Raw genomic sequence first — 70,821 nt, forward strand, 5'->3', positions numbered from 1 at the left:
GTTTTGGGGTGTTCATCTTGGGACCTTGATTGCCAAGTTAAGTTCGCCAGAGCACTAAGACACATTTCCTTCAGATCTTTCAGAAAACAAAATCAACACTGAAATGAAACCAGCATCTTCAACTGCACTCCACAGTATAGAACGTATTTCTTTATATGCTTCAGGTAAGGGAATCTCTTTCAGCCCAAGGGCTGAAACCAATTTCAAAGCAGCTCTGGGGAGCCACATTCCACTGGATGGAAGGGTTGACAGCAATGGGAGAAGGGCAAAAGTCGGGCCATGCGTACTGGCATATTTTAGCTCTTACTGCCAGTAATTAAGCCTTAGAAGAAACTTTGCAAGTTTTCAGAGTTGGGGAAGACCTGTACATAAATCAGAAACGTAGCATGGCCATTTAGGGGAGCCAGGAGTACCAGATCTAGTACCAGGAGCTAAGGTTCTCCACACCTTACTGATAGGCACTGGACCCAAACCGTATCTCAGATAATTTCACCTCTTGAAGCTCGCAGGTATAGAAAAGATAGGAGAACAACATACACTTCCCCAGTATTTTCCCCTTGCTTACTTGCTTGTTTTCTTAAGAAGTATGTATTCCCACTGTGGTGGCAAATGTTGCAATGGAAACTGTAGTTGGTCATAAAGGGCAGACAAGACCTAAAAGACAATAGTGCAATGTCCTTTTTATTATTAAGTTGGGAATCCTCCATTGTGACGTTCAACAAAAAAATCCTCCATTAACTTTAAAGATTTAGCCATTCTAAAGAACACTAATAAGAGAAGCAGTTCAAAAGAAGGTGCACCCAAGACTCCCCCTGAAATTGTACTTTGAACAGATATACCAATGCTCCATGCAACTTCCCCACACAATTCTTAAGCTACATCACAAATAGCAATTTAGTTTACATCATGGTGGGCAAAACATGGAATTAACAGGTCCCTCTAGACTCCTTCCATTTTTAACCATAGCTAAGGAAGCATCACAAAAGACTGCCCCCCTCCAGTTATGCAATCATTGATATACATTACAATAGTGTGGGTGTCCCTGGAACTCAACACTCCAGAGGTGGCCAACCTGCAGTCTAGCAGCCTACAAAGATCTTGCTCATCAACCTGCTTCAGACTTCAGAACTCTTCACCTGCACAACAAAGCTTATAGCTTGGCTCATTGGCCTGAGACACCTGAAGCTACTTTTCCATCTACATCTCTTATTTCCAAGAAGTCTGGATTGTTTGAGTACGAAGCTGAGCTAGATTGGTTTAAAACCAGGGAAGAGGTAGAAGACAAAATTGGGGGATCAGTCCCTCTCTTTTGGTCCAAGGGGGCTGAAAACTGGCTTGCGAACTCAACTTTGAAATTAGTTCATTAAGCTCCATCATTACACTGTTTCAAAAAAAATTCAGTCTCACAAGTGCCCTGCATCACAAGGTCTGCTAACACCATGACATTTACAATGCAGCCCAGCATCCTGACCATTTTAGATCCATCTCTTTGGCACCATTTGATCAGCAAAATAGCATGTGCCCAGTCAGCTTAAGCCAAGGCTGTCCAACACTTCAAGGAAATTATCAGCAAGCAAACAGAAGCCTGACTTTCATGGAAATGCAAGGAAAAATATAAACATGCTTGCCTGCAATCCCCAAACTGTATATCCTGAAATAGTCTGTTTGAAATTGCTGAGTTTATTCAACAAAAGGGGCTTATGGATTGCAAACCTACAATGCTGTTCTGGATTCTACTAGTTTTATTATTATTTACAAAGGTCAGTGGGTACTCAGAGCTACATAAACAGAGTGCAAAACAATGCAGGGCCTAATTTATCCTACAAAATATTATTGGTGTTGGTTGCTACATGAATCAAAGGCTAACCAAGATGGAACCCAGGGTTTTGCTCAAGGTTATCTTAATTTGAGCTACATAACTGATTTGTTAAGAAAGTACTTCCTCACACCGTCTTCTGATTTAACAAGAACCATGCTTAGGATGAGAAGAATTCTGGTTCAAGCCTGGAACATAAATATTTGATCCCAGTTCTGAGGATTTTCTGCCAAATAATATAAAAAATATGGCATGTAAAACCAAACAGAGCTTCAGCTGTTGGGTGGTATAGAAATTAAATAAACAAAAATAAAAGAATTAAGAGTTTAGTCTAATATTTAATGCCTGGAATAATAATCTATAATTATGTGTATGTTATTGATTAGTTTTATGCTGGATCTTATTTATGTAGGTGATGTGCCAAAAAGAGAAATTGAAAAATAGTATTTCTGAAGGGTCTTAATAGATTCTTCCTTCTTTAGATGTAAGCATTTTTGCAAACAAAGCTGTGATTTCAGTGGTACTTATATTTTCAAGGTCAGCTCTTTAAACCATACCATTAGCTGAACTCATACTGCCCTTTCCGGGAATTACAGAACTGAAGTTTTTCAAAAGGAATGTTGACAGAATTTTACAGTGCTATTTAAGTTGATTGTTTAAAAAGACTATCGAAAAATCTCAATTAGATGCAGGGGTTCTAAAAATAAAAATAAGGGATAACTGCTACATACGTGGTATCAATACCAAAAGTCTCTGCTGTGAACCACTTGGTGCAGATGCCACACTGCAGCTCAATTTCCCCCAGCTGTCGTCCATTCTCTTCATCGACTGAGCCAGTCTGATTATCCAGGACTTCCGAACTGTCCCCAACACCCTCCTGAAACAACATCAGCACAGCTGCACTAAAAGAAAGCCATAGCTAAGGAAGAACAAATCTGTTATGCTTCTATTCCACCCTGTCTTCTAGGGAACTTAAAATAGTTCTCTTCCTTTCTCCACCCTCATTTTATCCTCACAAAAGCTCTATCAAATAAGTTAAACTGAGAAGTGAACCTCTTGGCTAGGATCTCTCCAATGCTAGTCCAACACTCAAGTTCAGACCCCTTCAACATTATGCTTTCCAGATGAGTTGGAGTGCAAATCGTATAATTTGCAACCAATGTTTCTGGACAATAAGCCTCATTTATCATACTGATAGTAAGCAGTTCTTTCCCTAACTGCACAAATGTGGGACTTCTCACTGCAGAAAGTCCTTCAAATTCTATGGGCCAGTAACAGCAGACAAGTCTATAGGCAAAGTCTGTCTGCCCTACCTAGGCTCAGGAATTCTTTCTATCAAAACATTACTTAAGCATGGTACAATGAAAGAACTTCCTAGATCAGAACAGGACAAGATTACAGGTATCGCTTCAGCCCATAAGCACTAAAATACTGAAATTTTCCATTTGCTGATATAGCACTTCAGTCCTCCAAGGACAAGCGGCCAAGTTTTAGCTTGAAGCACTGTCACCCAAAGTAACAGAAATAGACCCCCAACTAATGATTTTAGATAACCAGTATGGCCCACATTACAACAGAAGTTAGTGGCTCAAGGAAATTCCACCACAGGGAATAGTTCATCTGATGCACAGAGTAGGAGGTGACAAGTAATGACAAACCCGTAAAAGATTGCCTCCCAGTTCCCAAGCAGTTCAAACAGTCCATTCATAGGATACAGAGGTAGTCCAAATGCCATCGCTATCTCCCCAGAGGGCAGATTTGGTTCACATACCAATGCATCCTTTCCACTGGATGACTCTGTTTCCAGGGTGGCAGTGACATCAGCCAGGGAAGTATCCCCCCTGAGGAGCAGAAAGCCATAATTAAATATGTGCAGTGCTTATTATGTACTACAGTTCGTAAGGAAATACCAAAAAGTGAAAAAAGGGAAGAAAAAGTATTCATTCCGGCATCTGATATTGTTTGGGATTGTTTTTATTTAAGCTGAAACTACTGCTCAATAGTTGGCACACTTTTAAACTGCATCGCTGAATGCTTTATGGAAGCAATCCCAAAGATTGTTGCTTAGGAGCTGGGTTCAAGGATTTAAAATAAATAGACAAATAATATCTTTAACAAATCAGGAGACAAGGCCTTCTGATTCAAAGCTAATTACCTTTTCTCATCATAAGAATAAGGAAGCAATTTTACACGAGGCTAAACTATTTGTCCATGCAGTCATGTAACTCACGAGCTGTGCAGCTCCCAGGCCAAGTGTCATCCTCATTAATCCTTTTAACTGTAAATACCATAGTGATAGAGTGTTGGACTGGGATGTGGGAGATTTGGGTTCGAATGTTCACTCTACCATGATTCTCACTGGATAGTTTTGGGCCAATCACAGATTTGGTGATTTGAGCCAATCACTCAGCCTAACCTAACTCACAGGATTATTCCTATGAGAATAAAATGGAGAGAGCTTTTTAAGTTGCCTTATGTTCCTTGCAAGAAAGGTGGGATGGAAATGGAGTGCGGTAAGAATAATAAACATGAAGAAGCACACCTGCACCAACACCTCATGAACAACCTTGTTTACAAAGGTTACTGTTATTGCCCTAAAGCAGAAAGTTTTTCCACCTACCACCAAGCTTGTCTGTGTATTTAACAAGTCAGACACTATTCCACAGACAACACTGTGATGGGATTCTCTTGCTTCTTGCCACAGGCTTACTCTGAATAAGTGCAGCTTCCCCCAACTTGCTTCCCTGCAGCTGTTGCAGTCCATAACATCTGGAGAAGACCATACTGGGCAAGGCTGGATTAGTGCTTCACCTCCTGACTAAGGAAAGCTACCCTAAAGCTCATCTAGTAGTGTGGCTCAGGTGGGAATATCAGAAGCGGTCCAATGCCAAGCCCACCTAGCTCTGTGCTAGCAACTGCAATTCCTATCATTCCCGGCCAGCCCTGCCAATCAGGGCTGGGGAATACGGGAAGAGCAGTCCAGCGCAACACCTTTGGGAGGAACTGCACGACGAAGGCTGAGCTAGAATTGGCACTAGAAGAATTACTGCAAAGCGGCAGGGCGGGGAAGAGAGGAGGCGGGCAGAGTTCAGAGGACAGATCGCCAATGAGAGACGAGCCTGAGAGTTCCGACCAATAAGAGCAATCGGAGGGAGACAAGGCACCCGAGCCAATAGGAATGAAGATGCCGAATCCACTGTGTCGCCCGAATCGCTAGGCCTCACCCGGTCTCTGAATCTCCGGTCCCCTGCTCGGTTGACCCAGGGATTTCCCCGGCCATCGCTTCCGGAGCTGCCGGTGGAGTAGCCTCCCCTTCTGCTCCCTCTTCGGGGACTGCAGCTATCGTACCTCCCGCCGCCGCCATCTTCCGTTGGAACCCAATTCTCGCGGGACTAGCTGCTTGAAGTCTCGCGAGAACTGTTACGTTCTGTTCCCACCCCCTTCCTTAAAAGGGCAACTCCTGAGTTTTCTTTCCTTAAAGCAGCAATGCAAAAGAGGTGGTCCCAAAGTTGGGGTTTGGAGGGGTTGGAACGAGGCTTGAGAAAGGATGGAGTGGAGCTGCTCTGGAGAATTGCTGTAGAAGTGGAGCGGGAGGGATCCACTTCTATTAGGGATCCACACCAAAGGGAGCTGAAATCCGATTCGCCCTTGCCTGGCTAGTACCAAGCCCCTCTGAGTTCAGTGAGACTTATTCCCTTGTAATTTATCTGTGGATTGCAGACTGATTTAGCAATCTCAAAGCCTCCGTTTTGAATCGTATCCCTGCAGAAGCTCTCAATGCAATCCCATAGCAGTCTGCTCAGGAGTTACCCCGGTAATTTTAATGGGACTTACTCAGAGTTAATTGGGTAGGGATTGCAATCAAAGCGGCTTACTCTCTGAAATATGAGTAATAATGCTGACCTACCTTGCAGGATTGTTGTAAGTGTTGTGACAAATGCAGGGGCTGGAAGCTATGCAAACGAACTACAACCCACATCATCACTGACCACTGGCCATCCTGGCTAGGCTGATGGGAACCAGAATCAGAAAAATTGAAAATAGAAACCACAACTCCACCCACCCCCCCTTATTTTTCTTGGTACATAAGCACAAGATAATTATTTGGAAAAAAGTACTCAGGCAGCCACAATATTAAGGGCTACCAGTATATTTGAATATTGAGTTAATCTGTACAATAAAACTGAAAATATAAATGTGTGGTACACATCTACTATGTATAAGGTTGAGAGTGGGAGGAGGAGAATGCTGTAAGCCATGCTTAGTTCTTTTTTTAAAGGTGGGATATAAATCTAATAAAATAAATACTGTGTATGCAGGAATTGTCATCTATTGTTGCATCTATTGTTTTACAATACTAAAACTGAAGCAGTGGCCATAACTGAGGAGCAGGTACTCCAGATCCAAAAGGGCACAGGAATGGGTGTCATAAGTTCAGGTTAGGGGACAAGTGGCTGGAGAGCAGCACTTGTGAAAGGGACCTCGGGGTGCTGGTTGACTGCAGGCTAAACATAAGTCAGCAGTGTGATGCGGTGGCCAAGAGGGCGAACGCCACCCTTGGTTGCATAGCCAGAAGCATGGCTTCTAAATCAAGAGAGGTATTACTACCACTCTATATGACTCTGGTGCGCCCGCAGCTGGAGTACTGTGCTCAGTTTTGGGCCCCTGATTACAGAAAGGATATAGCCAGGTTGGAGTCAGTGCAGCGTAGGACCACAAGGTTGGTGGCCGGTTTGCAGGGGATGGGGTCTGAGGCGAGACTGAGGGAATTGGGTCTCTTCAGCCTGGAGAAGAGGAGACTCAGAGGGGATCTGTTGGCGACATACAGGTATGTGAGGGGATGTCACATGGAGATGGGTAGAGACCTGTTCTCCCCTGCAGAGGAAGGCAGGACGCGCTCCAACAGAGCAAAGCTCAGGGAGCCAAGGTTACATTTGGATGCCAGGAAGCACTTCCTGACAGTTAGGACCCCGAGGGTGTGGAATGGGCTTCCACGGGAGGTGGTTGAGGCCACATCGGTGAGGGTGTTCAAAGATAGGCTAGACATGCACATGGTGGGCATGTCGTGAGCAGAGCCACTGGAGGCTGGGGTCAGACTTGATGGTCTGGGAGGCCCACTCTGACTCGCTCTGTTTCTCTGTTTCTATCTTACATAAATATTATCATAAACATTTTAAGAAAGTAAAATCTTGTCTTAAAAACATGCCACTTGTTTCAAAAGAGAAAATATTTCATAAGAGAATTTTTTTTTCTCCTGGTGTTCTCCCAGATTTCTAATTTTCCTACTGGAATAAAGGGTCTTCAGAATTGAATGAGAAGAATTCTTACTTTCGCCATCCCCCAAGACCTTTGGATCTCTAAACATTTTTGTAAATCTTTATTGCATTCTCTCCTGAACCCTGCCAGTTATTGTAATGCAGGTCCCAGGACAGAAGTATCTGAGACCCTAAAGCTGCAGAAGTAGCTGTTTCCATGCAACTACCTCTGTTTCTCCTGCACAAATGTTCATCCTCGGATATATCCCAATACCCAGTGGAGTGATCAGTATGTCCTCAGCTCTATTGAATGTTCCTCCATAAACACAGTGGACTCCTTTACTTAGAAAGGGAAACTCTGACCCAGAAGCACAGGGCAATGATGAAGAAAACAATCCTTCAACAGTTATTCCATGCTTTTTAGATGTTCAGAAAGAATTAGGCTGCGATCCTATGCACACATATGGGAATAAACCCTATGAGGCTTATGCAGGAACAACTCCGGAAAGCTCTGTTGCCTCATGCTTGCAGTGGAGGGCCATGGAGGAGGTGAACTTTGATGGGGGACTTTGCAGTAGCATCCATAAGCCAGATTCTCCTAGAAGTGGTAAACCAGTGTTTGAACTCTGCCATGTTAGATGACAGGTGGATGTCTGCCATGTGGAAGTCTCCGCAATTAGCTCACCAGAAGCAGCAGAATTCTCTGCTGCACATAGATGCAAAGGAGCAGCTTCTTAATTTTTGAGTTCTCCTGACTTGGTAGTTTTCCAAATAGAAGAGCCAACTATGTTTTCTATGCAGAAGGTCTTTTTGGATGGAAGAGCATGGTGGAATGGACCACCACCTGGAGGCTACTGCTGCAGATTCTGTGTGCAATTATGATCAACCCCTTTACATGCTTTTGATTGGGGGTGTGTGTGTCTTTTTCTGCCTTTCCCTGTGCTCCTGTACACAACGACAGTGTGACACTGCAGTGTAGTAGAACTGCAAAATTACATGTGCTTCTTATAAACTGAACTCATTTTATGTCGTTTTGGTGACATTGCACTGTGAATTCTAAAAACATGTTTGTTAAATATTCGAATTGGAAGATAAGTTTCTAAGTTGTAGGAGTATGCTAGTAGCATGAATTAATCTTCTAAAGATTATTTCAGACATCCTTTCACTAGCCCATTATCTGCTAGGACTATCTGACACAAGTTTATTTCCCTCAATTTATCTTCCTAAATCTGGCCAAATCTAGGTTTCTAGTTGCCTGCATTTCAATTCTACTTAGGTATTCCCTTTGATCTGAATGCAACCAGCAACACAACACAATACAATACAATACATTGCCTACTTCAGCTTTCCTTATCTCATTAAAATCTAAAGACACCCCTTCATACACACACACTTGAATTAGGTAATGATGAACTAAGATACCTCTGTGTCTTAAACTTTCTATATCAGTACTGCTTGTAAAAGAGTCTTTTGAACTTCAAAGCATTGTGCTTTGATTAACTCATTGACCTTGAGTTCCCTTAGGAGTCAGGGATTGCTCCTATTGTTTTCAGCAGCTTCTGATTTTTGATCATCATAGGAATCCTTACAAGTACAATCTATTCTGCGGACTAAACAACTGGGGCATAATGAACTAATGGCACTGACCACAGATGAAATTAGATGATGGCATTAAATGTATGCTTACATAGAATGCTTGGGAAATTCACCCGCCCTCGGCCATGGTTGCTTCAACTAACAGCAGCTGTGTGATCCCAGTTCAGACTGGAACTAGAGCAGAGGGACCCAGGAGGAATAGCTGCAGTGCTTTGAAAACATTGTGTCTTCAGCAGGTCTTTGGTGTCCATAGGAAAGGACTCCACTACGGCCAGCATAGAGCACTAGAACGATGTAACACAGGTTGCCAATGTCCAAAAAGGGAAGCTTTAGAGCAAAAGGCATGGATAACTCAGAATTGGTGCAAACTCCACCACAGAAAGGGTGGGGAGGAAATAGCTCTGAACCTCTAGGTATTTCTCGGAGTGAATCGCAACAGATTGGCAAGGATTTCTGACTCCCAGATAAAAATGTATACTGTTCCTTACAACACGCCAGATCACTGGTCCATTTGACCCAGTACTCTGCAGCAGCAGATTTCTGAAGTTCCAGGTAGGACTTTCTCCTACTGGCAGGCACCAAGGGTTAGACCTGGTCTGCATGCAGAGCAGAAGGGAAGCAATGGACGGACTCTGTGCATCCTACGGCAGTCACTGCATCCTGGACTGAAAATAGTTCAGAGCAGCCACCCAAGAGCTGTGAATCCTGTTCAGTTCTCAGAATAAATTTCCAGGACCCAAATTCTTTGATGAGAGTGTCTGTCCTTTGCATCAGGCACCTGTCGGTTGATCTTTGGATTCTAGGGCAAAGATAAAGTATAAGCCTCACGTTTGCCTGACCCCATTCTTTAGGTTAGGAGGCTTTCCAAAGGCAGATACATGCTTGGTAGAGTGATAAAATGAAGCAGCATTTCCCCTGTAATTTGGCTCCAAAGCTGTTGCTAAAGCAACCTTCCCCAGCCTGCTGTCCTCCAGATAGGTTGCACTATAAACCCATCATCCTCACTCTGTATTAACTTCCACAGTCTTTATTCCTCTGGATGTCTTGCACTACGTCACCCACAGCCAAAATGGGTTTCCCCAGTCTGGCTTCTTCCAGATACCTTGGACTACAGACCTATCATCCCCAGCCAGCATGCCACCTGGGGATGATGGTGGGGATAGCCTGACACACCAAACTGGGTAGGGGAAGGGGCACTAAAATGCTTTGCCTGGGAGAGGCTGCTGTCCATCACCCAAGGTGCTGAAAACAGCTGGAAACTTCTTCCAGATTCATTGCGCATCGCCCTGGCCAGGTCTCATATTGATGAACAGCGTGTCCTGTCAGTCTATACGCAAGCGGTGCATTTACATCTCAGGAGCTTTAACACAGACTAGCCTAAAAAGTTAAATGCAGTGGAAAGGTGGGTTTATCGCAGGATGTTATAAATTGCATGGACTGAGAGAGTGACAAACAGAGAAGTGTTTAAACAGACTGTATAAAGATCAGAACCCTATAAAACACAGAAAACTAGATTTTTTTATTTCTCATGGTCGTATCATGAGAAATAAAAAATACAGACTGTTGCAGCTGATAATACAAAATAAAATACATGGGGAAAGACATGTAGGAAGAACAAGGTCTTGACTGACAAACCTTTAAAAATGGGTCAGGGGCAATGTAGTCTCCAACCTCCAGTGAGAGAGGAATTAAAAGGTTCCCACTGGTCCCCCAAAAGCCTTCTCCACTGAGAAGTGGGGCTGAAAGTACCTGTCTCTTGGCAGCATACCCAGTAAGTGCTCTGGTCTTTTGCTGCTTTGTTTTAGCTAGATTTTGGTTGCTATTCTATCCACCAGAACAGTGCATAGCAGAATAGCAGATTACTGGGGAGTAATCCCTGCAGGACTCATTTCGTTCCTCTGTCTAGGCATGCGTGCCCTGTAATTAATTGGGAGAGTTTTGGGGGAAGGAGGGCTTGACATTTTAGATTTGTTTTAATGCTGGTTAATGGTGGATGTTTACTGTGATTTTAATTTTTCTCTGGCAGCCATCTTGAGAAGGTTTTTTAAACTCTTAAAGTCTGTTAAAGAGCTTAAAAGACCCCTTTAACCCTTAAACATCTTACAAGTAAGATGTAAGATGCCTTCCTGATGTATTTGACTACCTCAAGTTACCATTACTTTATCAGTATGCAGAGTAGCTTGGAACAAGAAATTCTTCACTCAGGAAACCCAATGTACCAATATTTTTATTTTTATTTGTTGGATTCATGTCCCACCTTTTCTTTAAGCAGCTGAAGGTGATATATATGATTTTGCCCTTCTTTTTCTCACCATATCATTACATTTCCAACTTCCATTTGACATAGAAACATAGAAACAGAGCAAGTCAGAAGGGGTCTCCCGGGCCATCTAGTCTGACCTCCGGCACCAGCCAGCTCCGCTCACGACATGCCTACCATGTGGACGTCCAGCCTATTCTTGAACACCCGCACCGATGGGGCCTCAACGACCTCTTGTGGAAGCCCATTCCACACCCTCGGGGTCCTGACTGTCAGGAAGTGCTTCCTGGCATTCAAAGATGCGCTTAATACCTTTTCAAAGGGCCAACAGAGTGGATCCAAATATAGTTCTTGAGGGAGCGCATCCCATAGATTTTGGACAGGATGCAAACAACCTGTTTCATGCATTTATGGAAGATGGACATATTTGGAAACATCTTAGCTAATCTATTTGGCAACAGATACCATCTATAAAACATTTTATACAAGTTTTCTTTATACGAAGTTGCTAATATTACCTTAATATTTGTATATGAAATCTCTGAAGACATTTCAGCCAGGAGGAAGAAAAAACGGTGACACCGCTTGGTGGCAGTAAAAGCTATCCCAGAAATGTCAGATCGAGGAATAAGGACCTGTGCAGAAGCAAGAGACATGTAGGCTGTAAAACGTGAGAGAGGTCTGCCCGCCTAGTTTTTCTCTGTGCTTGTCAGCAAGAAAGAAATTCTGCAAAACAAGAATAGATTTGCTTCAGCCTGAATTTTAAAAATAGTAGGAATGAACATCTCACAACATTCCATCAGACAATTCTCCGTAGTTTCCACATGAATTCCAAAGGGGTAATTGTGCCAGTCTCTTGCAGAAAGCAAAAGAAAGCCATTGCCACCCACCAAGAAAGGACTCTGGCAGCACCTCAGAGCCTCCATGCATTACATTCCCTTCCTTTAGATATGTCTGATAAACTTAAGATTGTTTAAACTGGTTAAGTTGGCATGCAAACAGATAGGGCCTTCTCGGTCACAGTTTCCAAGCTGGAATTGTCTTCCTATGGATTTGCCCCTGGCCGTTTCTGTACAGATATTCTGGCGAGGCTGTAGCCCTTCCACCTTGATGTTGACTAACAGAGATTGTAATGAGCCTACATATTTCAGAGCAAATTCTTGATGTTTTCCGTATGCTTTATACTGTTGTAGTTCTATGGATTGCCTTTTATTAACATTTTATACTGTTTTATCTGCTACGAAAATGATCAAGACAATGTACAGCAATTTCAACAACAAAACCTTATAACACTAAAAACAAGACTATTTAAACTGTAAAAACTGTTGAAAAGTTAAAAACTACACATTCCAAGAGGCTAAATTGAAAAGATGCGCTTAATACCTTTTCAAAGGGCCAACAGAGTGGATCCAAATATAGTTCTTGAGGGAGCGCATCCCATAGATTTTGGACAGGATGCAAACAACCTGTTTCATGCATTTATGGAAGATGGACTGCTACAGGTAGTGATGCGCTTGAAGGGGCCTCTCCAGGTAAGTTCATAGAGAGACAGGTAGACCCCCTAGAATCGACCCAGTCTTTGTTCCTTGCCTTGTGCTTCTTTATGCATCACTTTGTGTGTATCACTTCCCAAAAACGTGTCTTAAAACTCTTGAAGGAAACAATCCTATGCACAGGTAGATCCAGAAAACGTTGTTTGACTCCTACCATTTTCCAGCTAGGACTGGGTTCTAAATGCACTGGATGGACCTGAATGACCAAGCAAGCTGCCTCGTGGGAACCAACAGCTTCATACTCGCTCTCAAGCAGATCAATCTCAGTGAGAGTCTTTTCTTCTCCTTCTCAGTTTTGAGAAGGGTTGGATTAAGAACAGACATGGGATGTGTTTATATGAAGACATGACCCATTTCAGGCCATTCTTGGAGTTTGAGCCAAGTGGAGGAAAAAGCTGAAGATGTTTGAGTGGAGCAGATGAAGGTAAAATAAGTTTCTACTTGGTCCAACAGGATTCAGATGTTCTATTTACTGGGACCCCTTTCTGCATGAATGTGGCCCTTCAACACCTCTTAGTCCAGAAACCTGGTACATAGCAGAGGATTCTGGAGATTTTTCTGTTTTGTATCTGCAGTCCAGGTAGGACCTCGGCAGAGCTCTGGGACTTTCTACAGGCAAAACATACGTGCTACAGTTGAACTGCATCAGTGATTGGGCATTGCATGCATTGCAGTGTTAGCTGAGGGGGGTGGGCTGGATGGATACAAACTGTCAAAGGGAGAGACCATCCAGGATATCCCACAATCGAAACAGTGAGAGGTTTCCCCATTGACTTTAGTGTAATGCGGATTGCACCCCAAAAGGAAGGAGGTGTCTCTTCTTAAGCCAAAGGTTCTTGTTTGTTTGGCTGCAAGGGCTCATGCTTCTCACATTGAGTTTGCAAGCAGAACTGGTAGTTGACATCCATTTTAAGAGCACAAACAACAACTGCAGTAAGGTTTATGATTGCAGTTTTCTTATACAGCTCTGCAACAAGATCGGCTCCAGGCAGCTGTCAGCCAGTTACACCCTGCAACCCTTAGTGTGCCAGGCTTGGTTGAGAAAGGGAGGTCTGGCAGTCTTCAGGCATGAGCTGGGATCAAAGGAAACCCAACAAAGTGGATCAACACAAATCCATTGTTTCATCTTGGGATTCCCCTTTGGGGATGAAAGACCTTGATCCAACAGGAGGGCACAAATATCTTTGAAACTGTTGAGAATCTTGATAGCAGGCTAAACTTGCAATCCTATGCACTTCTATCTAAAAGCAAGCCTCATGGAACTCAACAAGTCTTACTCTGAAGTAGGCACAGGATTTTATTGTAAATCTGCACCTCCCCAAAATCAGTAATGAAGATCTTTCTTCTCTAGAAGAAGAACCTGGGTTTTGCCAGGACTTCTGCTATTACCTGCTTGGAAGAATCAGAACCGCTAGCCTGCAAAAGGGCTTCCCCATAGTCTTCTGCCAAACTGAGGTCTACCTTCTTCAGCTATATTACTGATAATTTCTCTATATACTGGCTGGATTGTTCTTGAGGATTATAGAGAAAGTGCAGTTTCTGCTACTCTGCTTGGAAGTGAGTATGGGCACTTCTGGAATTCAATCTTGGGCAAACTGTAGCCCTCTAGGTGATTCCACACAGCCTCCTACAGTGGCTTGGGCTGATGGGAGTTGCCAGCCAAAGCATGGAGGACCGAAGGTGGCACATCTCTGTAACAGAGGCCCAGTCGTCCTCTTGTGTTCCGAGCTTCATGATATGCATGTTGCTCAAACTGTCCATTTGCTTCAAGGTCAGGTCTCATGTGAAATGAAGTTCTGCTTAATTCTCTTACAGGAATTCAACTGTGTTATATGTAAATGTGTAGAAGAAATATTAGGGAGAAATAGATGCAGGTAGTGAGTGAGTGGAAGAGAGAGACCCCAGTGAGACCCCTCTGCATACAGCTGGCTTCATGTTAATTTTTTTCTAAGCAATTTCATTTGACTGATTGATTGATTATGCATTAGAAATCTTCCCCATTAAAAGATCTGGGCTGCAAACAATAAATATTACCTTGGGCAAACAATCACAGAAAGCAACAAGATAAAATCCCAAAGCATTCTTAAAAGCCTGGTTAAAAATATAATAATGCCCACACACTGATGCTGGTAGAGGTGGACCTTGGGATTGAAGTCCAAGGTGCTAGAGCCTCAATTAGCCACCAAGAGAACTGGGGGAAAGTAGGGGGAGAGTCCTGCACCAGCACCAGGGCTGGGATGCATAGATTGTTGCTGATGCTGCTCTCTAAAGCATCATTTCTTTCTAGTTTTAAAAACATATTATAATAAGCAACCATGCATCTAGTGACTGAAGCCCATGTTCTAATTTTTATTATGAAATATATTATCCTTTTGCACACAGAATGATGCCAAGTTCCAGGGCAATGTGGTAGCATAGAGGCAGCAGATGCAAATTCCCTGTAGATGCCTGTATTCATTAAATGAGTTTAAAGTGCAAATCTGCACGTGTTTAGAGTACTGTTTTGTTTTGTTTTTTAAAGTCGGGGTTGACAGCCCTTTTGTTGCTTATTTGTTCTCTAACTTATCAAGAATCCGGCCTCAAGGTGAGTAGGATTACACCCTTTATCCTTCAATTCCAGGATCAAAAACTGATGGAGCTATAAGGCCGTGCACAGGCAAATACAGAAGTTTCCACTTGGCACTAAAGTGCTTGCAAGGTTTTATTTTATGTATTCTATTTCTACATGGCCCATCAGCTCAAAGGCTACCTGGACAGTTCACAGAATCAGAAGTACAATAATTAATATAAAACAATCATTATAACACCACAGTGATTTAAATCCAATGGAACATTAATGCAATAATACAACAACTGCAGCTAAATCTATCTGAGAGTTACAGTAATAAAATACAGGAAAAATTGGAATAAAAATCTAACTATTAAAATATTGGGAAAACAAAAAGTTTTCACCTGGTTCGAAAAAGAACAAAGAGGGATTGCCAAGTGCACCTCTTTGAGGATCTGATGGGGTGCCACAACTGAGAAGCCCCTTCCCCTAGTAGCCACCTGTCTTATAGGTTGGCAGTAGTCACACTGCAGACCTCCAGAATCCCATAACAGATTTTCTGTCTTGTAATGTTCTCAGGACAAGTTCCAATGAAATGAACAGGAGCTGTCCCAGAGGGACTGGCATTAGATGGCAGGACTTCCCTTGGTCCACTTCATTTCTTTTTGAGAGTTGGCATGAATGGACCGAAGAATTGGTTTGGATTGGATCCAACCAATAAGGGAGTCCAAAAAAGATATTCTTCCATCTGATTTGCATTTGGAAGAGATGCTGAAAATCCCCTTTAGGTTGTATCCTGACTTCATTACACTTAAAGTAGATCCACTGAACCCAGTGTTAGTTGTACATACAGTAGACCCATTGAAATGAGCAGAATTTTGATTAGTCATGATTAAATGTGGTCTCATTGATTTCAAGGAGGTCTATTGCAATTATGATGAACTCTGGAGAGAACCTTTTTGTTTGGGAATGCTGGAATCCGAAGCAGGAAGGGCTAGCCTGTACTATTGACGATCAAGTCTTATTTGGAAAACATGCTGAACACCTTCCTTAAAACTACAGCTAAAATTTTGCACACATATATGAATGGTTAAAGAAAGAGAGAGAGCAGAGGAAAGATAAATGGAAAAAGAAAGGGAAAGGCAGATGAGAAAAATAAAGGAAGGATGGAGATGAAAGAAGGAAAGAAAGAGGTGAAGGAAGGAAGAAGACAACGGCAGATGAAAAGAAAAAAGAAAGAGCGATGAAGAAAGGAAGGTTTTTGTTTTAACACTGTCAGGTACCCATCCCTCAAAGGGTGCAGCATGAATTAAGTCTAAGGAATAAGATAAGCATTTTTCATTTCTCAAATGCCCCCCTCCCGAAGAACGTGACCAGAGGGTGGCCCGCTGCGACCAGAGGTGGGCTTCCCCACTCTCGGCAAAGTGTCAAGGCTTGAGATATCAGAGGATCCGGATGCAAATTTGGGTGGAGGTGGGCGGGAAAGAACACCCACCAGGCGGATCGGGCTCCTTTCAAGCATCTGTGAAGCAATCACCCGTTCGCATTCCGCTCTGGGCTGATGCATAATGCCGGGGAACGGTCCTTCACGGCCGCGCAGTGTTTCTGCTCATCACTTCCCCGCTGGAGGGGAAGGCGGTGGGTGGAGTTGCCGGAGAAGCAGGACCGCGTGGACGTTGCAGAAAGTTTGACAGCTTGTTAACATCAAAGACTCGCAAGATTAGGCGCATCAGGTATAAAAAGTGTCAGTCCTGGAGGAGTGGAGGAGAGAGCGAGCCGCCGGGCGCACGAGGCTAAGACCTTCTTCCGCTGGAAAGAAGAACGTAGGAGAGGGAGAGAAGGGAGAAGGGAAAGAAAGAAGAACCCCAGAGAGGCAGAAAGCGCTCTGGTTGAGAAAATAAAAAGCCAGGAAGCATCTGGGGGGTGGGCGAGAGGGAGCGCACGAGAAGGGAACTTTTGCTTTAGAAGAGAGCGGAGAGACAGAAAGGAAGAAGAAAATTCTTTCTTGGGGACAGAGAGAAAGGAAAAAGAACAGCCTGGTTTAGAGCAGAGTGGGAGAGGGAGGAAGGATGCTTCGATCCGAGGGAGAGAAAGAAAAGGCGCTGCTTTAGAGGGAGAGGCGAAGGGAGGGAGGAAATTCTGTTCTTGCGGGCAGAAAGAAAGAAAAAAAGGAGCAGTCTGGTTTAGAGGAGAGAGCGAGAGAAAGGAAGAGAAAGAAAGGTTCTACTTTGAACGGGGAGAGAGAGAGAGGAAGGAAGGAAGGAAGGAAGGAAGGAAGGAAGGAAGGAAGGAAGGAAGGAAATTTGTTCTGGAGTGGGGGGCGGAGAGAAAGCATTCTGATTTAGAGGGAAAGGGGAGAAAGGAAAGGCTCTTCCTTTCCTTTTGAAAGGAAGGGATCAGGCAAGCAGAGCCCCGGCTGAAGAGATGCCTCGCCGGACTGCCTCGGTCGCGGGGCTCCTGTCGTGGGCAGTGGTCCTCCAGAGCCTGGCCGGCCCCGAGCCCGCAGCGGGGCTCTTCCAGACGCCCGCGCAAGAGGGGGCCTCCCCGCCAGAAGCTGCCGCAGCCTCCGCTCGCCCGCGGCACCCGGCGCTCATGCTGCAGCTGTACCGGTCGCTGGCTGCCGGGACCCGCCCGCGCCAGCCCGCCGCCCTGCGAGAGGCCGACTCGATCTTCAGCCTGGCGGCCCGAAGTAAGCGCGGCGCCCGTGCCCACCCCGCCCCGCGCCCCCTCACCGCCTGCCCGCCCGCCCGCCCGCGCCCGAGGCGGCCGAGGCGCGGGCGATGCGCGGCGGGCCCGGTTCGCCGTGCGCAGCGTGAAGCGCCGACGGGGAGGGCTGGTCGCGCTCGTTGCGCCGCTCGCGGGGGCTTCTCGCCAGCCTTGTGTCTGCCAGGAGCGCGCCCGGGAAAGGGGCCGGGAGCTGCAGGAAGCCCCCTGCCCCTTCGCGGCTGCTTTTTGTGGATTGTGCCCTCAGACGTCTGCGGAGGAGGGAGAAGAGGCAATCCACATCCGTCGCTGCGTTGACATGTGGCAGGGGCGAGGGCGCCCTCGGGGGCGAACGCGGCGCGGCGGGCTTGTCGGGGGGCGTTTGCGGGGGACGAGCAGGGGGCAGGGCGGGGGGCGGGAGGCGCGGGCGTCGGAACCGGCCTGGGGCGGCTGCGAACCGGCCGCAGGTGGCTGGGGGCGAACGCGTCACCCCCACTTCCACTGGCGGCCTGCTTGGGAGGGAGCCTCCTCCGCTGGCCGGGCGGCGTGCGGAGAGGCGAAAGCGGGCGAGGGCGACCCGGGAGCGCGGGGAGCGGCGGGACGCGCGGAACATCTCCTGCTGTGTCCACGGGAACCTCTCAGAAGTGGGCGCCCCCCCCGTGGTGGGCACGCCACCTCCAGATCACAGCCAGGGTGCCTGTGTGCCCCAGCTGCTGGGGAACGTGGGCAGGAGAGTGCTTGGGTGTTTCCCGCGGGCACCGCTCTCGGTCTGCTCCAGCAGGGCTGCGTCTGCGCTCTGACCTTCTCCTGCGCGCACAGGTAGGAACAGGTGTTGTCAAAAGGGCAGCGAGAGGGACGTCTTTATTGAAATGAATTCGCTGCTACCAAAAACAAACAAAACCAGTTGTGTGGCGGCAGCAGCTGCAAATAGGACCGGCTAGGACCGACAATAGTTTTAAATTCAGACTGTTCGCAAAGCGTCAAACTGGCTAACCTCACGCAAGTCCGTAACTGTCTTTAACATTGCGATCCCATGTACGCATCCCTGGAGCAGCCATACGCGAGGAGGCTTACTTCTGAGGAGACACACATTGGACTGCGCTGTAAATTGCTATTGCCTTGGGGGAACAATAGCCTTCTTGGGCTGGGGCTTCAGATTTGTTCCCGATAGCGCTACAATTTGGAAGAGTTTAAAATGCAGCACTGCATGTGTTTCCTTCATCGCGGTTGGCACACGTTTTTCACTATATTTTATTACTGTAACACACCGTGTGTATTGAAACGGTTGTACAGAATGACGCTGCAGTTGGGTGGAGTCAGAAGAGGAATGTAAAGTTGTGCACTTTGCAACTGAAGTGGCGCTTATAGCCATTTAAACCTAACTCCAGCACTCCCCACTGTTGCTAAAACCAGTAAGTTCAAGGTCTTCAATTACCCCGTTGTACCACCAGTTGTTGTGAAGATAAAATGCAAAGCAGGATTATCCAAGCCACCTTGGGGTGCTGGGGAGATAGCTGAAGTAGAAATAAATAAGTAAATAAATAAATGCTGGCTATCATAACCTCCAAGTTCAATATGCCATTTAAAAAGCATTTGCTGGAGAACAACAAGTATCCAGATTGGCCATTTATTGCAGCAGTTCCAAGCTTTTTCCCTCCAGCTGTGCTGACCTACAACTCCCATAGTTCACAGTCCAAGACTGTGGGTGTCGTAGCCCCGGCATATCTGGAGAGCGCCAGAATGGCCCATCCCTCTAACCACTGTACCGTGCTTCCCGGCAGCTTGCAAAGCAAGTCAGTGCAGGGAAGGATACCAGCGAGGGTCTGGTCTGAGGCAGCTCGGCTCTTCTCCTGCTCGTACTGTTTCGTAGGCTGTGTTGCGGCCATCGGTACACGGAGACCAGCCTTTCCCACCTGCTGCCCTCCAGCCTGTGGGCTGCAGCTTGCCCTGTTCTCAGCTGGCATGGCCAGTGGTGTCTTGGTGTGCAGAACAAGAGACCTGGGTCAGGCTGCGGCAGCTCCCAGCCAAAGCAGGCGGTGGGGCAGACCTTCAGCTTGAGACTCGGATGCAGGCATAATCGAACGGGTGTCTTCCGCATGTATTAGTCCAGGGCACCTTTGGCCATGTAGTTGGGAATGATGGACATTGCAACCCAAACAAACCCGGAGGGCTTCGGGGTGAGGAAGGTTGGTCCAGATCAGCTTCTGTGCATGGGCAGCTTTGCACTTCAGAACACTCCATTAAGGCAGAAAAATGTGCAGGGCACACCTGTAAGGCTTCCTTAAACCAGAGCAGATGTTCTGCCCATCTCTCTCACCTCCATCTGTCGTGCCTGGGAGGGCCCTCCAGGCCTTGCATGGGTAAGGCAATTGGGTTCCCTCTGGAGGAGCCACAATGACCAGCAGCCCCAGCCAGCAAGGTCAGGGATGATGGGAATTGTGGTCTGCTGGAGTGACACCTGCGGCAGGCTCTCAGGAAGAAAATGGCTTTTCACCATCACCAGCTTACCTGATCCTTTGAACCTGCGGGGATGTCCTGAAACCCCAAGTGGCTATTCAACTGTGCTAAATCTCTCCCCCAAATGTGAATTCTCTCCCTGCTTTCCCGGCCAATTTTAACTTTCTGAGGTGGAATATGATTTCTTTTTTACACACACACAGATGCATATTGCAGTCATTGCCAATTGTTCTTCCTCAGTCTACTGTTCTTTCCACTTCAAAAGCCAAAAAATGTCAATATTGTAAAAGAGATCAGCTTTTTCAAAGCCCTCTTGCAAAAGCCTGGGAAGGGAAAACCAGAAGAGCTAGCCTGGAGGGGTCCTACCTGCATTGAAATTTAATCATACCTGGGTGCTTTGAAGATGCATGATCCAATTAGTCAATTAATTAACCGATTGCAGCTCCTGGGGCTAGAGGGATGGCACTTACACGGAATGCAGAGGTGATGTTTTAACATTAATTTGTTTTAAAGATTTTATAGAATTCCCTTTATCTTTAAATCTTACAGGCAGGTGGGCTGTTCAGGAGTTCTGTTTTAGAAATGCAGAATAATACTCAGTATTCCTAGAACACTGACCCCTCCAATCCTGACTGAGAGTGATGGGTGCTGCATTCAAACATATCTGGTTGCAGAGGGCTCTGGTGCCCAATGTTTTAAGTAGGGATGCTGAGCCCAGGGCCTTCTGCATGCAAGGCATAGGCTAGGCTTAGCCAGGTGGCCTCTTGGGCCTCTCTCTCCTATTCTCTGCTTGTACATCTGCAATCCTAAAATAACACATCTTCACAGGTCAAGGATGGGGTGTCCCTGTTCAGAATTTCAGCCATTCCATTCAACCTCTCCTGCTTTTTCATTTACCTTCCCCCTCGTCCAAATAGTCAGCCAGTATTTTGTGGCCAGTAAGCATGCTCAGTTCTTACAGGACTGTTCCTTTTTTTCGAGGGGGGCAGGAGGGGGCTGCTCTAAGAATCTTCTGTGCTTCTTCAAACCATGGGTTCTCCCCCTCCAACTGTTTCCTTCTTCTGAAGAGTGGGTGGTGCCATTTTGGATGCATACACAACTGCACTCACAGCATAAACGTAAGAAATGGAGTGAAGGACAATACTGGCCTTACTTGCAGGGTTGTTGTGACAGTGCTCCTTTGAAGCCAGTCATGTCTGTCTTCAGCTTGACTCAAGTTTGCATTGAAAGATCCTTTGGAGTCTTTTTCATTCATCTTTAAGTTTCCAAGTAGATTAGGATACATCCAGTTTTTCCTCATAAATATTATGGACTGAAAAATAGTCTTTGGACACTATGGATTGCATCCAGATTTATCATGGTTCCCATGGACCCATTGAAATCAACAAGGCAAGTTACTCTTGACTAACTTAAGTTCCATTGAGTTCACTTGGTCTGATCTAAGCACAACTAAATCTGGATTCAGCTTTATCACTGGGACTTAAGTATGTCTCTCCTGTAACTAAATCCAAGGGGCTGACATACCTTAAAACATGGTTTATGGAGGATTATTCATGCCACAGACTGCTCCTGACTTCTCCGCAGTTTTATGCATGTGAAACTCTTTACTAACCAGCAAACTAAATGCTGATTCACTTGTCTATTATCCTGACTTGACACCTTCCCACTCATGCATCAAGCAGGCTGTCCCTTTTTTAAATTCTGAAGCACAACATGTGTGTTCGGTCCATTTAATAGTCATGAGTTGAAAGAATGCGCAATTCGTATTTCAAAATATAAAGCATCCGGAGGTGAGTGGGGTGGGTGGACTGGTGATGGTAAGGATTCTAGCCAATGGGTACCAAACACAATTTTTTTCCAGGAAGGGAGGTTCTTCACATCAGCGAAATGCAAAGAATGGTTTCTCCACCCAAGATGTTGTGTACAGAGCAGCAATTTTCTTTCACTTTTATTTTTCCACTAGGGTCTCACCTGTTCTCCCTGCTTGGCAGCTCCAGAGTCTAAATGTCACTGGTACAAAGTGTGGGGCCCCACAGCCTGTGTGTGTGTGTGTGTGTGTGTGTGTGTGTGGCACAGATGAACATGGTGCTATGCTTTGAATCTCAAATACAAAACTTTGCATACTCCAAGATTTCTTTTTAAACAAACGTATGAGGTTTGGTGAGCAAGTTTGCTGTTTTAACATATCAGGAATACAGAAGCGGTCATAAAGCATGAAGTGTGGGGAGTGGGATTGGGGGGGAAATGTGAGCTGGGTGCTTCACGAATGAGGTCATATACATGGCCATCAAACATTCATTGAATCCAGGGCCTAAAATCACCAACCTCAAGGAGTGATAAGAAACTTTAAAATTGCTCTGTCCCATTCATGAAATCCTTTTCTGTTGCCTTCCAGATTCATTCCAGTTTGGTGACCACTGGGTCTTCTCCTTCGATATGACCTCTATTTCCAGCAGCTCTGATGTCAGGCTGGCTGAGCTCCGGGTTCGCTTCCAGTCATTCTCCCAGTCCAGGAATGTCACAGTGAGCATATACCACAGCCACGATCACATCTGCCATGGGAACCAGACCTGCACAGAGAAATTCTTCCTTGGCTCATTCATCAGCAATGCTTCTGCTGGACATTCCTCCTGGAAAGTCTTCAATATCACCAGCTTGCTCCGCTTTTGGCTCCACCAAGGGGTGCCATCTGGCAGGAGTGATCCAGAAGTTGTAGAGGAGGACTGGATGGAGGGAAACCTGTATGAAGATGAAGGCCAAGGAGGAGCAGTTAGTGGGGTCCAGGCTGCATTTGTACACAATGGATCTGGAGAAGCCGCACAGGTATCAAGCCACAGCAGAACTGACAGAGTCCTCTTGGTTGTCTTCTCCAAAGAGAAGGAACTGGAGGAGCCTTCTCAGGGCCCAAGTCTCATCAGGACAGTAGAGATGTCCAAGCATGTCATCTTGGCACATGCTTCTGAAGACCCTGGAAATCGTCGGCACCGACGGAACAAAAAGCAAAAGCAGAGGATTAAATTGAGCAACAACCACACCCCTGGCAAGTCTCTGTGCAAGAGGGTTGATATGATGGTGGACTTTGAGAAGACTGGCTTTGGAGACTGGATTGTGCACCCCAAGAAGTACAACGCCTACCGATGCGAGGGAGACTGCCCATCTCCAGTGGATGAGACCTTCAAGCCCACCAATCATGCCTATGTTCAGGTAGGAGGAGAACCACATCCTCTGTTTCTTTGCAGAGGTTCTGTAAAGTAGCAGGTAGGAAGGTCTGTAGAAGCTTAGGTAGGGCAGCCACCCATGCATTCCCCCCAAAAAGGAGGGGGAGATGCATCATCAGAAAAGATGTCTGCTCTTCACCTAACGTGATGTGCTATGAGCATCCATTAAGGCACAGCCAGAAATAATTTCTGGAGCTCAAATTGGAAAGCAACACATCTCACCATCCTGGGTGCCATCTGACCTGTGTCCAGGTGCTAATCGTGAATGCCCAGCTGCCAGACTCCTGCTCTCTCCCTTCTGGTTCTCAGTTTTGAAGGTGCTTCTCTAGATCAGGGACCTTGCTCTCCTTTCCCTCAAAAAATGCTCCCCGCCTTGACTGCCACCCCGCTGCATAAGGTTTCATTTCCTGCACATAAAGCAGCTCTGGGGGAAACGGCAGGCTGGCTGAGCTCAGGGGTGGTGGAGAGCACAGTCCCAATGTCACGGATAAAGCAAAGTTGAATTTTCAGGCCCATTGGCTTCAGTATGGGGTGGAGTGAGCAAAGGTGAACTTGTCCTTCCCCTCAGGCATGTTGGTCAGGAAAAGAGGAAAATCCAGCCCTACAAACAGTTTAAGTAAAAGTTCCTTCTTCAGGAGTTAAACATACAAAGGGCCACAGGACAGCCCTTGAGAAAAAAAAAATGCAAAAATGGCAGATGTTGGAAGGATGTCATGCGTAGAAAAGGAACCATGCTTTCTTTTTCTATGCATTTTCTTGAGTCAGTCCTGATTCCCCCCACTTACACCACTGATCTTTCTGGTCTCATGGGTCTCATTTTCTCTGGGTTGAAGTAAAGGGCCATAATCTTGCCAGTGCTGCAGTGAGGTCTGGAGCTTGGGACTAAAGTCTGGGATACCCACAGCCTGGGCAACCCCAAAATGGCCACCCAGAGAGTGGCAGGTGATAGCTGGGGCAAGCTGCATGTAGGCCAGCCTGGACACGACGGGCATCCCTGGACCTAAGGATACTTGCCACAGGATATCTATTATGTATTGAAAGACGTCCCCTAGTCAAGTAGCAGCTCTCTTGCCATGCATGTGATTACAGGTACATGTTTTATTATCTTGACTTGAACAGGGCTCATTCCTGAGTCAATATATTTACAATCAGGGCATCAGAAACCAACTCAGTTTTATTCCTGTAGTCAGGATGGTGCTGTGAGTTAAGACTTTAAAATGTCAGAGGGCACATGCTCAGAGTCCTTCATAAGTCGGCCAGGGTGACTTATTTTATAATGTTAATGTGTTTTATATTTTTAGTGTTTTATATTTTAACTTATGTTTTGTAAGCCGCCTCGAGGCTTCGGTGAATGGGGTGGCATAGAAATTTTAAAATAAATAAATAAATCATCTGCTGCTGCTGCTTCCTCCTCTTCCTCCTCAGCCAGGATTGGCAAATGGTCCTGCTTTGTTCCTTTGCTCTAGCATATCAGAGAAGTAAAAGGAATTGTAAAACATTGGATGGCAGGGAGGGTGGGAAATAAATGCTCATTGTGTGCTGCACAATGGAAATAATACCTTTGGCTACCCAGGAGGCTCTGTAAGTCTCTAAACCCGAGTTCTAACGTCACCTGGCTGCACCACTGGCCTTACCTCTGTCCCCCTCCCCCATTTCTCTGTTGCAGAGCTTGCTGAAGGCTTACCAGCCCAATCGGGTGCCTTGTCCGGCTTGCGCTCCAGTCAAGCTGAGCCCGCTGTCCATGCTCTACTATGAGAAGGGTGCAGTGAAGATCCATCACCACGAGGACATGATCATCGATGAATGTGGCTGCAACTGATGTTTGTGGGCTCTTGGCCAGCAACCACTGGGGCCTCCAGCAACCCGTCTCCACAAGGCCCAGCGTCCTTCCCCCTTTTGCAGCAGAGGCCCAGACCATCATCCTTGCATAAGAGGCCAGAAGCATGCTCCTTCTTGCCCTATGGAGAGCAAGCTGTTCCCCCCCACTAGGGTCTTGTCCCCATAAACTTTGTCAGAATGGGAGAACGGGTAGGCAGCAGATATGGTTGGGGGGCGCATCTTTCTAGTGGGACTTTGCGCTTATCCCTGAAGAAGATTTCACAAAAGATTCTCTCTGGCAGCCCCCTCTTCTGTCAGTGGGACTCAGCCGGAGGTGGCAGCAGTAAGCAGCCGCACTGTCCCAGGGCAACCGCCATTTTAATTTCCTGCAAGGATGCTGATGTGGCCTCACTGCAGGGCACTGTGGGAAATAAAAATGGCAGCTCTCAAATGCAGCTGTCCCACAGAACTTCTTTTGAATTGAAAGAGAGGCCCAAGAGCATCCCTTAGCTGCAGGCCCTGCCAGGGCAGTTATCCAAGGACGCCCAGGTGCCTTCAGACCAGACTTCCCCACACTGGACTAAAATTGCCAGCATTCCCAGACAGCCAGTAATGCTGTCAATTGTAGTTCAGAACATTTGGAAGACTCTCTTAGGGGAAAGATGAGTCTGCTCAGGTGCCTTTTTCCAGAGTCCCACCAGTACGAACCATCAGTGGAGACAGGGATATTTTGCCTGGAGGCTGGCATGAAATTCTAGGATCTGCAGTGGCAAAGAAAGCTGCTGAATGTCTTGCAAAGAAAGTTCTTCTGTGCATGACTGCAGCTTGACTGTAAGAGTTGTTCTATGCATGAGTGGAAGGCTGCATAGTCAAAGGAGAGGGAACACGGGAGCAGTACTCCAAAACATCTGGAGAGCCACCAATTGACCACTGCTAGACAAGAGCATGGTGTCCGTAGCACTGAGTCATTTTTGAGAAGGGGGGGAAATACTCCCCAGGGCCAAAATATGGTAGCCAGTTTGGAGTGATGGTTAGAGCCTTCCCAAACCTGGCACTCTCCAAGCATGGCCGTCCCAGCCAGTCTTGTGCGTGGTCAGAAAAGCTGAGGGTTATAGTCCAAAAAACCTGCAGGGCACCAGGTGGGGGAAGGATGGGTTGGAGTCTAACTATTAGATTGCCAGATGGGGAGTAGAGAGATCTGGGTTCAGCTGCAAATCTCCCAGGTGGCCAGCCACTCAGGGCTAGTCCACCTTACAGCCTTACTTGTTCGGGGTTTTTAAAGAGATGAACCATATGTGCGGCCCTGGACTGCTCGGGTACGCACTCCAAGGGTGGTGTAAACATTGTGTTTAAAAATGGGGATTCAAGGCTTTGCAGAACAGCAATACTGGGAAGATGGAATCTTCAAGAAATACTTAGAAGGAATTTCTAGCCAAACACCCTAGTGCTTCTGATTCTGCTGAAGACCCTTAGGGACAGAACTGGAAATGAACCAAGTCCATGAGAGTCCCCATGGACTGAACTAAGGTAATTCAAATTTATCTGATTTTGGGACAGAGACCACAAATAACTAGACAAAAGTGAGGCAGACATAGGTTAGTTCCAGCAACCTTGACTAAGAAGCATGTCTCGGTTCATGAGCAACAGGACTGTGACCTTAGTCTAAACCTAGTTAAGTTTTGGAAAGTGTGTAATTCTTTTCACTATCCCTTACTTCTAACCCAGTTTCTTTCCTATATCTCAATTGTGTTCAAATCATCTCAAGGGTGTCTCCGGCATTTAGAAAAAGGAATGTATTGCAAGTATTTCGAAAGTATTTCGGTTGATGATATTGTTATCAATGCTTGAAACAAATGCAGTATGGAAAATAAAAGACGGCTGCCCCATCTTGCTGTCCTTGCATGCAAATTGCGGGTGGGGCTTTGCACAAGTTCTGGATTGTGTCTTAAACTTCTTTTGCAAGTCAGCAAAGAACCTGAATCCTGCATCCCAAAATGACATCCCAAACAACCTCCGCAACCCTCACACTCTGAGAACGGAAATAACACATTAGGCAAATGTACACAGGTGCATTTAATCTCATAGGTTTATGACATTTCAATAATTTGCGCAGAATATGCCAGGAATATCTGCAGAACATCGCTCATTGAAATGAACGGGAGGGCTTAGCTTCATCTAAATGGGGATTGCTCGAGGATGCCCTCTGGTGGCTTAAAAATAACTTTCGCTTTTTTTAGAATCGGGCATTTCATAAGAAAGTTTAGGGCTCGGGAGAAAGTTGAGGCTTGCAGAACATTTAGGCAAGAGGGACTTTTAAAGGCAGAGCAAACACCGAGAGAGCTGGAATTAGGTCGGAACATCTGAAATGCATATTGAAAACAAGTCCATTTACACTCACCCAAGTCTAATCTCTGCTCTTGTTTCTGTGTGGAAACAGCCGAGGTATTTCATTTAATTCTTCTCCAAGGCAACGGGTCAATTCATATTTAGTCTCTCTCAGAGTAGACCCACGAACATCCACACAATGTAAGTTAGCTGTGACAAATGTGGGTAAGTTGATGTCTCCCCACCCACCCCTCAAAGAATTTGGGGCCAGTCATCCAATGATATTGGACAGTATTTGGGACAGGCAGAAGGAAGGTCTTCCTCACACGACACATGATCAAACAGTGTAGATCTCTGCCACAGAAGGTAGCAATGGGCACCAATGTTGCTGGCTTCAAAAGCCATAAGCCATATTTCCATTGGCACGCCATCTTTTGGACTGATGGAAATCTATATGCAAAGTGGGAAAGGTTGCCCGAAGGAGGGAGGGAGATTAACTAGTTATAATGGCAGGGACAATATGGAGCATAATGCATATTGACAATGGGCAACAAGATTCAGGGTCTAATCCTATCCATGCTGGAACACAAAATAGTCCTATAACTGCCAGCATTCCCTAGAAAGCAAGGCTGCCTAGAAACTGCGGGGAGCTGTAGAACATTTTTCCCTGGAAACATGCATAGGATTGTGCTCTTGGAGTGAGGACTGCAAAACTCTACACTTTGGAGGTAGAGAACACGTCTATTCTGCTATGTAAACCAGGGCTCCTTCTGCATCCCTCATCACCCTTTCTAGCAGCAGACGGGTGAAAAGCGCCTGGAGCTGAAAAGGAGTGCAAAGAAGCTGGAGAAGCTGAATATGCACAGAGGTTTATAAAACCTATGAGGGTAACCCTCCTCAAAAAAAGAAAAAAAAGTCCATGACAATTAAGTATGCTCATTAGGCGTGTTGGAATGTTGTCCATCATTTGTTTAAGAAATTGGGGAGGGGAGAATGGGACAAAGTATCATGGAGCAGAGCACGGTGGGTGAAAATCATGCATAGGATGGCTTTGTTTGGAAGTTAAGGTTGTGCTGCATCACTTCACTGTTGTTCTCATTTATGCGCTCCAGAACATCACAGATGGACATAGAGTCGAGGCCTGCTTGCCGGCACTCTGCTCAGGTGATCCTCTCAGGGCCTTCCCTATTTCTTGTTGAAGGCTATAACCTCTTGTACGCACAATTCATTTTCTTTGATTTAAAAGATAATGCTTCTCTTTTGGACCACCACCATTTATTAGAAAAAATAAGTCATAATGGGTAGGCAAGATGGGTACATAATAGGTGGGTGCAACATATACATTTTTATGTAATTAGGAACAGAAGAACAGCCCCGCTGGATCAGGCTCAGCTATACCCAGTTCAGCATCTGGTTCACAAGCAGCTGCCCACAGGAAACGACAAGCAGGAGAGGAATGTGGATATACCTCGCTGCCCATGTTCCCCAACACCTGCATTATGCTGTCTAAGTACGCAAAAGACAAGAAAGTGGTCATGATTGATTAAATATACTCTTGACTTCCCAGCACAAAAAGCCATCTCAAAGCAACCCCCTCCCCTGACACACACACCAGAAATCCATATTTAACAAAACTCTCTCTCTCTCTCTCTCTCTCTCTCTCTCTCTCTCTCTCTCTCTCTGCGCGCACGCACACGCACGCGCGCAGGAGAGTCAGTCTAAAGCACAATAATGCAATAATTGCTATGAAAAGAAATGTCATGAAAACATAATATAAAATAGTACGGTATGGAAAAATAATGCATTCCCCACCCACCCGCACTCAGATATTTCTTTTCCGGTTGTGTGCACTCTACAGTAGGGGAGAGAAATTTCAAATCACTGTATTATGGTCATTTGAAATGTCAGTGCAGTGGTCCAAAAGAGCAACTATGGGTTGATGGGGAAACAGGCTTCCAAATCTGAGTTTGGTCCAAATGTCAGCACTGAACTCTGCTCACAGCCCCTCCAGCCAGGACACCAGAAGCAGATATCCCCCCCCCCCCGCCCCCGCAAAAGAGTGATTTTCCAGGGATGGGTATCCAGAAAATAGGGACAACTGATGTTTGTACTCCCTCCTCTAAAGGCCTGGAAAACATCTCCACTCCACCCCCATTCCAAAATGGAAGGATGTAGTTTCTCCCCGCATCAGCATCCTATCCAGATCACACACCCCTGACTGGGCTTTGGGTCATGCCCTTTGATCTGAAGTCTGCGGTCTTTTGTGTAGTGGATGTTTGTGTAACCAGAATGAACTCCCTTGCTTTCCCCAGGAGTATCTTGTCATCATGGGGGGGGGGGGGATTCAGACACCTGCTAATGGCTCAGCTCTGTGGTATGGAGAAACAGATCACGTTTGCTTGTAAGCAACTAACTGTCCCCAGAAGAGGTGTGAGCGTTGAGCTCCGGGTAACTTTTCAGGCCAGAGAGCTGCCTCCCTGGGGAGAGGAGCTGTGCTTGCAAAAGATTTTTCATCAGCTGCTTTTTCCCCATGGCAAGCTATTCTTCTGGCTTGTGTGCCCTGGCTTGTCCGAGCGGATCACCTCCTCCATGCAGCATATCAGCAGTGTGACCAAGGAGTTTTTGCTGTTAATGTGGAACCATTTGGAAAACTTTGTGCAACCAGAACAACGTACTAGGCATGGCCTGGAGGAAGTGTTTTGGGACTTTTGCTCCCAGTGAAATGCTCAGTGTCTCTAATATCCTTTTCAAGCCATCCTAAATTACCTCATGGTAGCCACATACGCATCACGGGAGGAAGGGAGGGAGGGAAGCTCTACCTCAAAAATTGGCAGGAAATGGACACCTGCTAATTTGTATGTATAGACACAGATACAGAAACAATGACTAGAATTTAAATGGAAATGCCAATGCAGATCTCCCCCTAGTTGGAAGACTGTGGCTGCCCTGTCCGCTGTTCAGGAGCCACATCTTCATCTTCCTTTCTCCCGCTTCTCATGGACTTGTTTTTAATCTTTAAAACAGACCTGGACTGAGCCGCCTTTCCAAATAGAGGAGGGTCCCTAACGGATTCGGATTAAGGACTGCTCTATGTGAACTAGAGACTGGGAGAGGGGGAGCATGCATCTTTTGGGGGCAAGCGCATCTTCCTGATTGACTGTTGGGTGCAACCTTCTCACCTGGTTGGCTTTCCTTGGCTGTCAGTGGTTCTAGCACTTCATATGACTGGACATAGCGGGGCTGATGGCCCAGGCTCCTGTCCAGGCATTTGCACATTAACCACAGTCTAATTGTCACGGGCAGCTTTTGTGGTGTGCATTCTACGGAGGGGTGCAGTGGATTTGGTGAAAAGAGGATCGACTCAATTCATATCTTTTTGTTTTTGGACTATATTTCAATGCTATTTTAAAAATTATTGGGCTGATAATGGTTTCTATTCATGGTTCTGATATATTAGATATGGATGACTATTGTATGCGTGTCTCTGAAACTCTCTCTCTCTCTCTCTCTCTCTCTCTCTCTCTCTCTCTCTATATATATATATATATATATATATATATATATATATATATATATATATATTTTGCAGTGGGAAGTGATGGAAATAAATGCAAAATAAGATGCTGATCTGAGAAGCAGCCTGAAGCACTGAGAACTGAGGAGCTGCTGGTCCATTCTACCTGTTCATCAGGGCTGGTATCAAAGGGAGTCACAATCAGGCACCTGCTGAGCTGCACCCCAGCAGGACCCCACTGCCAAGACGCCTGGAGTTACTTTGCAACCTGCTTGTTCACATGCCTCTCGCTCCACCCCACATTCTGGTGCCGTTGAGGAGGAGAGGATGCCACCGGTCGCCTGCCCAGGGGCTCTCTGCCTGTTGAGTGAGGAAGTGGCAGCGATGATGAAGAAGAGCGTGGGGAGAAATAGCTGCGGGAGACCATGGTGATGAGCAGGTGGACTCACCATGGATGGATCCACTGAAGATGCCTTGGCCAAGGTCTCTCAAAAGCCTTTAGCTGCTCCTGCTCTTCTTGCTCCCAGCTTGAGGGCAAGCAGCCCTTGGGTCCCATAGGCTGTGTAGCCCATCAAAAGTTGAGCAGCAAGGAGGACCTAGAGCAGAGGGGCTCCCCTGAAGCTCAGGTGGGCTCCTGGTTGATCTGGTGGGGTTGGTCACCATCTTAAGAATAAAGGTCCAGGAGATAGCAGACGATGGCCCATCTCCTACCCATGGGCCTGCTCTCCATCTCTCAGTAAATGAAGCTGTGCATTTTATCCAAAGATCTGACTTGTCTTCATACCAGTCTCTCTGTGTGATAATGGATGTGTTGTGCAACCACACAGCTGTGGAAATAAATCATGAATTTTGCAGGCTTTGCAGATGACCCTCCTACCTCTGACTTTCCTGGCCATCAGTTGTTGCTGGCTGAGGGAGGGGGCAAACTGCAGCCTTGTTAGAAGGCAGACTCCCTCTTCGTGTTTTGCCATTGCCTTCCCACAGATCCAACCAAAATAGTTCTCCAGGCTGATTACTCCCAATCCACATCTGCCTCCGCAGAAAAACAAAGCATGTCTGGTTCTCACCCCTGAGGCCAGTGGAGGCGGGGAGGGGGGGGCAGCAACGAAGCAATTCAGACAGCATTTCACAGGGTGAGCCTCCAGCAATTAAGGAGTGACAAGAGCCTCATTTGCAGGAGCTGTTACCCAAAATGACTTCCCAGAAAGGAGCTAATCTGTTCCCCCTTCCTCCACCCCTTCCACACCACGCCGCAGCCACCAAAGGCAAGGAGACCTGCTGGAGTGGGTGGCTTGGCTTCAAGACGTAACAAAAGAAGGCAGGCAGACAGACAGATGGACGGACAGATGGACAGATGCACGCCACCCACCTTGCAGACCCACTAAAAGAACCCATCACACTCCCATCCCACTGGCAGGAAATGCCCAAATGTTTCCTTTTATCTCCACAGCGGAGGTGTGACTTGACACCCACGCTCACTCCAGCTGCATCCAGTTTTCAGAGCAGTGGCCCGAACCACATGAGAGGAAGAACCTGACTCCATAATGGAGCACATGCTTGGGATGCAAAAGATAGGGGGGTGCCGCTGCTGGCATCTCCCAGAAGGGCTGGGAAAGACTGCTGCTTAAAGGCTGCCGCTAGTCAGTGTAGACTAACGGCCTCCAAACCTGGTACCCTCCAGATCTCCTGGACTGGTGGGGAAGCACAGTGGAGACCTGCTTGTATTCCAAGGTCCCTGGTTTGATCCCTGGCATCTGCAGGTCGGGCAGGATGGGAAGGGGGCAGGGGGCGTACCGCTAGTAGCAGGAGTTAAACTGGAGGCAATGGTTTGAATGCTGGACTAGGACTCAAGAGATGTGGATTCGAGTCCTCACTTATCCATGGATTTCATTGGATGACTTTGGGCCATCACTGACTCTCAGCTTAACCTGGACCAATTTTCTGACTCAGCAGCATGTATAAGATTTTCATGCGCAAAGAGACATGTATTTATTCTGTGTTGATTTTAGGCCTTATTTAAGGGTAGACCCCTTGAGTCCATTTCCCCATGAAGTTGTACTTGATTCTGAAATGAAGCTTTAAAAATAAAGGCAGAAAAAAAACCCATATTCAAAATAAAATAATGCCTCTAAAAATGCAGAGACTCCAGTATAACCCTGACTACATCACCAATATGCTTATGGAACTGCTGGAGTGAGGCAGCCTACATGGAAGACAGTGTCCAGCGAAAGAATTAAGCTGCAAGTGACATGGCCCAGGGGTATGCATGTGTTCTGTACAAGGCATTGCTGCAGCATATGAAGCTCTAGCAATTGCTGTCTGGGATGGTACCGTCCAAAAGGTCACCACCTCAGGGACTAGGAACAGCTTTCTCTGCAAGGAGAAAACGGCTTGGGCAGCGCCAGCAGAGACATTTCTGAATGGAACCAAATAAGGCCTACCTGAAGGATAGGCATGGAAGGGTACAGGCTAAGGACTTGCATCCCAAAAGAGCGCCACTGACAAAAGCCACTGGAGTTGCTTCTCCTCCTCGCTTTTGCAATTCTTGTTCACCTGCCCCTTGCACTGACTCGGATCATGGTGCTGCTGAGGAGGAGGAGGAGGAGGAGGAGGAAGAGCAGAAAATCAAGGGCATCAGGTAAGCAAATGGTAAGAGGGATGATAAGAAGAGCATCTGGTAACAACGGTAGCAAGAAGGTCAACTCATGAAGGGAAGCAAAAACAGAAGGTACCCTGCCCAAGGGCCTCCCAGTCCTGTGCTGGAACCCACAATGAAACAAGGAAAAACTGTTTGAGACAGACAAATGGGAAAGGTACAGAGGACAAGGGTATCTTCTATGAATGGCAAATAGGAAAAGACCCCTACTGCCTGCTTGGCTACATAATCAAATCTGCCCATTGGAGAGAAACTGTGAATGGAAGCAGGGAGAAACAGGATAAAAGCATATCCATGTAACCCCTTTATTCTGCCAACCAAAAGATTTCCACAAAAGTGCAAGATTTTGAGACCTCCAGATCCCTCCATCTGGTGAAAGGAAGACCAGAACTGTTTGCTTTGTGTTGATCCATGTAAAAAAGAGAGAGCACTAGGAAATGCATTATCAAGAGAAGATGGCAAAATATACACATGCCGATTTGTATTGATAGATGCACATTTAGAAATAATGGCTAGAATTTAAAAAGAAATGCATTTCACCATAATGGAGAAGCTGGTGGCTGGCTGATGTGTTTGCTCACCCTGTCTGCTGCCCAGATCCCTTTGATGGGTCCTAGCCTAGATGTTAACCTCCTCATCTTGCTGCAGGACATTTAGCATTTAGTTTGAAATGCTGATGACTCGACCAGCTATGTTTGCATTGAAATGCATGCAAGTAGCATCATGCTTGCTCCAGAGGAGGATGTGCTAAGCCAAGGCTACTAACCCTGGAAAGCCCAGGGACTCACCTGCTTTGAGATGCATTTCGTTTAGATGCTCTGTGCCCAACCCACCCCTGCAGCAGAAAAAGGAATTTTAGCGGAGCTCTGGCAGCCGGTCAGTATTTCTCTCTGCTCTTTTTTCCAGAAATGACAGCCTCACCTTTCCAGGTGACTTGGGGCTATGTGAAAAATTTTAATGATCCACATATTTGGGAATGCACAGGTAGTATGACAAGGGAAATGGGGGTGGGTGGGGCTGTATGGGGAATTCAGAAGACGTGACTCAGCTTTGGGGATAACTAAGATTTTAAGAAGTCTTATTCTACTTTAGACATTAAAGAGCCTTGCAAGTCTAAAAAGGTAAGGCTTGTCACCCATGAATGGTGTTGCAAAGAGTCCCCGTTCTGACTTTTTAGAAATGTAAGCTTCAATAAAATGGTCACTGACTGCTTGTTACATCTCATAGCAATCTGGTCCCACAATTTACCACATTTTCCTCAGTTTGTGTAGGAGAGAGATATGCACAAACGCACATACAAATATGCACACACATGCCACCTGAAGACCACCTTGCATTAGGTGGCCATTAAAAATCGCCCCAAAAGAAGAAGTGTGTAACTAAAAAAAAAAAAAAAAGCGGGGGGACACAAAAGACAGAGAAAATGCTGGGAATTGTAGGACATTTTTCTGGTGAAACAGGCATCTGATTGTGTCTCAAGATACCTTAAGATGCCTTCTTACATTACCTTGCATTTATATTCAGCCTTTCTTGGAAAGAACCCAAGGCAATATATGTATTTCCTCTCATCATTTTATAAGCACAAAAACAATCCTATGAGAGGGCCAGCAACTGACCCAAAGCCGCCCCATCTCCTCTGTCCCGGTCCAGCATGCAAACTGCCACACCACACTGGCTCCCAGTGCTCCTTGCTTCTTTTTCTCCAGAATTCCAGCTGAACACAGATGCCAGCATTTCCCCCCCCCCCCCCATGAGGATTTGATTCCATGAGTTACATGAGGAAACTCTCTCAATAATGAGCTTCTTCTTAGGTTGCTTTATTTTTCTGATTGTTACTATTATCTCAACAAGGAATGTATCTCTCCCCACTGCATTAATTAGAGCTTGTTGAATTATAACTTGCACAATCTAGTTGTTGATGCTGTTCCTATAGTTTTAACTTTATTGTGAAGCATCCATATTAAAAGCATACACTGGTGTGTGGTTTGACAAATGTTAGAGCACCTTATGGCAATTTCTAGTGAGCTGTTTGCCACTTTCCAAACTTCTAGCTTTTCTCACAATCCACCCGAGTCAAAGTGTTTGGATTTAAGCCTTTGAGTACCATTGCAGTTAAAAAATCCAGGTTAGCCCATTTGTGGATTGGGTTAATAGCGAAGCCTCTGTTTATTAGCCAATCCATGCAAAAAATCCCAGAGAAATGAATGGCAGTTCTGCACTAGCCGAGCCTGGGTAGGAAGCCATTTACAAGGGACAAAGGAAGCCTCATGCTAAAACATCAAGAGCATAATGCCTTCATTAGAAGCAGCTCAAAGGACACAAAGAAGAGGGCAAACTTTGGAGATCTTCTGCCTTTATCAGAGTGGATGGTCACATACACACACGCAGGCACTCACACAAGCAGGGGGCAAAGCTGATATCTCTGAGCATAATGAAAAGGTCAAGTCTTGAGTTTGTAAATCCTAAAGACTTAGGACCCACTTATGTTAAAACATGCCTCACTCTCTGTAACCAGACTGTCCTTCAAGCTTGTCTAGGTGGGCCCAGCTCTAAGAACTCTGAAATTTGAGTGGCCAGGTGTCCTCATTCACAGAGAACCATCCTCTGCTGGAAGGGCTGCTGCAGGAGCAAAACACATTTGAAGGGAACTGAAGAGCGTGGCCTGCAAGGGAGGAATTTCCTTCTCTGTGGGCTGAGTGGCAGAACCAGACAACTGTCAATGACCTCTGGAACACCTAAATGTAGCCTAGCTGTTACATTTATTAAATGCCTCCTCTCTGTATGATTGTCATCCAGATCTGCTCAATTTAGACATATCTAGGATGCTTCCAGTCAAGGCTTGGTGCCATTTCCTTCTTATTCACCACATTTTGTGTTGTCTCCCCCCTCCCCCAATTCACCCCACCCAGATATTGCCAGTGACATTCTGCCTTCTACTGGAAATATTCCTGGATGTCCAGCAGACTGCCTTTCCTGCCATACCCATGTCCATTCCAAAATTAACAAAATGTTGGACAGAAGGACCAATCGGTAGCAGCACTTGCTCTTTGGAGAATCCTCCCCTGCATGCTTCAGGAGACAGAGAACATGGCATTTTTCAAATGCCCCCTGGAAACATGCGTGTTTACCCAGCCTTTCCTTGGCTCACAACCTCATTAATAATGCTCTTGCATTGCTGTGTATTAATATGGTTGATGTTATTGTAATTCAAATTGTTTTTAAAATCGCATTTTGTATGTTATTTTAATAATTAATGCAAACCATTTAGGGATTTTAATAAATCTAGCAGTATTTAAATTCTAAAAATAAATAAATGCCTTTTTATTTTAAAATTAATAGTTACATTTATGTTGCAGCCTCCCCCCCCCCCCCTACATGGAGCCTAAGGAGACTTGCATGGCTCTCCTCCTATTTCATCTTCTTAATAATCTGAGGCAGTTTAGAATGAAAATCACTAACAACCCCGTATCATCCAGTGAGAACTTGTAGCTTTCAGGTCCCAGTCCAACCCCCTAGCCACTATGCCCCAGCGGCTTTTCCTCATAACCATCCTTGGGTTTGCCCTACCTTCTTCCATCTTTTTTCTTAGTTTTGAACTAATTTAAGGAAGAAAAATGGAGTAACTCTGCAGTGCCTTTCAAGTGGAAGGACCATTCCTGCTTCGATACATATTTTAACCCTTTTTGTTTCAGTGTGCCTTAAGCTGCACAAAAGGCAGGGTAGCCACACTGAGAGCCAGCACGGTGGTTAGGGCAACTTTCCCCAACCTTGTGGCCTCCAGATACATTTGGACCACAACACCCGGAATTCCCAATCCATGGCCCTGCTGGATGGGAATTCTGGGAGCTGCAGCCCAAATGCCTCCGAAGGTCACCCTGTTGGAGAGAGTATTGGTCTTGGACAGGGCCGTCTTAACAGCGTTATGAGCCCTGGGCAAAGCAGTGTACTGGGGCGCCTACGACAACTACAACTACTGTTAATTTTGGAAGTTTTCCAATTTTCCAAGGGTTAACATACACAGATTAGTATGGGGCCCACGGGCAAGTGCCCATCAGGCCCATGCGTTAAGACAGTCCTGGCGTCGGATGGCAGAGACCTGGGTCCAAGTTTCTGCTCAGCCATGCAACTCAAGATGACTTTAGGCCAGGCACTAGCCGTAACCTAGCTTGCAGGGCTAAGGATAAAATGGTGAGGGGAAGAACCTTGTAAGCTGTCTTGCATTCCTTGCAGGAAGTAGAAAGTTGGGTTATTGATGTGATGATGAAGGTGGTGGTGGTGGTGATGATGATGATGATGCTTTATACTTTTGAAGCAGTGTTAGCAGAAGGAAGCTTACCTACAGCAGTTTGCTAACAGATTAAGACTACTTGACTGATTCATTAGGTTGTTGATCTGAGCAACTGGCAACTTAAGGAAATAAATCCTTAAGGGTTTTCTGCAGGGTGCTTTGAGCAAGAGCATTGTTTCCAGCTGGGGTTATGCAAGTATGGAACTTCCTTTGGGATTTTAGAACTGTTGTCTCCAGAGAGGCATGTCTCCAGCTCTTCCATGGTTAATAGTAATGATTTTTGGGTGATTTTAGTGCATAACTGCTAGAAGACATCCTTGGGCAGCTCAGACCTTTCACTTTCCACGCATTCCTCCTCTGAACCTTACAGAACAAGAGGGTGTTGCAACTGGAAAGAAGGGAGGGTATGTTGAGTTTTGTGGTACAGCAACAGCTGCAGATTTTGCAGTGGATGGGCATATTCTGAGTTCCACAGCTTCTGTGCACTTGTGGATCATTTCCCCCCTTCCTTTTCAGTCATACACAAACACAAACCTTACTAGAAAACACACTAAAAATGGCTTTGGAGGCACAGGCACACATTTGTCCACTTGTGCTCTCTCTCCAGCCTCTCCTGTGAGGCAGTTTTTGCTATGCTCTCCTCTGTAAAAATGTGAGAGAAGTTATGGGCCAATGGAAGTTAGGCAAGTCTTGGCTGCATTTTTGCTTCCCTTTCTGCAGGACCCCACTGCCCACTGTCCTTCCAGCAGATGGTATAATGAAAGAAGCCTGAAAATCTGCAAAACACAAATGAAAAGGATTAAGAAAAATCCACCCATCCTACTAGTGGAATCTACTTTTCTTTTTTGCCAGAACCTTGAAATTCCCAACCAAAGCATGCTGCAAAGGCATGCACTTAGAACGAAAGAATTCTGAGTTCAGGAACTGGTTTGTACAGCTGGTCTGAGCTCAATGTCTTTCCACTCCTGGATATGCAAACCTCCCTTTCTTTCATTAGTATAATTTGAAGTATAGGGAAAGACATTGCTGTTCAACGAAGAATCAGAAATCTACTACACTCTTGGAATGTGCTAGTAGATTTGACCTGCTGCCAACCCCTGCTTGGGCCGTGTTGTACCACATGCTAGTTGTGTTGCAAACACAGGCAAATTCTTTCATCAGCAACTTGCTCCCAGTTCAACACACTGGGACAGAAGGCAGCAGGCCAACAGAGCGGAGGAGTTCTAATAAAACTTTTAAATCAACATCCTCACACACAATTGGGGCTGTGTTCACTGCAGGGAACTGGGCATTCTGCTTGCAGAGGCAATGTAATGCTCCTTTGGCACAGAGAACTCTAGCTTCCAGCCATTTAAGAGGCAGGAATTCAAAGTATTAGAAATAGGGAGGTCTACCTGAGAAAAAGCAGCTTTGCTGATGCAGTGACACCTGGGCCTCCCTTTCAAAAGGGCCACTTTCATGGAAATGGACTGTTTTCAGCCCTGCCACATACCCAAGACCTTTCTGCATTGATGAATCCTCAGAAGAGCATCTTCTACCTAGTGTGTTAACACAAAAAGGTACAAAATAATCCTTCACTCACAAAAGGAAGGCTTGCCTTGAATCTATTTCATGAAACTATGATTTCTGGAACTGGGTGACACCTTTCATCCTCCGCAATCAAAGCAATGAGATGTATCAATTTCTGCAATCAATTTTATAAGATACATGAGTGGTCAGATTTCAGAAGTGTGAATCTCATTTTTACCAAGAACCGTGGGATCCACTACCTGAGCCAAGTGCAAAAGGCATGCCCTTCAGTTTACAGAACCGTGAGCCCATGAATTTGAGTTCCAGAACTGAATAGAGCTCATTGTTCTTCCACACACAAGAGCCCATCCGAGTTACCCCAACTTTCTCAGGGTGCGAGTGGGGAAATATGCTGCTGCTCTTGTTAAACAGCTGGGAGCTAGATAACTTGGCCTGTTCATCCCCCAAAAATTAACCACAGGAAGATGTCTCTTCCATCTACCACCCTAATGTATACAACAGAGATGCAGCTTCAGCATGGGCAAGGAAAGGGATAGGGCTTTTTTTTCCTGGCCAGGGTCCCAAGGACAGCACCCTGGTTCTCAGGGCGATAATCCCCAGCTGCTGCTGCAGGAAGGCAAGCTGAGTGGCGTGGCACCCCCTGCCTCATTTCCCCTTTCCCTGCCAGGGAGAGAGGGGAGCCAGGTGAGAGGTCTCCCCTGCCTTCCTGTTGCCTAGCAGAGCCGGTGGTCTCCTGAGGGCTGGATGAGGAGGGGACGCACACTTCCCAGGGCGGCATGTCCTTTCCTGCACCTGCCCCAGTGCCCCTCCTCCTTTTCAGCCCTGTGCTGTGCAGGGCAGGGCAGGCAGCAATGGGACCGGGGGCTGCCTGTGCCACCTTCAGGGGTGCGCAGCTGGATCTCCTGCCGCCGCTGCCGCTGGAGCATCGATGCCGGTGGGTCCGCCTTTGAGGAAGGCAAACCGAGTGGCTCAGCGTGCCCCCGTTCCTCCTCCTCCCTCCCCACCAGGGCAACTGGCTGGGGTGCAGAGTGGACAAGCAGAGGACAGCTCCCCTCAGTTCTTTGGGCTCCAGCAGTATTTTCCGGGATAAGGCAGGAGGACCAGGAGGGAGGAGAGGGGGCATGGAGCATGGGTAGAATTCCCAGGAGGTTGATGCATGCAAGCCAGCCCAGCAAGAGCTTGACCCTTTGCAGGTTCTGCATTTCATTTTGGAAAAAGCAGATTGAATCTGTAGCAGCCACTTCTAAATAGTGTTGCTTCAGCAATCCGCAGGACAATCTGAATTTAACAGCAGAGATAGAGGCATGGAGATCGGGCCCAGCTTCCTCACAATACAGCTTTCCCAGGCAGATTTGGATTGTGAGATAAATGGGGGAGAAGGAAAGGAGCTAGCAGTTGACTCCACAAAGTCAAGGTTAACAGGCAAGGTGAGTCAGACAGCAACTGAGGACACAGGTGTCTTGCGTGTGGAGAGTGGTGGGGGGAGACACTGCAGGAAAAGGGGGTGGGGGAGAGCGAATTCCCAGACACTGGGAAACACCACCTGGCTGAACAGGCATTCCAATTGCATAACATCAAGGGCTCCCGTCTGGCTCACAAGCCCCATGACCCGCCCCGAGCATGGAGCCAAGACTGGGGAAAAAGGAGGGAGGAAGCGGCTTGTTCCAGTTTGGAATCAACTCTTCACATGGGCAGAAGCAACTCCCACAAATTATTACCTTGATTTATGCAGCTGGGTAACAGCTCTCATAGAAAATGCTTTCTATCACAACAAAACTGGGTAAGCTCCATTAAAGGCCTGTATTTTTTAAGTTTTTCATTCTGATCACAAGAAAGGAAAAGGGGGTGAGAAGGTGCTCATGACAGAAGCGTGAGATAGGGAGGGTGGGGAGCACTTTTAAGCTCCCCTAACATTTTCAAATAATAAATGACCCCCTCTAGCTGTTCTGATTTTGCAAAAATAAACCACCATAGAACTCCCATTCAAAAGGCTTTCTACCACCATGTGCCCCCAAGATGTCATTTTATCAGAAAACTGGCACAGGGCCCCAATCCATTAGAACCACATTTCAGGTTGGCAATGCTCGGTTCTCTCCACTCCCTTCAAATAGAGAGCAAGCAGCTTTTTTGAACAGGTAGTTTGGTGCTAGTCTTACCTGCAGCCTGATATTAATCATGTAGCCATCTCGGTAATCAGGCATCCTGTCCCATTTTGTATTTTGCACCTGATGATGTAGGTAACCTTCTTGGTGCCCAAATGTTCCTATTAATACTAACCGCATGGATTAGCTAGTGGAGCCTGAAAAAGACGGGAGGCTCCCGCTGCAGCTTTTTAGGGGTTCCCCAGAGATTACAAGGAAAATGTGCTTGCTGCCAAAACAGGACTTTGTTCCTGGGGGTATGGTGCCTCCTTCTGCCCGGTCGACCATTTGCAGCTGGCTCTTCCCTGCAGGCGTGGGGGTTACAACAATTATGCCAGCTATCTATTTCCTGGGACTGCAGGTGGCGCAGTGGTTTAAACCGCTGTGCTGCTGGGCTGGTAGATCGAACGGTCGCTGGTTCGAATCTGCACAATCCCATTGCTCCGTAGGAAATGGAGATGAGCACCGCCCCCTAGAGTCAGGCATGACTGGACTTAATGTCAAGGGGAAACCTTTACCTTTACCTTTATCTATTTCCTAAGCTGGGGTAAGGCAAGCCCAGTGATCTCCAGATTTCCCCCTGCCCTAGTCACTGGCTAGGACTTCTGTGAGTTGGCTGTCCCAGGCACAGAAGAGTTTGTGTGATACCATTCACGCCAAGAGAGTTTCCTCCAAAACTCAGAGCGATTTTAACATCATCTTTATTTTAAGTACAGTGCACAAATCTACACAAGCTTTTGCATAGCCCTTTAAAAAGAAAAATTGTGCAAGTTTACCCCTCTTCCCATTTCAAGAACTTTTTTTTTAAAGTTTTTGAGTAGTTTTCTTTGAGCAATACGCACTCCCTAGCTCCAGCACCTTCAAGATCTGAAATTTATTGCAGGAGGGAAACTGAGCAGAAGCTAGTCAATCCCACCAGGCCACTGCTAAGGAAAGACCTCCAGAGATCTGGAAAACTGAGAGAACAAGCCTGTTTCCTCTCAGGGCCAGGCTTCCTCCTCTCCCACTATATTTGAACTGCTATCAAGCTACCCTTGTTGGATTGATGCTACTGTTATGGAAAAGCTTAAACCAGAAAGCTGCTCTGTTGGTTTACAAAAATGATTCTGTGCACAGCATCAGCTTCCCATCTGTCGTGAGAGCACTGAGATAGAGTACTTTGCCCATGAGAAGAATGTGCGTAAGGACCTGCCACTATATGAATCCCCTAGATCCGGCGTAATTTTATTTCTCTCCTTGCATGCAGTCCCTTGCTTGAGAGCAGCTATTCATGAACCAAGGCACAAGAACTCAAGGCATCAAAGTTGAAGAGCGTATTCCATCCTCTTTCTCAAGCCAATTTTGGCAGTTTTCTCACCACAGAAAAATATGCCAGGGCAACAGGAAGTCTCCTCTTCTCCTCCCACTAAAAATGTAATGGACCTTCCATCCTGGAAAGGTTTGCAAAGTGTGAGCAATTCTTACAAGCCTCACGTATTTTGGAACCATTGCTGATTCCCTGTCTTCACTGGAAACAAAAACTATTCTCAGAGGACAGGTTTTTAGATATCCATGTCAAACTGCGCTTCCTCACCTGAAAAGGAGAAAAGGTATCAGTGAAATCCAAGTTGCACATATTAGCCAGATGTGGCTTATCGCTTACATCCTTGAAAGCAAAAGGTATATCTCTCTCTTCAAGTCACGCCATTCCATAACACAAAGGCTTGTGACAACTTTAAGACAAACAAACCCAAAGGTTGGCAGCCCATAATCTGTCAGCATTTCAGATTGGTTAAGAACAAACAGTTAAGTTCATACTTTTGATAAAGGTAGGTAAGTGGAAGAACAAGTCTAGGATTTTCTGAAGCTGCTTCCAGTGTTCCTTGCCTACTGGGAACAGAATGTTCTCTCAAAGGTTTTCCCTTGGCTACTGTTTCCAGCGATGTTTTGCTACGGTAATACAGTCACGAGAAGCAAACAAGCAAGAGGCCCTAAGCACATCTCCTTTGCTACATGAAACGACTTATCTCTGTTTGTTTGCTCTATCCTTAGAAGCTGCCAGGAGAGGGTCAAGGCCAAACCACAAGAGGCTTCCATGGAACAATACAGTATTTTCCAGTATAAGCCATAATGCAAGTTGCCTTAGGATTTGTAGCCTCTGCGTGGTGGGGAGCTGCCCCCTCTGGTCACCACCAGTGTGTCTCGGCCCACGGAAGCGTTGCTCGATCTCGATGTGCCACTTCAGAAACAATAAGGATTTATTTAAATCTCACAGGAGGCAAAGTCAGACAACTTCTCCCCTGACTCTTTTCAAGAGATAAATTAAATTCTTCAGTTAGTTTGCATACTGCCACAAATAATCCACATGAAACAGAAAAGGCAAGGTTTTTTTAGCCTAAAGGTTGTGCAGGGGAATATTTAGGGTGATGTCTGGCAGTTAAGGAAGGAAGGGTGACCCCACTTCTGCTACAATCTGGCACGAGGCTAAGAAAACGCCCTTCCATCCACATCCATAGACACCGAGGGCTCTTGGCACAGTTCTTGGACCAGCCCAGGTCCTGTGAAACAGTTCTGGGGCCAGGTCCCCATGGGCCTAGTTATAGAAACCAGAATGACTACAGTCAGGAGCAAGACAATTGCTAAGGGCTGCATAAGCACCAGACTTCAACATTCCCCTCTATATATGCAGGATTGAACTTCCCTTTGATGAAAGAAACCCACAGTGACAAAGACTGCAAGGTGAGAGCGGGGAGACTTCTGATGAAAGGATTCTGGCAGATAAGGGGAAATCCTGCATGAGCGCTGTGCTTAGATGAGCAGTTCCAGGACTGATTATGCTGTGTTCAGAGGCTGCTAAGCTTCCCACAATACATTCTAATGCTTCTATCCCAGGCCTGCACAATTTTGGACACGCCAGACACAATGCAGTCCACCAAACAGATGCAAGTCCTTGCAAAAGGATGGACTTTTCCACACTTCGCTGTGTTACAGCCTGGGAATGAACTGGTTGCAATTAGCGTCGTTACCACTTGATGTATTCAACGCTGGAAAGAAGCAACCATTTCTATTGTGGAACAAAAGCAAGCAAAAACAAAACGGCATTTCTTGGTTGCATAAGTATCCACACAGGTGGCCCTTGCTGCGCACACCTAAATACATGTAAAAATGGGGCTTGGTGCATCTGCAGCCGATGATTTTGCAAAGAGGTGGATCTGGGCTGCCCTCAGAACCTGCAATGCACAGCTGGCCATTTTCACGCTAGGGAGCTTCTCATTCGCACATTGGAGGTCCAATACGATTTTGTGGTTTAGCGCTATCATAGAACTAACTAACTTTGTTATCTTCTCGGTAGTGCCTTTTCCTCAAGGAATTACAGGCCTCCAGGTTTACCCGCTCAACAAGCTTGTAAAGCAGGTTAGGCTGTGAGGTAGTGACTGGCCGGGAACATTCAGGGAGAAACGCAAGCCGCCCGCCAGGTCTCCTTGAGCAGCAAAACATCCTGGCCAGCCATGGCTAAGTGGGTGGGTCGTCTCTGGCTGTGACACCTGACCGTTCCTCCTTTTGCAAGGAACCCAAGGTGGCTGACGCAGTTCTCCTCCATCTTATCTTATCCTCACAACCACAACGACCCTGTGAGGTAGGGCTGAGCTAAGCAGTGATCGGCCCAAAGTCGTCCACTGCGCTTCAAGGCTGAGTGGGTCCCCAGTCCAGCACTCTAACTGCCACACCACACTGCCTCTCTAACATGCTAACGTTTTTGTATTTTCTCTGAGTGTGTGGCATGCTGTAAGAGAAGTTGCTTGTGTTTGCATATGAGTTCTTTACCACAGAAGATACCTCACTCTTTTGCTTCTAGGAGAGCAGGGAAAGAGGCTTCCCATTAAAATATATGGTAGAAAAGTGTTTTTACATTATTACTGTGCGTGGACTCTAGTGTGCATATGCGCAAATACTGTAAGCAAGTTCAGTGCTGGGGGTAGAGTTTGCGTGGCTCTGCGATTTAATCCCCCCCCCTCCTTGCTTGCATGTAGGATCTTAAAGTTCATGCCCCTCCGTTCTTCCTTTCTGCATGACGGGTGCTGACTGCTGGGGATTCAAAATCCATTTTGCCTCCAGTGACTCCCCTTAGCTCAGCAGAGCAGAGAATGACTCACCTAAACCTGGTTTCTCCTCGTCAGCGTGGGTAAAGTCGGTCTCAGCCCTGAGTTCATCCACATTTGGACTTGTAACACCTGGAATGTCTGGAAGATCACATGGTGGAGTTCTGGCAACTGGAGAATTCCGGCACTCCATCAGAAATTTGCGGTCATAAATAATCCGTGTACCTGGAAAGAGAAGACATTCAGAAATCATGACTTCTGGCAGAGGCTTAAGGAACAACTTTTGGCTGAGAAGCAAATTCCAGAGGGAGAAGCTATATTATCATCAAGCTATATCAGGCCATGGGTTGTGCCTCATGGATTTCATGGTCTCAGGTATGCGTGATTCCCCTTGCCTCGCATGGTTTCATTCTGGCTTGTTTTCAAACCATAGTTTAAGTGAAACAACACCCCCACTGCAATCAGAGTTTGCATACTGCAAGGAACTGTGGTTAGTTTGAAAGCAGGAGCTTTTGATCTCCTCGGTGTGAAAAAGGAAGATAGGGAAGGCTGGTTGTATGAGTCATGAGCTTGCTGCAGCTTGCAGATGCGCCTGTGCTGACGGCAAACTGCAGTTCCCCTTTACATCTGAAGCTGGCCAAAATATCTGTCTGGACGGTGTTTGTCTGGGGCACACATTCAGTTTCACATTGGAATTGTAACCAATGCTACAATTGTGCAAGAGTGAACTGTGCACGACTGATAACAGTGTAACCTGGCCAATGCAGCGGAACATAAATTTAATAAATAAATCATATTTGTACAACCGTCCAATGCGGCCTGCATCCCCTCTGACCAGTATCAGCATGTTCCCTCTTGGAGCCCGGAGGAAAAGAAAGGGGCATGCTCAGATCTTCTTTCCCACGGTACAAACGCAGCACAGACGCAAAGCAAGGGATCATCCCCTGCTTCAATCTATAGCAGCAGCTTTCTTCCTATGCTGCAAGAAAGCATCCGGCATCTGACAAAGTAGATGCTGTTGTCATGCACTGTGGAAACATGGCCATCTGGGGACCTGGCTCCACTTCCATGCATGGCACAATGGTTTTGTCCAAGTTGGTCTCAGTTAATCAGTGTATTCTACTCTGTTTCTACATCTGTTTTCATATATATTCTTCCTAACATATAGAGAGAGAGATGCAAGCAGTACTATATCAAAGATTTTATAAAAACTTGTACCGGTTTTTCACTACCATGTACATTTCTGCATATATTGGTAGTGATACACATAGTGATACACATTTTTGTGTTCCTTCTTTCTGGCTCAGTGGATGGCAGTGTAAAATTCCAAGAGACACAAACCGACTGGCACGGCAAGTGTGGATCTGGGAAGTTGTTACCAAAATGCAAAGTGAACCAAATTCTCTCCTATCCCTACTTCCACTCCAGCCCATCACCCAATATTCTGTCTCCCACACATCCATCTCTAAGCTGTTTCAAGGCATCACCTCACAGCTTTTTCTGAGTAGCCTCACATCCTGCTAATATGCTCACAAAGATAGATCAGGACTCAAGCAGAAGGAAAGGCAGAGCAGTCGGAACAGCTGTACTATAACGATGTCTCAAAATTCCAGTATCTGTACCTGAAATAGCTGGACTGGGGATCAAATGTGACATGGACCTTCACCCAGTGCGCTCCTTCTCCATCATGAAAAATCTCAAGATGGGGCTGCTCCCCAACAGCATAGGAGGAGTATGGCCAGTTCACATGTAAGGAATAAAAGATCTAAATGTGTAGGGAGTGGTGCAAGATAGTGCAAATTAATTCTCTGAGACAGCACAAGGAAGCAAGTCCTTGGTAATTTGCTGGTAACGAGCAGCAAAACATAGATATAGGTTCTCAAGAGGAGCACAGATGTAATGCAAGAAAAATCACAGTATATTCCTCTGCTGCAGTGAGAAATGGGTTTATCTCTAATCTGAAAGACCCACACACGGGAATACCAGACAATTAACTGCTGGTTCAGCCATCGGCTTTCCTCCTTTCAGTAGGTTGCTTGCCTTTTTTTCCATTGCCTGTTATTTTTTCCTACTTCTGCACTTTAAGAGAAACAATTTTAACAGGCACCAACTCCTCAGGGAGTCATTTTTTAAAGCACACGACCTTTGAGAGGTGCATTTAATGATTAAATGACTAAATAAATTCTAATCAGCTCAAGTACTCTTAAAATATTTCAATGGCTTCCACCCTTTGACAATTTAGTGTCATTTGCCAAAATCAGGTCATGATGGAGTTTAATACCCAAAAAACAGTGGTTATTCCATTGCTAGAAAGGCCACCCCTTCTGGACAGGTGAAAGTTTGGCTGAAAAGGAAAACTATGTCTATGCAGTGGCTTATTCCCAAATCTTGCACATTCATGACCAGGCAGGAAAAGGAGTCTTCCAAACGTTTTAAGATATAAATACAAAAAGGAGCCAATTGAATCTTATTTCAGGGCTTAAGGTTAATAACTCAGGAAGAGCAGTTGTAAGCCAGATCCTTGAGGTCTCCAATTTGAGCCTTGCCTTGGACTTCGCTACATCACATTCCACATGAGGAAAAAGTTGTAAACACACACACAAAGAGATACACATACTTATTTGGAACCCTGCAGGAGAAAAGGCAGTATTGGTGTTTGATTTGGAGTAAGGCAGCAAGAGAAACGGTGCTTCTCATCTGCTCCGTCTCAACCCTGAATCATCTCCCACTATGGAAACAGCTTGTTTTTTGGGCTATTACTTCACACATCAGTATGTAGCATGAAGCTGGACTCTCAGCCAGAAATTACTTGGTGGTCTTCAGCAAACCACGGTTTCTAAAGACTCCTTGTAATAGTAAACTCAGAAAGTGAATAGCAATAGGACTGTGGCCAAAAGAGGAGCAGAGAGAAAAAGAGAGGTATCAGCAGTAGAACCACAGAATAATAAGAGTTGGAAGGAGCCCAGAAGGCCATCGGGTCCAATCCCTGCTACTGCAGACACCAAGTTACACCATCCCTTCTTGAATGGCTGTCCAGTTGCATCTAGAAGGCCTCTAGTGTGGGACAGCCTGCGACCTCCCTAGGTATTGGTTCCATCATCATACTGCTCTAACAGTGAGGAAGTTCTTCCTGACGTTCAGCTGAAATGTGGCTTCCCGTAACTTGAGCCCATTATTCTGTGTCCTGCACTCTGGGATGACTGAGAAGAGATCCAGGCCTTCCTGTGCGTGACAACCTTTCAAGTACTTGCAGAAGTAGTTTGGAGAAGTTCCATGTCCAAACAACCCCATGGAGAAGCAGGTAGGGTGGGGAAGAGATTTTGCAAAGACTGGGCTCATGCAGAACAATGTGCTCTGAACGTTCGAAAGCAGGAGATGAGAAAGCTGGTCTTCCGGATGATGTTGGCTTTCAATTCCCATCAGTCCCAGCAACTGCAGCCAAGGACTGAGGTGACAGGATCTGTAGTGTAGCCATATCTGGATAACCACTGGTTCTCTCTACCCATTCTAAACCCCAAAATCTGGATAGCACCAGGTTGGAGAAGGCTGTTCTATATTCCTGTTAAGTAGATTTGCAGCTCATGGAACCAGGTGAAGAAGTTCACCCTATGTGCACTTCAAGTTGCATCATGGATCTATCCCACCACCACCCCTGCCAAAAAAAAAAAAAAATGCATGTGGTATTGGGAAGGACTTTCCAATATTTGTTTTTGAGAAACCTGTGCTAACCTATTTTTCAGATTGCTGTCAGAATTTCAAAGCTGGCTAGCCTTCAAGGGGGCAGTAATTAAACTGGCTCAGCCACCAGTTCAGGCCTACGCCCAACATTAAACAGCCATTAATCAAGGTTTGCTGAGAGTACAAGCTTTGTCAGTCATTACAGCTGCCAACTCCTGAAACACTTGCAAAACAACACCAGTTTTCCTAGAAGCGGCGTCAGTGTACCAGTTATTATGGGGACATTTCATAACGGGTTCACTGAAGGACTGCAATGCTGGGTTTACATTCAGTCAGTCACATGCCCAGACATCCCATCTACTAAGCCAGTGACAAATCAGAGAGCACCATGGCTTGGCCATATAAAAAATGAGCTGGGGGGAATTTCTGTGGATTACCTTCTATGGTATCTGACTATTTTCACTTTTGAGGAATAAATGCCATCTCCACTCCATCTGTTTTCTAAATTCCTGACTGCTCCTTAAGGCGAGAACCCTTCAGGCATACCCAATAAGATTTCTGTCTGGGGCAGCAGATTCGACCCCCGAGTTATACTGAAATCTTTCCAGACTTCACACCAGTGTTGTGCAATGTGAACACATGTATGGACTAGACACAGGCAAGGAATTTAGATAGTAGGTGCAACTTTAGGTTTCTAGTCCTCATGGCTGCCAGAATGTGCATGAATCATGTCTGGTTCAGCTTCTGAACCTGAGACAAGTAGAACAGGATATCCTGTGGAGAGGAACTTAGTGCCCTGCAGTGTACCAAAGCTGCAAAAACTTTCTCTGATGTGAAAGTTTGCTTAATTTGTATTACTTTTCAGGAAGCAGAATCCAGCTTTTCCTGATACTGATTTGGGGTTCTCATTAACCTATCCAGCAGCTTAATATATAGCCAGTCCAGTGAGCCTCCTGTTTTGCTACGTATTTTTTCTACTGTTACGGATATCAAGGTGGTGCACCATTAGCATGCAGCTACAAACTACAGGAGAAATAATACAGTGATCATAAAGGGTGAAAAATATAGCAAAAGTTTTAACCTGCTGCTGTAAGGACTGCTGTGTCAGTGCCAGTAGCGCTCATTATGGAGATGGCACTCTGTTATCAGAGAATTATAACCAAGAAGGCCTCTCCTTATTTCAGGCAATGTGTTGCGGTACTCTGAAAAGAGCCTTGTTCAAGACACCCAGAGGGAACCAGCATGGGGAGGACTGATGCTCCCTCCTACCTCACCCTACAAGATGCAGCCTAACCTAATACAACATTCCAAAAATGATTGTGCTTTAGGCTTGTCTGTATCAACAGCATCTGTGGTGTTGGTCTACTTTGGCCTATGTGCAGGCACTTCAACCAAGGGTCACTTGTACTGTTCCGCTACCTTATTTTCTACTTCTGATGGACTGAGGCTTCTCTGAGCGAGACACATCTTTCTCGGGGTCCCAGCATCTGCGATAAATGACGCACCGAGATCCAGAAGTGGTGTTGGCAGGAGTCCTGCCACAACATGAGCGTATAACGGAAAGATTGTGCACTGCTTGCGGGGTGAAACAGCGCATTCCCTGTCTGACACGATAAAGGCCATGTCCCTCTGCTTCTTGTCCTCACTTCCCCAGGCTGAGCTCTGTCGCAATCGCCAACTACAGTTGCAGCAAGGTCAGCTCTTTCATTTGCATCCGTGAGGCAGTTCTCCATATAAAGCTTCTATCAGAAAGTCAAAGGTTAGAGTTGTTGACACACACGGGAGGGAGTAAATGAACTCCTATCTCTGTCCATGTCGGGATTCAGAAGAGTGTGGCAGTGGGGTCAAGGTCACCTCTTTGGCCCTGGCTATAAACAAAATATCACTTGCAGGCAACTCAACAGCCTGAGATTTACTATCTTCTGACACCCCAAGTTCTCATTCTGCAGGCTGACTGCATGGCTTTCCATCTGTGGTTGTTCCACGTGGAAACTTGCAAGCAATTACATGCTGAACCGCCTATTTTTCAACACCCATTCTGTTTCATTTTTCTTTTACCAAAGCTCTCCAATCCTCCCCGTTTGTGCACTGCTTTCAGACACTAGGCTGGGATATGATATCGAAAACATGCACACAAGACTGACTGCAAGTACATTGCTTTGGCGCTCTTTCCGTGGAAATGAACACTGTCTGCTGGCTTAGGACAGTGGGAAGAGGTCTGGCAGGTCTCTGGGTGAACTGCAGCAGATTGCCAAGATTACAGACTCCCTTTTATTGAACGGTGTGGAGAAGCAGGAAGAGTGCTTTGACCCCAAATTACACAGCTGGAAGAAGCAAGACTGGGGTAACCGGAAGTGGATTTGCAAGTGGAAGGACTGTGAGCTCCAGTTCCAGTATTCACACAGATCCCTGCAATAAGAAAAAATCTTTAATTCTAAGTGCGTCTTTTACACCAGTGGATGTTTGGGCTCTAGTAAAAAGTAAACGTGATTCTGCACATTCAACACCTCGTAGTTTTCACCAAGCATCTTTTCCCATAGCTTACTATTCTAGTTCTCCTCCCATTTAGTTATCATTAACTCAAGACTGTGCAATGAGTATATGTATGGAGAAAAGCACACAGTTTAAATGCATTCTGCCCCCCCCCCCCATGTGAAGACAGGCTTACATTTTGGGGAAAGGGTAGAGATGCCATTAAATGAAAGCTGCTATACACAATACATTGCGTCTCTATTCACAAAGGGCAGGAACGCAACCAATAGGTTTCAGCTATGCATTCTCCACACCCACAAATAAACAGCGTCAAGCATCTGATAAGCCAGACATGAACTCTGCAACTGTCTACACCAGAGTGTTTTCCATGCTGGAAATCTGGAGTGCAGAAGCAACTCCATTTCTTATTGGCAGGAGAAAGCACTGCCTTCTACCTGTGTAGATTTTTTTACTTATTGTCCTGCGTTTCCTTTTAATAACTCAAAGCCACTTACATCCTCTTCCACCTGCTCTCAGACTTGTCCCCACAACAACAACCTCATGAGGTAGGCTTGGCTGAGAGTCCATGACTGGCCCAAAGTCACCCAGTTGGCTCCATGGCTGAGCGGGGACTAGAACCCGGATCGCCTGAGTTCCAGTCCCACGCTCTTAACCACTACACCACACTGGCTCTCCTAAGGAAGTATGTGCCAGTTCATATTGCAAAGAAAGTTAGATATGCAGAGAAATCTGAAGAGTTACAGAAGCAGCTCAGATTCACCCATTCAAGTGGGTAAAAGTTTATGTTCCTTGAACATATTTATTCATTTAGAAAATTTCTATGCTGCCCCATTCGCCGAAGCCTCGGGGCGGCTCACAAAACATCAATTAAAATATAATACATTAAAAATATAAAACGAATTAACAATATAAAATAAGTCGCCCTGGCCAAAGAATAAAATAAGGAAATAATATTAGCAATTAAAATGACATTTGAATAAAAAGGTCTTCGCCTGGCACTGAAAAACAAATAATGAACATATCAAAGTCTAAGATACCTGCTTTATTTCATGTGTCTCTACATACTTCCAAACACACATTGTGAAGCAGCCCAGGTGGCTGCAACAGAATCATACTCAATGCAAAATAGGGGTAGGAGCATCTCTTCCCCACTTCCTGTCTGCAGCTTTGATTCTGCACATCTAACATTGATCCTTGACCTGTGTGGCCAGCAGGTGTGGGGAAATAAACAGCATGCAACAGCAACAAAGTATATTGAAAAGGAAATCCTAAACTGCATTGTGCTTTCTTTTCTCAGGTCTCTTCCCTGACCCATGTCTTGCTTAAAAGAGTCAAAGGAATGCAGAAACCTTCTCACAAAAGACCATACCCAGACATTCCATTTTGTCTTTTCTGCCTAACATTTTTAACACAGTGAAAACAGCAAGCACGGAATACTTTTTAGACAGACTTATTTCAGTTGGCAAGACCATACAGGTTTTTAAGTTTGGCTGCACAGGAACCACAAACATTTGTGCACTGACGGCTATCAGTCAAATAAAAAGAACGGCTTACTCTTCTTCTGCATGCCTAGGTCTCTTGGACTTGCACAGCAAAAAGGCTACTGGACAGTGAAACAACTTTTATTCAAACACCAGCTACTGGAACAATTGCATCAGACATTCTAATTAAATGTTCTCCACATTGAGAATCTCTCTACTTTTGGTTCCAAGAATGTATGAAGTTATGGCTATTGACACTCCGCCCAGTAATGGTTACAGATTGGGAGAGATGACAGTTTGAAGGCGGTTCACATTTCAGACTTTAATCCTGTTGTGGATGTTTCAGCAGCCTTTCATGAACCTTTGGAAAATCTATTCACCGTCTTGCACACCAGACTCTTCTTCTTCTTTCTGCAGCCAAACGTAATTACCCTTGTGCATTCAGAATTGCTGCCATTTGCTGCCAGCACCTTGTGGTTTCATATCTGCTAACCCCACACAAAGGAAAATCACCCCTTTTCCGGACACTCTTCGATATACCTTAATCCCACAAATCACACCCTCTACACTGCACTAAATAGACAGTAGTTCCAAAAAAGTTGCACACATAAATTACAACACTAATCCCCACCCCTTTGTTCTCACAAGCAGATGTGGTCCATGTGTGGTAATCTGCTATGAGTCTGCAGCTCACAGACAAACTAAACTCACTATACTTGGTGGGACATGATCCCCAACAACAGCATTGAAATTCGGGCTGCAACTCTTTCTGAGAAAGGAACTGGGACAAAGCACAATGCCAGGGTATTTCCCACCCCAATGGCTCATGCAATCCCGAGCACACTGCAACTGGAGCATGCACCAGTTGCTCCTCCCTGCTCACCCCCAAAACACACTGCAATTCTGACTTCTCAACTTGGCTCCTCTTGCACCTCAGCCCCACAAAGACCAAACCTGGATGCAACCCAAGCACAGGCAGTGTGGTGCTCCTGCCTTCTCCAGCAGTGAAAGCCACCCTGCTCAAGGGACCTGTTCTCTGGTCCTAAACACAGGCCTCTCTCTATTGGGTATTCGCCGAGCACATTCTGTATAGTTTGCAGTCAGTAGCTTCAGCTATTCATGTAGGTTTTTCTGTACTGCAAGTCAGGGATAGAAACCTTCCAACCAGCTGCTCATTCTACAGCACACTCTATTCAAAAGAAAACAAGCAGAATATTGTTGTGATGTCCCATGCCTGATTGCTTGTGTTGGGGGTTATGTGCTCGCCCAAGGTAACTCTGAAATCATCCCCTGCCAATGATTTCTCTCACTTAAACGTGCAGAGGAGCACCTGGTGGCTGGGAAATGCTGGGAGTGGTGGGCCTTTCTCTTGTCTAAACATGCACAGGAGCGCACTGGAAGTGCTCACCATCTGTATTTCATGCAGTGCCAAGGTTCAAGCCTGACAGTAATTACTATTCACAGATCCATGCCCCATACACATATTTAGGGCTGAATGCAGATTTGGCCAACATCAATTTGTAGCAGTTGCATCAGAGAACCGGCAAGAGAAAGAAAGACTTGCACCTTCCCACCACCACAGCCATTATCCAAATCCCACCTTTCCCATCAGCTGCTTTCAGAAAAATAGCAAGACAGCAAAAACCTTGCCAGATCTCCCATATCAGGAATACTCTGGTCCTCCATGGTATGGGATAAGGCAATATACCACCCAGGCAGATGATTCTTCTTCCCTACCATGGCCCTTTGGTCCAACTGTTTACATTTCTTCCCTTCTGTAGGCACCAATATACTTGTGAACTAAAGCCTGCTGTTAAGTACCTGCACCCATGTGCCTGAGAGTGGACTTCATTCCATGAAAGCATTTCCCATAATAAATGGGGGGGGGATTATAAGTCATTCTAGTGGTAACACCCCTTGAAAAGCTGCTCTAGCATTCATTCTACATTAATTAAAAATAACCAGGTCTGAAACTAGCCTCACATTTATTCTACTATTCACCCCCAGGCTCTCTCGTGGTTTCAGTTCCCACTCCAGACTCAAGCATTTACTCTCAGAAATGAGAGGGGCAGGAACGGGCTCAGGCCAGACTGCTCGAGCCGCTGCGCAAGCAAGGCGTGCGCAAAGCCACAGCCCTGCGCACATGCCCCGAGGCACCGCAGCGGTCGTGCAGGCAGGCAGGCAGGCAGGCAGGCAGGCAGGCAGGCAGGCGAGGAGTCTCCGCACAGCGAGCCCCCCTCAAACGCAAGCGCCCACGGGCAGCCCGGAGGGGCCCAAGCTGCTCTGTGGGAGCCGAGAAGGACCCCCGCGTTACGCCAGCTCACCGGCTGAGCCACCCCTCCACGACCGCCGGCCTCAGAGCCCGAGCCCAGCTCAGAGGTGCAAGCGCCTTCCCGGAGCCGCGCTGTGCGGTGCCCGCCCCGGAGCGCACGGCCACCGTTTTCCCTGCACACGGGCGAAATGCTCTTGCAACGCTCTCGCCAGCGCAATCCCCGCCGCCCCTCCCGCGCTCACCGCCCGGTGTGGTTCCGAACACGGTGCCGCCGGGCGTGGTGCTATAGTCCCCGGGGGGCAGCGCGACTCCCTCGGGCAGGTTGAGCCGCTTGGCGAGGCCGGGGATATCCCTGCCCAGCGTCGGCCCCGGAGCGGGGTGAGGACGGCAGCAGTCGGCGGCGGACATGGCTTCTCGCGCTGCGCTCGACCGCGAGGCTGGCTGCGCGCAACGCCCCCGCCGGCCGCGCGCTCCCTCTCCGGCCGCCGCGGCCGCCGCCCCCGCCCGCCCCTTGGTTTTCGACCGCGCAAAGCACGGCGGGAGCTGTAGTCCTGCGGGGGGGGGAGGTAGTTCGCCTCTCGGGGCGGTGGTGCTGCTCGTCTACCTCCCCGCTTCGTTGCGAGGATGGTGGAGAGGAGGAGAACCTTGTAAGCCTCCTGGGGTTTCTTGCAAGAGGAAGACAGACACGGTGTAAATGCAAGGCAGCACCCTGGTCGTCCAAAGCCCCCGGAGCTCCCCTGGCCCTCCCCGCACGCTGGCTGCAGCAACCGCCGGGACTGCGACTGGGACTCTTTCGCAACCCTACGTGGGAATGATCCTGGGAGATACCCCAAGCAACACACGTGCTCTACCGCGGCGCTTTTGCTGTTGCTAGGGGCCGTCTTCTTCAGTGAGCCGAGCAATCGCATGATGTTCCCAAAGCACGACAACTTTAGTTTTGGTATTTTTGCTTCCGGAGATAGCTCTAATTTTATTTGCTCCAGGGCCCCCGTGTTTGTCCTTCTGTCGGTCCAGGGCATTCGCAAAGCTCTCACTCAGCACCATGTTGGATAAGGCATCAGTTTTCTTTATGTTAGCTTTCTTCCGCACCCGTACACAGTGAACCACCAAGCTGGGATGCGTTACAGTCAAAACAAAGGAACCGATTAGAGCGAACTTGGGCCTACCCTGCTGTGATGCCGTCCGAAGAGGTGGAATGAACTGCAGGCGCTCTCTGCCCGCAAGATGGAGGTTTAAATTTGCATTCCTTTCTGCACAAGACCCCCTTTAAAGGACCAAACAGTTGGTGCCTATCTGAGCCCCGAATTTCCTTGTATTCTCAGTGGAAGTGCATCCTTCTGCACTCACTTCTGTATGTTCTGCACGGGCGATCGCTCCTGTTTTCCTGCGTGTTTCCATGTTGAATTCTTACAACGAGTAAAAACATCGTCACAGCCACTGTGGCTGGGTGGAGCGTGCTGGCGTTGAAGGATGCTTTCATGTCTAAGCACGCATAAGATCGCTCCCTTAGCTAATTAAAAGTCATTAGATGAACAAACTGAGGCTGCAGTCCCGGGTTTAAGCCGACTGAGCCTGGTGGGTACTGCTTCTGTGTAGAAATATATAAGATTGCAGGTTAAGGGTGCAATTTATGTACACTTAACCTGGAAGTAAACCTTGCTGAACTTCGTGCGCTTTACATCAGAATAAACAGCATAGGCCTGTTAGGGTGGACACTTGGATAGTGCCTAAAGAGAGGACAAAGGTTAACCAAAATTGTCTGTTTATGCATCCATCCATTCAAAGCATTTTTATAGCACTCTTCAGAAGAGCCCCAGGGTGCTTGCAGGAACCAGTAATTAAGAAGTCTCTTCCCTCAGGAGCATAATAAAAAGTATAGAAAGACACCTGATGCAAGGAAGGACTCGGCAGGCGAGAGGAAAATAAGAGTGCTTGATGGATGAGCAGACGGATGAGAATATGAGCATTCTGAACCAGTCGGACCCAGTGTCATGGATTTGTCAAGGCAACAAAAATACCTTGTTTTTGAGCTGATTTTGCTCTCTTGGACTTGCTGGGAAGAATTTTGAGAAAAGCTAACCTCTCTCTCTTAAAATAATATAGGATGTCTTATTCTGAAATGCAAATACCAGCAGTTTCATTATGAATAGCTAAGAAAGTGAAAATGTCATTAAGTAAAAAGTAATGATTGTATTAAAGGGAAGACTGTGCAAAGCCAGAAGTAGGTTCATAATGGATTCTGAGTGACTGGCATTAATGATAATGGACAAGAGGACCTGGAAGGTATCCAAAGAGAAAATTATGACTTAAAGACTTAAGCACTCGGACAAAGTAACAAACAGGTGTAAAACTGTATCATTGCAGCTCTAAAGTGTGCTTAGAGTTTTTGTTTATTGATTAATGAACAATAACATTGTATAAATTCGACATGCAGGTGTTTAGAAAAAATAAAAGTTTCTTTTTTATGGGCATCTCTTGAGTGCAGAGAGAAGGACAAGGGACAATTTTACATCCTTTGCCGAAGCAAAGGAAGATGGGCTGAGGCCCTGCCAGGTTTTCTCATGTCCTGGCGGAGCCTCCCCCCTCTTACCTCCCCAAAAAATCCTCCCCCAGCACTGGCTTTGGAGCTGCCCTAGTTGGGAAGGCAAAGGGAGGGCTTGACCCTCTGTCAGAGTTCCAGAGCTGGGACTGTGACCTGTGCCCTTGGCAAATTTTGAGTAAGGGTTATCTTCTCAAAAGTAGATATCAGACATGATTTTATCTAGCCTAAAAGGTGTATGTGCAAGCCCATTTTGTATGTTCTAATTGTTTAAGTATGTTTAATAACAATGGGATGACTGATGCTGGGCACCCTAATTTATAGGACATAGATGGTATTAATTTTGTGGTAATTTCAATGCAGAAAAGGTACAATATTGCTGATTTTACACTGTAGGAGCTTCTTATTAGAAACCCACCATAGCTTATTTATTATTGAATGGAGAATTTAGTATGTTGAATAAGTACTCCTTTCTTAAGCTATTTGGACTAGAAGCCTAAAAACAGGAAATGTTTAAGAAATACTATTTCCTGTTAAGAGCTCTGATACTTTGAGCCCAGTCTTATCAATTGCATCTTTAGTACCTGAACTTCTAGGCTTGGAGCATCCATTGCTGAGTGGGAGGAATGGCTGTTGATGTTTCCTTGCAGCTACTGCTTTGAGTTTTAGCTAGATAACGGCTTTGGAACATCTAGCTAAGGTGCTGCAGAGAGAGAGAAAAGGAGACTGCGGTGCTGCCAGGGTGCCTCCTGTCCTGGTCATCCTGGCCCCTAACCCTTCCCCTCCTCACCCCCTTGACTTCCTCTCCAATATCAATTTTCCAACCTCAGCAAGACAGCCAAAACTTCTTTTTGCATCTTGTTTGAGGGTGGGAGGGCATCACACTTGTGAATCCCAGGCTCTGACGCTGAGCTTTGTCTTTGACCTTGGATCTAGGAATCTGAATTATCCTAGGCCTAATAGTCACTGCCTAAATGCTGCAGCATCTCCTCTGTTTAACAGCACAAATGTTTGTTTTCATATGCTGATATTCTGCTACAAGTAAATTTCTAATTAAAAATAAAAAAGTTCAAAAGATATTCCCCTTACGACTTACTAAAAATCCAGAGTCAAATCCACTTGTTTGGTGTACACTTTGTTGGAAGTATATTAATCAAATATGAGTCATTTTTCTCCCTAATACTGGAACCTGGCATCATCCTATTAAACAAGTTGGTAGAAGATTTGGGACACTTCTTCACATAAGGCGTAGTTAAACCATGGAGCTGACTTCCGTAAGAGGTGGTAATGTTCACAAATTTGGCTGAGTTTAAAATGGCATTGGACAAATTACTGGAGGAGAAGGCTATGAATAGCTGCCGACCCTGATGGCTGCATGCTCCCTCCAGGATCTGAGGCAGTATGGCTATGTACTCCCCATGCTGGGGAACATGGGCAGGGTGGTGCTGTTGCACTCACGTCCTGCTTGTGGCTCCCTGGGTGAGAATGTGGCGAAGAGGCCCCCTGGATCTGACCCGGCAGGACTCTTCTGATCATGTGACCGGATCCTCCACTGGGGACTGCTGCTTGTCCCAGTGTGGCAGTTCTCAGCAAGGAAGCACTGCAATGCGTGCTGTTCACCCACAGGGAATTCGAGGAGGCCCCTACTGGGCTCTGCAAACCACTGTTCTGGAATTTGAAAATGAAGGGCCCGACAGCTGCAGCATCATTCGTCCACTCGCCCTTAGGCCAGCCTTCCCCACCCTGGTATCTTGATAATTTAGGCCTCAGCTCCCAGCGTTGCTGACCATTGGCCATTCTGGCTCAGGCTGATGAGAGCTGAAGTCCAAGACTTCTAGAAGGCACCAAGCTGGAAAAGGCTGCCCTGAATATTATGAACCAGTCATTAAGGGCCCCTCTCCTTGGGTTTCCCTTGGTGGTCTTGGCTGATCATCACACTTCCACAAGCAAGGATGTTGGGTCCTTGATATGTTCATTTAATAAATGAACACATCTTGCAACTTGTTTCTTGCTTAAGACATGGGGTTTAATTTATATAAATTAAAATTAAAATTTAATTTATAGTGTAGCCGTTTTTGTCCTATCAGCTGTTCTATATCTCACACTTTTATTGTGACTTTACCAGGGCATAATATTTGTTCTCATCATTGCTCATAAAATGTAATTGCACCATCTCTTTCCTGTCATGCGTTTGTAATCCTTTCTTCTCTTCCGCTTAATCTTTCACTACGCCACACAATCAGACTGAAGACTGCCAAGAATTTCTTTGAAACATGGGCTGTGGCGGCATCATATGATGATGGGTGCAAAGATGCTCTTGTGCTCATGTGCTGCCCGTTGGATCTTTGCAGACAACTAGATGGCCACTGTGTAAACAGAATGTTAGATTAATGCCCCAGGTCTAATCCAAACGGAATTTTTATGTGTTCTTATGAATTTTGCCCCACTCTGCTTTATTTTATTTTGAGTTCTGTGAGCTTGAGGATCTGTTGACACAGACCACAGAAACATCATCATCTATAAACCTTTTAGTCCAACCTGGGTATGCATTTTCAAAGTAGTACCTGGACATAGCCAGAAGGCTGATGCATCATAAGATGTCATCCTGTGACCATCTTTTTCTCTTTTTAATTTTTGCAAACTCTGTACTGCCCCAAGCCCCAGTGAGCCAGTTGAGGGCTCCTCGGTAGGTCCTTGCTGCCCGGAACCAGTTTCTTTTAAAAGCTTTCTGACGGGGTAGGTGGCCTGGTTTGCCCAATGAAATCCTGAGCCAGGACCTTTCCTGGGTGGCCTTCAGAACCACTTGTAAAACTCGTGCAGTGTGAGATTTTGTACCTTTCCCTTCCCCTTGCCTCCTCCTTTTTCCTTCACTGTAGAGGCATGGCAGAAACAGGTATTTGAGACCTGGGTGACCTTGCATTTGTGTTAACCATTCACCTGCTGAGGTGACAGAGGAGGTGAGGAAGAATCAAAGCCAGCCCTTATGGCCCTTTCTCAGTGTCTCTTTCAAAGAAAGGATTTTAGATATTGCTAAGGACAAAAGAAATATATAGTGTAAAGTTAACACAATAATTAAAGACCAACAGGTTGGCAGATAGTGTGACTTCCAGAAAAGTTTGAACTAACTCCCTTCCTTTCCTCCAAAAGAAACACTGGTAAGGATTAGAGGGTTTGTCTCTTCTTGTTCTCCTAAGAGCACCTTGAAATGCAAGAAGTTTGTTTATTTATTTATTTGGAACATTTATACGCTAACCCATTCGCAAAAGCCGCCGGGCGGCTTCCAAAACAAATAAACAACTATACAATTACATTAAAAATCGGGAGACATCCTGGCACAAATATAAAATCAATAAATACATTTAGCAATTTAGTCAGCAGTACTTTGTTTATTCAATATAAGGACTGTTTCCTGGCTTAATATCTGTATGTTGGGTTTCTGCTTAAAAGCAGAGGCACAGGGCTGGCCAAAGCAGGGTGGGGGGGGGGGGAGTTGACACATTTATTGAGAGATGCATGCACTTAGCGTGGGAGTTTCCAAAAAAGATCAACATTGGGAACCTGCATTGTAAACCCCTAATTGCACTCCATATATATGCACAAGTGAGCTATCCCTGCTGAACTTCTGAGTAAACATTCATTGGACTGTTGTGTAAACATACGAAAGACACATTTCAGCATGAAATTTCAGCATGGCTTAAGTTTCATGCATGGGATTTTGTTACTGCCAATTATCTGGAAGTGAAAGTTCATTTATCCCATTGGTGTGCCAACTGGATGCTCACAATGTTTATGCATTACTTGTTTGCTTGGTTGGTTGTTTCTTTAACAGTAGCTTTGAATTACTTACATTAATGACATGTCTGTGATGACACCCACCAAAGCAGACCTTTTCCCTTTTCCGGGGAATGGCCATTGGAAAAGTGACATTGTCACCAGAAAGTACCAAACCAGAAAGGCTGGTCTGCCCAACTTGTAATTGTAAGGGAGTTTCATAAAGTGGGTGCTGTGATTTTTTCCCCCAAAGGCTGTATTTGCAGTTTTGATAGAGCTAACCTCTGCAAGATAGGCTAACTGACTGGATGTCTTTAGGAAGTACAGTTTCCCTCACTATTTTCTCAACTGCTGGACAATATAAATCCTTGAAAAAGATCTCCCTCCCTCCCTCCCTCTTGGTTGTCCAGAGAATGAATTGAAGAAGAGAGAGATTTACAAGGCCATCTCACTATTGTAAATCCAATGTGGTCCATGCCTAGCCATCTGTATGTGCCCCACCGTGCCTTTGGCAAGTCGCTGGGCTGACGAAAGCTTAGCCACTTGCCTGCATCCAGACATGCAAGTTGTTGCATCAGCGTGACTCAGTTGGCCTGAAATTCCACTGTAACTCTTTCTGCTGCCTCCAGAGTAAAATGCCACTATAGCAACAGGGCACTTACAGCGAGAGAAGAGGCAGGTCAGGAGGAAGAAGTGGAGACCAAGCAGCGTGTGAATTCAAAAGGATCAGGCACTGTCAGTCACTGTTGGAAAATGTCTTGGCATTTTGATGGTTACGATCCTTTCTGAGCACTCTGAAGAGCATACCTGGCAATTCTGTCTTGGGGAGGCCAGGGAAAAAAGTCACGTTACTATGTTTGAGACACAGTTCTACATGCTTGAAAAGCTGGCCATGCTTTTGTCTTTATCCCAACTCATTCACTTTTATTTTATGCTATAGTCTGAACTATTTAAACACTATATTTTATACTGACATTTATGTTTTTAAATTGTTATGAACCACCCAGAATGATCCAGCTATTGGACAGCATAGGAATTTAATTTTAAAAAATTCTTGCATATTCTCTGGGAAAAGAGACCGATCTTGCTGTGATTTGGAGGCAGGGCAATGGTTTTTTAGAAAGCTTAGCAGACCTCCACTACCTGGATCAGATTCCAAAATGGCACTTGGACACAAATGACTAGAAGGAGGAAGCAGGAAGGAACTGAGAGGGAGGAAGAAAGGAAGTAGAAGTCCTTCTCTTCAGAGTTCTCAGAAGATGCCTTTTTTAGCCAGGAAGGGATAATACACGCTCTGCAGTGGCTCCCTTTTTGGCCAAATTGCCATGATGCCACCTAAACTAGAGAATACATTTCCTTCTTTTGCTGCTGTGAATTCCATAAATAAATTACGTGTAGTGCTCAGCCATTCTTTATAGCAAACACAGTCTGACAGCAAGCATAACCCAAGTATAAAGCCAGAAACCTGCCTGACCCAATTAGCTGCTCGTAAAATGAGGAATGAATGCACAGCTAGTTGCCCAACCATTACTATTAAAACGGAAAACAGAACATCGGTGCGTATCCCTCATCTCCCTGCAAAGACTTTACATTTAAAAAGATGCCTAACCCCAGAGGCATTTATACAGCACGAGAGAGCCCTCTACTGACCTTATACTGAAATGTCATCTGGAAAGATGTGCACATCTTTTGGGTTGGAGCTTTATAATGCAATCTGATGCATGTTTACTGAGAAGCAAGTCCCACTGTATTCGTTCATTGATTTCTTCAAAGAGCTCTATCCCACTCTTCTAATGTGCCTGCTCACAACAACCAGACTGCACAATCTGTAATAAAAAGCAATATAAAACCAGACAGTGCAAAGCCAGTTCAGAGTGATTTACTCTCTATTAATTAGAAGTGTGTCGATTTTGTTAAGTCCGTTCATGGATTGTCAGCTGCCTTATGTTCCATCATCTACTCATTGACAGAACTGGAAACTTTTCAGCCTCCTGAACTCACAGTCGTTCACACTTGTGCAAATTTGCACTTCCAAAACGTGCACGCTACTCCCAAATGCACACATCCTTCCGAAGAGCACATTTTCACACTTTAGTCTTTATGGATAAGTGTGCATTTTTGTTTTTCTATTATAATATTAAATTAAACTGGCCATCCGGGTGACTTTGGGCCAGTCACAGACGCTCAGCCCACAGGGTTGTTGTTGTGGGGATAAGATTGAGAGACCAGCAGGAGGAGAATGATAGAAGCCTCTTTGAGCTCTTAAAAAAAGAAGAAGAAAAAGGCAGGATGTCAGTCTAAGAAACTAATAAAAGAAATATTTGTCACAATGATGTTTGCATGAAATTCCAACAAGTACAGAAGTGGCTCACAGGTCTGTGGAACATGTGTGGCCTAAGAAAAGCCTTGTCTACTATGGGACTCACCCGAATCCAGCACGGACGTCTCTGCCAGCGCTATTTGTAAGAATGTTTAGGGCTGCAGCCTCACTGCCCAGTTCTGGTGTTTGCTTCTGTGCAGCCCAACTCAGAGGTCAGTCCCTGATGTTTAATAGGGATCACTACCAAGTAAGGATGCATAGAATTGCACCCTGACTGCACACGTGGAAATGCACGCACTGTTAACTGTTCAAGCACATACTGGAATAACACAGTTGGGTCCTGACCCCTTTGGCATGCAATGTCACAGGTCTTGATATTTGGCCTGATGTCCCAATTCTGCAGACTTTTAATCCAATGTGTCAATGGTTAAGGTTGCACTGTCTTTTAAGCACCTCCTTTCTTATCCCTCCTGAAAACAGGTACAAGGGTGAAGCAGGAGTTAATCCTGGAACCCCAGAAGATCCAACTATACACATCAATGACAAATGACATTTCTAATGACAAATCTCTTCCTCTAGTTAAAGTGGGGGTGTTGAACCCCAGATGCTTGGTCCAGCTTAAACAACTCAGTTTCATATTTGAGGATATTTTGCAGAATCGAAACCACCTGTGTCAAAGATGATGACCAGCTTATTGAATATAGTTTCAAGTATGGATGCTGCTTATCCATAAACAAGCACAAGAAAAGGTGACAGAGGCCACTCTGGTCACTGGGCTTCCTGATGCAACAGACATTGCTGCTGTGCACCCGTCTCTTGGACAACTTGGATGCTTGGTTTTCAGGTGGAAGGTGAAAGGACAGTGCCTTTTCCCGCTCCGCTTTGGGGGCTGCCAGTACTCCTGAGCTCCCCCACACACACACACACACACACTTCCTGTGAGTGAAAGGAAGGGAGACTGAGAGGAGGCCCAGCCTTCCCAACTGATTTGATTGAAAGCATCCTTTTCTCATGGGTGAGGCAAAGAATCCACAGTGGGAAACTTCATTTGGCTCCAGGGCTGGATTCCACTTTGGAGAAGCCCTCAGAGGTCAGGTTCCAGTGGTGGGTGGTGCCAGTGTAAAAGGGGTGGACCCCCAAAAGACACAAGCTCTTGCTTCTGGTAGCTGAGTCTTAGGAGGGGTGCGTCAGCTTTTGCAACGGACGGGGAACTGCACCGAACAAGGTGGGAACCGTAAAACAACGTGTCATGGGAAGGGAAGGGGCTAGCTTGTGGGGAAAGGGTGCAGTCATCTGAGGAGTCCAGGTGGACTGTCTGGGGACCATGGGATTTGGGGTCCCGCATCCCTGGTTTAAACACATCCCTCCTTAGCGGGCGAATATGCATGCCCTGATTGGTATAAATCAGCACATGCTGGGAAAGATGACAGTGCTCTGAATGAAGCTAGTAGAATTATCACCGGATGACTTAAACCTCCCCCTTAGATAATATCGACTATCTGGCCGGTATTACTCTGCCTACCATCCACAGAGAAGCTGCAGCATATAGAGAGAGGCTCAAATCATCGATAGCCAGACACAGACACCCCTCTATGGTCTACAACCAGTTCATCAGAGATTAAAATGCTTTCTTAGGTTGTCAGAAGGTTTGAAGGATTTAAAAGAAGTGTGGACCCATGGAAAGCCACAGAGTACCAACACTGGATTGAACCAATGGAGGAGGTAGCACCTGCGTCTGATGAAAGGTGGGAAGTATGGAAACCATTGAATAGACTGTGCTAGCTTGTGCTGTTACTCCTTCTGATCTGCCCAGGGATTTGCATGCATAATTTCAAAGCATTATTTTTCATGCTGGCTTTTAACGGCATGATGGACAAGGAAGGAGGGCAGGGGAGCATTGCAGAGCAACTTGAAGACAGGTTGGCACATTTATTTAAATTGTACTTCAGGACACCCATGGGCTTTTCTTTGTGTTTGTTCAAGGAAAAGGTCCGCAAATGAAAACTGAACATTGATGGAGGACGATAGGAAGAGCAACTCCTGAATGCTGCTCTTTCCCTTTTGCTCTTAGCCACTGCAGAACCTTCCCTTTGCTGGAAAGGTGGCCATGGGACATGAGAGAGAAGAGCTAGATGTTATGAGAAACCAAGCTTTATTGCAGCCTCCCCAGCCTGGTGCAATCAGAGAAGGGCAGAGAAGGACAATGGAAATGATCGGGGGCTGGAGTAGCTCCTTCATGAGGAACAGCCACAATAACTGGGACCTAGACAGGCAGTGAGTAAAGGGGAGAGGTGCTAGAGGTGTTTATAATAATGCATGGTGTGGAAACCATAAAGAGGGAGACATTTTCTCTCTCTCCCATCACACTTCAGCATGGGATCATTTTATGAAGCTGATTCATGGGAGGCTTAGAAGAGATAAAAGGAAGTTCTTCTTCACGCAGTGTATACTGAAACTATGGGATTCGCTGCCACCAGAAGTGGTGATGGATGCCAGTCTGGATGGCTTTAAAAGGAGATTGGACAGATTCATGGAGGAGGAGGAGGCTGTCTGGCTACTAGCCTTGCTGGCTATGACCTACCTCCGTGACCAGAAGCAACATGCCTGCATACCCCAGTTGCCAGGGGGCTTGGGTGGGAGGTGGTCTTGCACCCATCCTGCTGGAGAGATCCTGTGGGCTACTGGACTGCCAATGTGTGTACAGAGTGTTGGACTAGAGGGAATTTTGGTGTGATAAAACCTGTCTTATGTCTTAATCCAGTTATTTGGGGCTACAGTTACTAGAATTTCTGATGGCTGGCCATGCTGACTGAAGCTGATGAGCCCAGAACATTTAGGATGGCATCGGGGGCGGCGGGGGGGGGGGGGGCAAAACTTGCATATTATGTCACAGTGAGCCTAAGGAGACCTTTGCTTCCATTTTTGCTTGACTATGGTTTGTTGTGGAAATTAACTGCACTTTAGGTTGGATATAATGGCGTTTTATAGTTAATAACACATGGAAGCAAAAACTATAGATTTCTTTTTGCAATCAACCCACACTTAATCAGGGGAGGGATATATACTAATGGAAGGTTTGCTGCATCTTGTTTCTGTCATAATAAACAGTGGTTTCCTCTGATATCTGAATTCAGCCTTTGTCTTTCACTGATTAGAGCTAAGAACTGGAACGGTGATGGACCACTGAAGAGGCTTCTGGTGTTCTGGAAACTACACAGAAAGAGGAAACGTTAGCAATTATGCACACATAATCATTTAATGTGGCCTGAGAATATAAACGCATCATGAAGTGTGTTTTGTGCCTGGTTAATCCACGTTATAAAATGGCCCTGGGATAAACTTTGAATAAATCTTTAGCAGGTAAAATGCAAATACGGCCACCAAGGACACAATGCAATCCAAAGGCTTTCTCAAGACGCCAGTTGGCGATTCCAGAGGATAAGCTGCCTGGGGAAGATATTGGATCTTCATACCTAGACTAGACAGTATTGTTCATGCGGCAGTAAGAACAGCTGGTCTGCTGGAAAATGCCATACTGAATGAGCAGGTTCAAAGGGTTGCCAAAGAGCCTCTTTTTAACTGCAGCTGCAGGGCAGTTTCTTCTCTATGGCTGTTCGGGGAAGCCTTTGAGAGAATGTCCCCATTCGCTGTCCCTCTGGAACTGTAAATCAGTTATAATAACTGCTTTGGTGATGGTGAGACTGGATAGCAACACAAATGGAAGCCACCCAACCTTCTTGACTGACATATTAGGAATTCTGAGAGGGCGTTGTGGGTACTGTCACAAACTAGCCGCCAAGGGAGAGTTTTCCTCCTACACAAAATGACTGCTATGCTGGGCACAGTGGACCCCAAAGCGTTCACTTGCTCGAAGGCGAACTCTGTGAGGAAAAAGAAACAAAACTGGTCCAAGTTTGCTGCAGAGATTTGCTCTGAGCTGCTCAGTGCTGCACTGCTCTTCTGAATGCAGAGATTGGAGTGTAGGGCATGCCAACCAACTTTTTTTTTGGGGGGGGTGTCTAATTTTAAGAAATAAATCTCAAGAAATAAAATGAAAACCAAGAGAGGCAGGTAGCTTGGTGAGTGTCAAGAAAGGGGTCTGTGGACACTCTGATGTCCACAGGGATCATGTTGGAGATGCCAGAATTCTCGTGGGTAGAATGAACCCCACCCGCAGCTATAAAACAGGAGGGGGCAACCCAGAGCCCTCAGGACTACCTTCATCAGCCCTCTGCATTGGGATCAGTTCAGAGCTCTGGCAAGAGTGATAGATTTCTCCTCTGATAGCCCACTGGCCAGAAAGGAAGAGAGGAGGAAAAAGGGGAGAGAGAGAGAGAGAGAGAGAGAGAGAGAGAGAGATGGGGGAGGCGGCAAAAGGAGGAAAAAGGAAGTGGTGCAAAGAGAAAGGTCAGCAGTAGCGCACCCACTCACTTTTGGTTCTGAGTCTGACTTCAGTCCAGAAGTCCAAACATCTATTCCTCTACACATTACTCATAAGCAAGCCTGGCCCTCCACAGCAAAAAGCTGCCCATCCATGCGTTAAGAAAATGGATCCAGGGTTAGTCATACCTAGGGCAGGCCCATTGGCCTCACTGAGCAGCAATGAGTTGTTCTCTAAGTACGACCGAGCTGAGATCCTGCCCAATGCGATTTTGCAGCCCTCAGGCCAGGCAGCGACAGCCAGTATCAACTCCCCATATGACTGGCTGGGGAATACTGGGAGTCATAACTCTGCCCGTTCAGTGGGTGCCAGCCTGGGTGAAATGCGTCATTGATCAGCCAAATGCCCCCAGATGTTTTGCTGTGTATGGAAGCGACTCTGCAAGATGCCACTGTCTCTTGCAGTGACAAGCAAATTAATCCCCCCAAGGCTGGGGGGAGAGGGGGACAATAGGCAGCTTTCTGCCGATGCTTTTACAGGTGGCAAAATAAGTGCTACCTTCTTTTGATGACTTTTCCTGGGAAAGAAGAAAAATGTGCACCGGTTGTACAGGGATGCCCCTTGCGTGGGATGGGTGTTGAGGGGAGGAATCCAGCCCCCCATTGCTGTGACAACTGGACTGACATCCTCCCTTCGCTGTGCCGTGCTGGCAATTGAGCATTCATAGTACGGTGTGGCGAGGAGGGAAATGCATGCCAGTCACGTACGGATTTATGAGCGTGTGCGGTTTACATTTTAGACTCGACAGCCATGCTCTAAAATGCACTGCAGGTGGCGGTGGATCTGTTGGGGATGCGCCCAAAGCTGGAGCGCCGATACAGAGGGCAGGGGTCAGAGCTGCCCTTCTCAGCATGTGGCTCCCTGGCTGAAGGAACAGCACTGGTTGCCTCTTTGCTGCTGAGCCATGTTGAAGGTTTAGTACCAGTGTATAAAGCCGTGGACAACGTGGGGCCGGAATACCTAAAGGGTGCCTTCTCCCTTTCCAACCAGCTCGGGCTTCAAGGCCATTGAAGAACATTCTCCTGGTAGTTCTGCAGGGACCTCTGGCCTGATAGGCATCCACCGGAAGTCGGGCCTTCAGTGTGGTGGCCCCACTTCTGTGGAACGCCCTGCCTCTGGAAATCAGGAATCCTGTGGTGTTTTCAGCACCTGCTGAAGACACCTTTCTTTGCTGGCCAGCCATGGTTTTAATGTTATCCTGTTTTTAATCAATTGTCTGTCTTATTTTATTTGTTTTATCATTCAGTACTCTGTAATCTGTCTGGACATGGAGTGGTATATGCATTTTACCAAACTGACAAAAGGAACAAAATGGAGTTTGCTTCTGCTGACATATCTCCTGCCACTCCCTGGTTGTCCTGTGGGGACCCCCTAGGCTGCAGGGCACTGAACTCGGGGTCCATGCCTAGCTGCCTTTCCTGCCTCCCCCCGTCCCATGTAAATCTCACCTTCAGGAAGCATTCCTCAGCTTGGTTTAGTAGTTAGAGTGCTGGAGCAGAAACGTGGAGACCTGGGTTCAAACCTTTCCTCAAATGTGAATCTGCCTGGGTCATTGTGGACCGGTCATTGTCTTTCTGTATCATCTGTCTGACATCTGTGAGGATACAATGAGCAGGGGAATGAATACAGAATGTTATTTTGCTCCTTGGAAGGAAGTAGGACACATGTGGAATGAATAAATGCCAGCAAAGTTAGGGCTGTGATTGAATGTTTACCTACTTTATTTTCAGGTCAAAAGCAGTCTTTGGCATGGGTGTGGGTAGGAGCTGGACTGGAAGGATATAGTCTCAAAATTTCTTCATCAGAATTTTTATGTCCTACCTACTGTTGTATTGATAGCGCAATCATTTTTTCTCCCTTTCTCCCTTTTTCTTCCTTTCTCCTTCCTGGAGCGGTCCCAACCTATCAGGGATCAGGCAGTGAATAGCCAAAACCACTAAGCTATGTAGCTCGAAATGCAGGCTTCTTTTAGTGCAAACAAAACCGAATGGGAGGGCAGTCAGTTCATCCTGGATGGGCCACAAGTGAGTTCTTAGCTGATCAAGTGTCATGAAATTCACAGTGAGCGA

General features: G+C 46.2%; 3 protein-coding genes across 8 annotated transcripts in view; 1 reads left to right on the top strand and 2 right to left on the bottom strand.

The window, feature by feature from the left end:
* Positions 1-5,187, bottom strand: part of ASH2L (ASH2 like, histone lysine methyltransferase complex subunit) — a 27,530-nt gene extending 22,343 nt beyond the window's left edge. For 4 of the 6 annotated variants that reach the window (XR_006415452.1, XR_006415451.1, XM_044437543.1 and 1 more), the window contains exons 1-5: positions 5,041-5,187; positions 3,532-3,657; positions 2,548-2,718; positions 566-654; positions 1-76 (exon numbers count right to left, since the gene is read on the bottom strand). The exon at positions 1-76 is cut by the window's left edge and continues 19 nt beyond it. Coding sequence is in view for 4 of the 6 variants with exons in the window: in XM_044437543.1 (XP_044293478.1) it covers positions 1-76; positions 566-654; positions 2,548-2,718; positions 3,532-3,657; positions 5,041-5,180 (602 nt within the window). In the remaining 2 variants the exon portion in view is untranslated. The remainder of the gene's footprint in view (positions 77-565; positions 655-2,547; positions 2,719-3,531; positions 3,658-5,040) is intronic. The other 2 variants (XM_044437545.1, XM_044437544.1) reach the window with 1 other exon arrangement.
* Positions 5,188-17,452: 12,265 nt separating this feature from the next.
* On the top strand, positions 17,453-25,225 carry NODAL (nodal growth differentiation factor). Its single transcript, XM_044437383.1, has 3 exons — positions 17,453-17,717; positions 22,584-23,392; positions 25,073-25,225. The coding sequence occupies exons 1-3, from the start codon at positions 17,453-17,455 to the stop codon at positions 25,223-25,225; spliced, it is 1,227 nt and encodes a 408-aa protein (XP_044293318.1).
* Positions 25,226-42,361: 17,136 nt separating this feature from the next.
* Positions 42,362-56,127, bottom strand: EIF4EBP1 (eukaryotic translation initiation factor 4E binding protein 1). The gene is made up of 3 exons (XM_044437675.1): positions 55,924-56,127; positions 45,812-45,982; positions 42,362-43,251 (listed from the first exon to the last, which is right to left on the bottom strand). The coding sequence occupies exons 1-3, from the start codon at positions 56,087-56,089 to the stop codon at positions 43,220-43,222; spliced, it is 369 nt and encodes a 122-aa protein (XP_044293610.1). The 5' UTR covers positions 56,090-56,127; the 3' UTR covers positions 42,362-43,219.
* Between the last annotated feature and the right edge of the window lie 14,694 nt (positions 56,128-70,821).

Source organism: Varanus komodoensis, unplaced genomic scaffold (assembly GCF_004798865.1).
Source record: "Varanus komodoensis strain SLA01 unplaced genomic scaffold, ASM479886v1 scaffold30, whole genome shotgun sequence".
Classification (NCBI taxonomy): domain Eukaryota; kingdom Metazoa; phylum Chordata; class Lepidosauria; order Squamata; family Varanidae; genus Varanus; species Varanus komodoensis.

What these genes read in the sequence shown, in the direction of transcription:
- NODAL (XM_044437383.1), top strand. Translation starts at nt 17,453, where the DNA reads ATGCCTCGCCGGACTGCCTCGGTCGCGGGGCTCCTGTCGTGGGCAGTG. An exon ending in CTTCAGCCTGGCGGCCCGAA is followed by an intron (nt 17,718 to 22,583) that starts GTAAGCGCGGCG and finishes GTTGCCTTCCAG; the next exon opens with ATTCATTCCAGTTTGGTGAC. An exon ending in CCAATCATGCCTATGTTCAG is followed by an intron (nt 23,393 to 25,072) that starts GTAGGAGGAGAA and finishes TCTCTGTTGCAG; the next exon opens with AGCTTGCTGAAGGCTTACCA.
- EIF4EBP1 (XM_044437675.1), bottom strand. Translation starts at nt 56,089, where the DNA reads ATGTCCGCCGCCGACTGCTGCCGTCCTCACCCCGCTCCGGGGCCGACG. An exon ending in GTTCGGAACCACACCGGGCG is followed by an intron (nt 45,983 to 55,923) that starts GTGAGCGCGGGA and finishes TTCTCTTTCCAG; the next exon opens with GTACACGGATTATTTATGAC. An exon ending in CGAGGAGAAACCAGGTTTAG is followed by an intron (nt 43,252 to 45,811) that starts GTGAGTCATTCT and finishes TCTCCTTTTCAG; the next exon opens with GTGAGGAAGCGCAGTTTGAC.